Source organism: Dreissena polymorpha, chromosome 1, assembly GCF_020536995.1.
Source record: "Dreissena polymorpha isolate Duluth1 chromosome 1, UMN_Dpol_1.0, whole genome shotgun sequence".
Taxonomy (NCBI): Eukaryota; Metazoa; Mollusca; class Bivalvia; order Myida; family Dreissenidae; genus Dreissena; species Dreissena polymorpha.
This window is the reverse complement of record NC_068355.1, coordinates 44339802-44411890: the sequence shown is the minus strand read 5'-3', so window position 1 is coordinate 44411890 and position 72089 is coordinate 44339802. Positions and strand designations below refer to the sequence as shown.

Genomic DNA, 72089 nt, shown 5'->3' with positions numbered 1-72089 from the left:
AAATGTCTACATCAAAACAAAAAGTTAAGATAGAACACAAATAAAATAATTTAATTCTACTGGGGCTCGAACCTTGGACCTCTCACATGTGAAGCGAGCATGTAACCACTACACTACGGAACCGCTTGAAAAATCACCTTCTAACTAAGATATTAAAAGGTGAATGTAGTGTAACAGTTATCAATAAAGCAATAAACCGTGTTATCGCTGTCGTCTTGTAAAATTGAAGAAAATACGCGTTAACCAAAACTCAAACAGCAAAAGTCTGCGCTATTGTTAGAAAAACCACAAAATAAATATATTTTGTTATGTTTTGTTTTTATACAAAACCAGAAAGTTTCACCGGTTCGCGTATTTGCCTAGTCCCTGTGATCTTTAATTATTGCCCAATCCCTGTGATCAGTTATTAAATTGAAAGAATTAGCTTTGCATTATTGGCAATAAATATTGTAGTGAATGTAATAGGCACAAATGCAGTACTTATTTACACTAATTTACACAAAAAATCACCACTATGCAAGATATTCTTAAAACAAAAATATATACATTGATCCGTCAAATAACTTCTCCTCCCATAAGCGAAAAAAAAAACGTATAACATACTAGTTGCCGCACTTCAGTGCGACGCCAATATTTATACTATATGGAATATATATTCAGAAGTTTGAATACAACAATAATCTTAGAATGAACAGTGTTTTTTTTTAATCATTGCAGTTTAATCTTGTATCTTGTATAATATTTATTTTGACAAATTTAATAATTCTTATTCTGTCTGTCATGTGAAAATGGCCCTTGAGAGAATTTTGTGACCTATCCCCACACAAGTTATGTGACTCAGGGCCTGGGATGGAACCCGTGACATTAGAATGTACTTTCTCACATGACAGCACACATCACGGAAACTGCCTTTTTAAATTTCTGTCCATGGAAGGTAATCAGGTTGGGAGTACTAACCGAGGAATTATCCGTTATTTCCTTCCCGCGACTTAAAATTAGTGAGAGGAAGGCTCAAAACAATCAAGACTAAGTCTGAAGAAACAGGAACCGGGGCTTAATGAGGAAATTGATTTGTCAGCATTGGTTGACAAAGCTTCAGCATTTTGAAATGGCTATCATAGTAATTTGTCTCGGATGTACCTATGCAGATTCTTGGCTTTTAAATTGCCTCAACTTGCATGATAAATTCATACAAAAAGAGTAACTTTTATCATTCACATTATTGCATTTGATTTAGATACCATAAAGAACTATGTAACTATACAGGGAGACAGATTCTTGTGTCAATATTATTTGTTTTGTATTTATTGTTTCTTGTGCCAGCACATTACTCATTGAAGTCACTTAATGCCAAAGTCCTAATTGGCAAATACGGTATTCCTTCACATTTCATGTGGGCCAATATCTTTGTTGCTGTGTTTTCCATTATTTTTTACAGTTTAAATGAGTTAAAGTGGGACTTATTGAAGTTATTGTTAATACACGTTCTAACAATCATAGTCCAAATATTCCTCATTTTAAAGATGATGAAATGACATCTCCAACCTTCTTTACTTTTCTTTCTCGGGATGGGGATTACATTTTGATTCATTGCATCCTTATTGTATAGTATTTATCATTTATATTGCATTTTTACTGCATTTATAGTGCATTTATATTGCATTTGTACTGCATTAATATTGCATTTATATTGCATTTGTACTGCATTTATATTGCATTTATATGGCATTTAAATTGCATTTATATTGCTTAACAAAGCAAATTGCAGAGTTTCATTCAGTTTTACTGATACCCTTGTTTGTGACTTTTGCCAGAAACATTATCTAATCATTTTGTTTATCCTAAGAAATTGGTGCCTGACTGAATATACACTGTGTGGGTAAATATATTTGATGGGTAATGGATGGTGACCATATTTGTAAAGCTATGCATGTAGACATTTATTTTCTGTCGGCTATCAACATTAATATTTATCACCATATTGGGTGTGGGATAATCTTAACAATAAAATCAGAGAATTAGTTTTTGTATTATTTTTGCATAGAAATGACATAATACATTCATGGATTTAAGAAAAGATGGGTTTTCTTTTTCAGGTAGAAAGTATTAATTTCAGGGAAAGGTTCCAAGTGTGCTAGCAAGGATTGTGCCCCTTTAAATTGAGGACATCTAGTTATTATGCCCCCCTTCGAAGAAGAGGGGGTATATTGTTTTGCACATGTCGGTCGGTCCGTCCGTCTGTCGGTCAGTCGGTCCATCCACCAGATGGTTTCCGGATGATAACTCAAGAACGCTTATGCCTAGGATTATGAAACTTCATAGGTACATTGATCATGACTGGCAGATGACCCCTATTGATTTTCAGGTCACTAGGTCAAAGGTCAAGGTCACAGTGACTCGAAATAGTAAAATGGTTTCCGGATGATAACTCAAGAATGCTTACGCCTAGGATCATGAAACTTCATAGGTACATTGATCATGACTGGCAGATGACCCTTATTTATTTTCAGGTCACTAGGTCAAAGGTCAAGGTCACAGTGACTCAAAACAGTTAAATGGTTTCCTGATGATAACTCAAGAATAATTAGGCCTAAGATCATGAAACTTCATAGGTTCATTGATCATGACTGGCAGATGACCCCTATTGATTTTCAGGTCACTAGGTCAAAGGTCAAGGTCACTGTGACAAAAAACGTATTCACACAATAACTGCCACTACAACTGACAGCCCATATGGGGGGGCATGCAATTTTTACAAACAGCCCTTGTTTGATTATTTATTTGGTAGTGAAATATTGTTTGATAAATTCAAGAAATGCAGCATTTTTGCTCATGTATCATCAATAATGTTTATTTTATTTTACCTCAAAAGAAATTACTCTCATAATGATTAATGACTTGGCATTGAATATTGTGATGTGACACAATGGCAAAACTGTCTGATCAATCTAGTGAATGACTTGGGGCTTTTCGGCTCTCTTGTTTCAATGCAGGCAACTTCTTTCAAGACACCATCATCTTGAACTATGTAAAGCTTTAAGTTTTTATAGCTTTAAGTCACCACACTTAATAGCAATCTGGAACTGACTTTCACATAGTTAGCATAATGTGTATGTGTGTGGGAGCATAAGATGATTTGCCGTTTTTGTGACAAATGCAATTTGATATTGGCTCTTGCAGATTGGCAGCTAGTAATTTTCAGACGAGTTCTGAGCTTCATTATTGTCTGCAATCCAGAATTACTGACCACAGACTTTTCTTGTGTTTCGTGGTCATGTAAAGAGAGAGGACTTTGTGTTTTCAGTTCTTTTGAGCTCATGATGAGCTATTATTATGGGTAGCTTTTCTATATCTATTGTCATCTGTTGTCAGTTGTAGGTGTTCAACTATTTGCTGCAAACAACATCTCCTCTTAAAGGGGCCGACTCTTTAAGATTTCACGTTTTGGTAAATTGACAAAATAAAAAAAAGTTGTTTCAGATTCGCAAATTTTCATTTTAGTTATGATATTATTTAGGAAATAGTAATACTGACCATTTACCATGCTCTTAAATATCTATTATATGCATCTTTTGATGATTTGAAAACCTGAAAATTATCAAGCGTCGTGCAACGCAAAACGATTGAATAATTTGGAAAGTTCTGTTGTTGTCATTTTATTTTGGGAAACTACGAGGATTGCTTATATAGGTAAAAAATACATCCGCTCTAAGCATGAGCATGGATGGTCGAGTGGTCTAGGTGGGAGACTTTACTCCAGGACTCCAGGGGTCAGTGGTTCGAGCCCTGTTGAGGGTTACTTTTGATCCTTTTTTTAAATTGTATTCTTCTTTTTTTTTACTGGAGATTTTTAGTTCAAATGTTTAAATTTATCAATATAAAGCATTTAATGACAAGCTTCAATACATGCCAAAATCTGTTTGATGGCCTCTTTAAATCACTCAGTGGATTTTCACAAATATTTACCCTTGGGTGACCATATTTCAAAGCTGTTCAAATTCTCCAAAGATTGTTAAAAAACATACCATTACAACTTTCATATATTCGATTATGTATTATTATATTTGAAAATTTGATATCTGTTACCTGATAATGGTGTCTGAAGTTTGTCCAAACTCAAATACAGGCCAATACAACAGAGCAAGCTTTATGAATTTGGTCGTTGTTTAGTTTCAGTAATTGCTCATGTTAAAGATGTGCTTGAAAGATGTTTTTGGCATCCTGTTGAACTATTCAAATGCTTTTGCTTGAAACAAATAAAGCCTACACAATGCAGCAATATATTAAATGGAAGAATTATGCAATCTGATTAGTCCCAAGGATTGAGTGGGAACCCCGGCGAAATGTTGTTCATGATTTCACGAACACTTCAAGCCAATCAAGAACTGTTCATGAATGGTTCTGAAAAAGTTCCTGAGCTTGGTTCATGAACTTTTGGACATGAACTGTTCTTAAGACATGTTCATGAACTGTTTATGAATTATTGTTGAACATTTCAAAGTTCATGAACAGTTCTTCATCTAACCATAAATACTTAGTGATGAACATTTCATGCACAAGTATTTCTAATGACTTTTCTGAGACAGACTTTAAGGATCCATCATGAATAATTCATGAATTACTTTGTGCTAGATGTTTCATACATATTTTTGAAAGTAATATTGAAATGTCTAGCATACAAATCTTGTAGATTTGTGAAACCTGTGAAGTTAGTATGAATATGCATAGTACTTTCACCACTGTAAGTTAGAGTTCTTGACCTGTTCTAGAGAATTTTAAGAACATTTGTACAAGAACTGTTCAAGAACTGCCTTCAGGAACACTTCAATAACTTTTTAAGGACCTTTTCTGTTCTTGAATTATTCTTAAACTATTCTTGAACACTTTAAGAACTTTTTTGAACAACATGTTTCCTTCTGATGTTCTTAAACAGGTCTACACAATGTTTTTGAACGTATGATGGACTTTTTAAGAATCCAATATGTTCTTAAAAGGATCTGTCATTGTTCTTGGAAGACTTAAAAGACAAGTTTAAGAGCGTTTTAAGGACATCTTATTTCAAGAACAGTTTAAGATGATATCAAGAACTCAATGTAAATTGCATTGCTGTTTTTACAAAGAAATTATATTGTGTGCACAGGAAGTTGAAACGGAAGGCACATGGTTTATGTTATATTTGAAAATGTAAGTCTTTAATAAATTACCGGCTGAACTGATCAGCCATTGGTTCCATTTCAAGTTCTTTGGCACTGTAAGTGTAACCATTTCAGGGAAACCATTGATTAGTAAATGATTCTTGAACTGAAAATGAGACTATTCATAATCTTTTCAATACATGAATTATTCATGAACATATAGTGCAAAGTTGTATTATGAAATTTAAAGAGTATTATCAAACCACTTGTATCTCAGTTATTAGTGTTATATTTAAATTATTGTTATATGTTGCTATCAATATGTTAAGTGCTAATACAAGACTTGTTTCTTCTTACCCTGACCTGTTTGTTGAGCTTTAGTAACACTTATGATAACCTTTGCATAAATTGACAAATTCTTGTTCATGAATAGTTCATGAACACTTCATGCCACCTCAGTTCATGAACTCTTGAAGAACTATGGTTCATGAACTACTCACTTACAGTTCGTGAACAGAAAATGAGCCATTGAAAAATAGAAGGAAAATTTTCATGAACTGTTCGTGAACAGCAAAACCCTGAAGAATTTTTCAAGAATTGTGTTGTTCATGAACTGTTCAAGAACACTTCATGCCATTGATGTTCATGAATAGTTCATGAACATTTCATGCCATAATGGTTCAAGAATAGTTCATGAACACTTCATGCCACACGGGTTCAAGAATAGTTCATGAACACTTCATGCCATAAGGGTTCAAGAATAGTTCATGAACACTTCATGCCATTAGGTTTCAAGAATATTTCATGAACACTTCATGCCATTAGTGTTCATGAACAGTTCATGAACTAAAATTTCAAGAACTTTTCACAGACGTGGCTCATTTTCTGTTCACGAACTATTCGTGAACAGTTCATGAACTCAGTTCACGAACAGTTCATGAACTGTTCACGAATTATTCGTGAACTGCAGAACAACATTTCGCAGGGGCAGGAATTACCGAACAAGAAATAATTGTTGCTAGGATACCAGCTGGCTCCCTGATTTTTAAATGTTCAAATACAATCTCCTATATGAAAAGAAGACCGCTGCACTTCGTACCAGACATATAATTGGTTTAACTGAAATTTATTTCGAACACTGATATTATCAAGCCTGTAGTTTTCAGTCACTGTATCTCATAAAATGCAAATTGAAATTTGTATTTTGTCTATGGAAACCTTTGATTGAGAAATCAGATAAATAAACTGTTTTTGCCAGTATGGTTGCTTATTAGTGTCACTGGTGGTCTGGGATCTTACGGTTTTAATGATGCTCTTTATTTTGTCCAAGACTACTTTAACATGTAAAAGCTTTTGTTGTTTGTACAGCACAGTCTGCTTTGATATTGGTCAGTGTTTGCTCTTAGGTTTGGTTAATTTTTGTATGTCCAATTAGCTTGTTAGCTTTTTGAGCCGCTTCTTCTCAGAACGTTTTATTATAACTCAATAATCAAAATACAATTTAGGATTAAAAAAATAGTTTTATTTAAAAAAGCCAGATGTGATATGCATTCAAAGATTTTGAATACACTTTTTTTCACATTTATCATGATAATTTATTTGAAAATGGCAAATGAACACATTTTTAAGTACTGTCCAATTGGAGAACACGGGTCAGTCAAGGGAAATGGTCATAGTGACCGTATTCGACAGGTGACCATTGTTCTCAGTGTCCACATTTTATATTGTTTGTCAGTTGGTAGAATTGCTAGGTTGTTACCCTATCCAGTTGTTTACACCCAGTGTAATGTAAAAAAAGCCTTCTGCAAATAAATTAGTATAACATAAAATTATTTCTAGCAAAAAATACAAATTAATATCTTATACATTGATTTAAATGCATACCTATTATTAAACTTATGAGTTTATCAACGATAATATTTGTTTTTACTCATGCATCTTGTTTATTCAGTAAATCTGACAGTCAAGTGATATTACGTTCATTGAAAGATATTTTTTAATTACGTACATCACATGTCATTTACATCATGTTGAAAATGCATTATTAAGCAATAGTACAGCATAGCAGCATTGTTCTTTTTCAAAGAAACAAATACTTGAAGCTTTTAGAATTTAAAATGGCATTTTATAGAACAGAACAGAAAGTTTATTTGTATAACTTGAACAAGTTTAGTTCCTTGTTATAAATACAAAACTGACAATGTTTAAGCAAGAAGCACGTGCGTAGCAATGCTAAAGTGACAAAAATATTATATAAAATGTGTTAAATAACAGATGTTGTAAATGACAAAATGTCCACTAGTCTTGTAAAAATGCAGGAACACCCCCAGGAAACCCGATACCTTGTGATCAGCGTAATACCAATCGAGCAGCTTTGTGAATTGTAGCGTGAATTACCATAGGGTAAGTTAATTGGAAAAATTAAAAAATTTCAAAGTCCAATTTCAAACAACTGTGAATTAATATTGATTACAAAGGTATTGGCCCACATGACATTTTTTTTCCAATTTACTTACCCTGTGTAAGTTCACGCTAAAATTCACAAAGCTGTTCAATTGGTATTACGCTGATCACAAGGTATTGGGTTTACTGGGGTGTTTGTGAAAAAAAAGTTGCAATGCAATGTCTGTTTTGCCAAAATATACAACCACTGATGCTTTTTGTCACCTCATTGTAACAATACTTGCTAGCTAAGTGTTGTTGTTGCCACCTTGAGGCACAGTCTCACTATGATGCCGGTGGAGCCCCCGTGCATGATCCAGGATGAACCGGGGCTCTAATGGGATGAACCAGGGCTCCACTGGGGATGACCAGGATGAACAGTGGACAACTGGGGCTCCACCGAGAAGGTATTAAAATGTTTAACACCTCCGGGATGAAATGGGAAGGACCGGCAACGACCGGCATGGCACCGGGAACAACCAGAATGGCACTTGGAACAACCGGGACAGCACCGTAGCTCCACCGGGGCCCATACAGACCCCGGCAGAGCTATGGTAATGCCCCGATGGAGCCATTGGTGCCCCGGTGGAGCCAAGGTGAATGCAGGAAGGATAGCTACAGTACATCAGTAAACCGGCGCTCTGCTGGGACGCCACCAGTATTCACCAGGGCTACGCCTGGGCATTACCGGGGACGACTGGGGTCTGCCAGGTCTGATGCCGGTGAAGCCCGGGTGAGTGCCGGTGGAGTTACAGTATACGGGACGCTTCCTGCTTTCACCGGGGCTCCACCTGGGCATTACCGGCGACGACCGTGGCTCTGTCGGGGCTTCGTTGGGATAAACGGTAGCTAGTCGGGGGTTGACCGGGACTCTGCCAGGTTGTTGACCGGCTTCAACTGGGCCAGTGTCAGGAAATAGTGTGACTGCGTTAAAAAATTTCCATGTATCATCCAGGTTTTCGCCGGTCGACCGGTGTTAGCAAACCTGGTTAGACCGAGGCTCTACCGGCAATAGTGAGACTTGGGCTTTATCAGCAGCAAAGATCTATTGATTTTGTCATGCACTCTTACTATGGCATTATGACTGGGCAGCCAATTGATACTGATATACATTGTTATTGTTACATGCACATGTTTCATCAGAAATTAATTCGTCGATAGCTTGTTATAATTTATTTGGACATTTTCCAATAAACTATCCTCATGCCATCATAATACATACAAATGAAAATGTAGTGAAAATTGAACCAACATTCCACCAACAAGTTAAGGATTTACATACAGCGAACGTGATGCATTGTTTCGTGCGATAGCCACCAGCGCAGGTATACCCCTTGTCAACAACCTTATTTTAGCTCGGCGTTTTCGGAGGAAACCCGAGGTACACTCCAACACCGTTATTTTGAAGTCGTCGGGACCGTTATAAAAACTTCGGATTAACGATAATTCAAAATAAACATTTGACAGAAGACTTCTTTGATTGATTCTTTAAAACTAAAACGTTGTGGAATTTGCATGGTTCGGTTACACGATACTATTAATAATTGTTTTATTTAAAAACGTAAATTAGTCAGATAGCAATAGATTTCTACTTATAACAAACGGAGAAATAAAAAGATTCTTTTTTTATTGTCCTCTAATTACAGAACATATAAAATATAAGAATAGCACAAATTATAAAATTTACACGCTACGAGCATACGACGAAGGTGTAATTATCGGCTTTTGACGGTGCACGCTCAGACGACAAAGGTGTGAAATTACGATCAGTGTTTTGCAGTTTTGACTTCGGATTAAAGATTGATAATTAGGTGCAAATTAAAGTGTTGGGACCGACAGAATTACTTCGAATTAACAATTTCTTCGGTTTAACGAAGTTCGGATTTACAATGAAATTTTACATTAAACAAAGAAGAACCGAAATTGGGACCCAAAAAATACCTCGAAATAATGGTGACTTCGGATTATCGGTGTTCGAAATAACGGTGTTGGAGTGTATTGTCATAGCCAGCTCGTTGTCCGCCGTCCGCGTCATGCTAAAACTCATATGTAGATGCACCTTGATGAGTTCTACATGCCACACCCATTTTGGGGTCACTAGGTCAAAGGTCAAGGTCACTGTGACCTAAAAAAAATTAAAATCTGACAAGCTTTCATTTATTCAAAACTGCACCCAGAGCCGAGCATGGCACCCGTTATGCAGTGCTCTTGTATGGTTTCTCACAATGGGCCACAATCTCATTGTTTAGCCACACAATAGACGCTATGACGTCAGTGGTACAAAACAACAACAAAGCAGTTTTTAATATTTACTTTTTGCACCACCAAACGACTGCCTCGTGACTGCTATACTGAGGTTAAATATGGCTTTGGAAAATCAAATATAGTGGGAGTGGCCGTTGTAGACAGCTGGATGTTATTCTAGGCCTTATATAGAAGGAATTTTGTCGGGGCTGAGTCCAGACTGACCGTTATTGACAGTTGACCGTTGTTCTCAGGTAACCATAAAATCACGTGGGACTGTACATATATGATGGGCAGTAAAACAATTGACCAGTTAACAAATAATCAATCGCTCTGTCCACTTACTATCTTTTGTATACTAGTAACTCTCATTCCATTACTCAACACTCTTTGAAAATTGGACTGTGTGGCAGAAAAAAGGTATCTTATTTATTGATGGATTAGTTTGATTGGCAGCTGGCAAGTGGTCAATTAGAACCTAGTTTTCTTATCCCAAATATGACACTGATGACTTTGAGTCAGTGTGTATGTATGAGTATTGCTTATTTACTATGATGACTTTAAGTCAGTGTGTACATTTGAGTATTGCTTATTTACTCTGATGACTTTGAGTCAGTAGATACGTTTGAGTATTGCTTATTTGCTATGATGACTTTGAGTCAGTGTATACGTTTGAGTATTGCTTATTTACTCTTATGACTTTGAGTCAGTAAATACGTTTGAGTATTGCTTATTTACTATGATGACTTTGAGTCAGTGTGTACGTTTGAGTATTGCTTATTTACTATGAGGACTTTGAGTCAGTGTGTACATTTGAGTATTGCTTATTTACTATGAGGACTTTGAGTCAGTATATACGTTTGAGTATTGCTTATTTACTATGATGACTTTGAGTCAGTGTGTACATTTGAGTATTGCTTATTTACTATGATGACTTTGAGTCAGTGTGTACGTTTGAGTATTGCTTATTTACTATGATGACTTTAAGTCAGTGTGTACATTTGAGTATTGCTTATTTACTCTGATTACTTTGAGTCAGTATATACGTTTGAGTTTTGCTTATTTACTATGATGACTTTGAGTCAGTGTGTACATTTGAGTTTTGCTTATTTACTATGATGACTTTGAGTCAGTGTGTACATTTGTGTATTGGTTATTTACTAGAAAAAACTACTAATTTTGTCATCACTTCATCACTTTATGTTACTCAGAAACCTGGAAGATTAATATTTATTTCAGGCAAAGTCTTTATAAAATAAATGTGTTTTGTAAAAATTTTATTATTGCAATGTCTTTTTGCATTTGATTTGTGTACTTTTACAATTTCAATTGTTACATAACATGAGTCTATTATGCAAACAACGTTCTCTAGAATAGTTCTTTAGAAACATTAATTAGTACATCTTTCTGAAATGACACATCTCTGTTTGATTGCTGGTGACATTTATTAGCATGTAATATCAGGGTCTAGTAATGTTGCCTTTAGTGTAGGAATATGAATTTCCTCATGCCAATGTCATTGCCAGGATTGAGAGAGATAAAATTGTATATGATACAAAAATGTTGATCAGATAACACAGTTTTGCCCTTAGCTCTCGTTTTTGTTCCTTAAAGACAATCTTATTAGACTTTTTTGTTCCTTCAAGACAACCTAATTAGACCATCTTCTGCATAGCGTGGAAATATGAAGAACATCTTCATGTAAATTGAATTCATTATGTATTATGACAAATTTTTGTTAAAAAATTCCTTCTCTTTTTTTCTTATTTAATTATATATCTATATAGTATATATCTGACTGGTGTTTCATAACAGAACATTAGAACATTGAATTATTTTGTTGTAACAAATGTAATTCAATAACCATGTATGTCATGACCTGAAATGGTACTTTGGCCTGATTGGTTTCTGACAATCAAGTTCATATGACATTTGAAAATCAACAAACAAGCAGGCAATATATATATAGAATGTCAATCAAATATGATTAAGGGGAAATTTACTCAAGACAACATATTGCTTGTAAGAGGTTTTTCTATTTTTAGACATGATGAAAAATATTCAATTTTAATTTCCGTTTCACTCCTGTCACCCATTTTGATTTGGCAAGAGAATTGTTCATTTAATTGACCACAAATCCAGAGATTTGTTGCCTGTTTTTATAGCTGATATTCAGACATACTATTATAATTTATTATAATTCCCAATGGCCAAAAAATATAACAAATTCTCAAATACATTCTCAAACTTCCCAAGTGATGGTTGACTTTTAGATGTTTGGAAATAAAACTGTTGAGTTTTAAAAAATAGTTTGAAGTTGTTATATCCATTTTAATGATAACTTTATATAAACTATTGTATGTTTTAAGGAAGTCTAATCAGTAATAAATCACAACTCATACATCAAGAAATAACACTTTTTGCCAAATAAAATAAAATTGAAGTTGAAAGTCCTAGGTATCAGTCATATTTCCAAAATGTTGTGGAAAAGCCAGTTAATCAAGCTTGCATGCTATTACTTTTGATCGCTTTCTTTCTGTCACATAGTGCCTAAAATATATAAGTATAGTATAAATAGATATACAAACAGACACCTTATGTTAACCTCAAACTTGACAAGAAGAACGCACTAAGTAATGGCCCATTGCTTGTTTCACTTATTAGTAATGTCTTCGGTAACATGCAGCCCTTTAATTGTTGTATAATCTCGTCTTAATGACAGGTTAATGTCCATATAATAATACGTCCGTTGCATATATCATATTAGGTCGTTACCTTTAGATGCATGTATCTTGTAGTTCGGAATATAATACAGACATTTGGATTCGGTCTTTTCGTAACTAAGAAGTTTTCTCCCATTTGGGTAGGTATCACGAGTATCCCGGGTAAAAAGCGGTCCGTTTAAAATGCATATATGACTCATATCCACGGATATGACCGACAATTGCGGATATGGACGAATATAAGCAATATTGACACTTTTTCTGCAATGTTTATTTCAATGTTTAATGAAAAATACACAATATGTATTAAATATGCAGGTAAAAATATCTTATATTTGATTGTTACTGTATATTATAGTTTATTGGTACGTAAAAATATGCACGTTATTTTATTTATTCAAATGAACACAGGATATCGTAGTGCTACATTTAAATGTTTCAATAATGATTATAACCATTATAGTTGCTCTGTTATTGAAAAGCAATGCATATCCCGGTAAAATTTTAGATTTTTCATTAATATTTCAACAGTTCATATCCAATATCCTGATAAGTTAAAATACGAAGCCTTTATGTTTAAGATTAATATTACAGCTGTTACATTCACTTATAAAACATAATGTTAACGAAAAATCTCAAATTTTAGCGGGACATGCATTGCTTTTCAATAACATGGCAACTATAATGGTTATAATCATTCTTGAAACATTTAAATGTAGCACTACAATATCCTTTGTTCGTTTGAATAAATAAAATGACGTGCATATGTGTACGTACTAATAAACTATAGTATATAGAGGATATGTGTTGGATTCGGTGGATTATCGATTTTAAAGTTTAACTTTTTCTGACAAAAATAAGATAAATAACTCAAATATGTCTTACATTTGGTGGCTGAATTCATAGGAATGGATGAAAATATAAGGGAAACTTATATTTTTATTAACCCTTTGAACATGATGTGGACAATATGGATTATGACTACAAAACATGCTACCTATCTGGTACTTACGAATTGAAATGTAGGGCAGAGGTGACAGTGATATTTTCTGGAAGTGGCTGTCTTAATGTACGCTGCTTTCTTTCATGTTTTGGTACTAGTTTGCGTTGAGGTAAATTTTCAGTAGGAATTTTGTTTCGGTCAACAGAGTTTGGACCGATTCCGTCTCGAAAGTGGTCGGAACAGACGCGAGTATACGCCGTTGGAAACCAATTTTTCCGGCTAATTGCTATCATCCAAGCTTTTCTTGTACACGAGTCTTTAGGCAATTTATGTAATGTTACTTTTTTGAAAATTTACCGATTATACCGCTAAAATTATGGCATTTAACGATGGAACAGTAGTATTTCCCCATTGTTTTCCTTAACACCGGAAGAAGGTATACCTACTCGCACATATGACAACTCTGTCAAGACAGAATTACGAAAATCGGGACACATTGTTTAAGAGTTTCACTAAAGATTTTCGCTGGAATAATGACGTCATTTCGTCAAAAAATGACGTCATTTCACAGTAAAAAGTGAAAATTATCGATAATTTTCACTATTAATTTTTGTTTGAAACGGTTAAATTATCAGTTTTCATTCACTGATATTTCTCAATAAACCACCGAAAAACATAAAATAAAATAGTAACAATCAAATATAAGATATTCTTACCTTGCATAAAATTATTATAGCACTACAAATATAGATCCTTTATTGAATAAACCACATTCGTTGATTTTATCATATTCGCGCGATAGATTTAATTCAGAACTCGCGCGCTGTGGGTTTTTCCGATTTCTGAGCGCGCGTGGGAGGTACAAATATTGTCTTTAATACAGTAATGACCAGTAATGTTGATATCCGATTTTTTTTCCATTCAGTGGTGGATAATAAGTATTTAAACGACAGTAGTGTTTCTTTTAGGAAATTTCAAAATTCAAGTCTTTTGTGGTTATAACTATTACTATTATTATTAATAATTACATAACAAATATAACACTGATATACATGTATGTCAGACGTTTAACACAGAATTAAAGTCTAAATACACCGTTCAGATGTACAGCCGCCTATACAAATGGGTCACGTAGCTATAACATCCTTAAAAGACATAAAAACAGACTTTGTCAGCTGTATGGTAATGAAGGAACATATACAAACGGCTTGACATATGCAATATTTTTTCTGAAAAACATTTTTCATGTTCTTGTTTTTTTCGGCATGCTTTATAGATATAGCAAATAAAAGTAATGTATGCTAAAGCTCGTAAGTATTACAAATGGACTGAGGATAGAAAGATTTTTGTTGTTTGGTACTTGTCTGTATGATTTTAAATATATTTGAATAGTATAATATATATACGATGGAGTCAAATTGTCTTGGTAGTTTCGTTGACAAACTTCCATTAAAACTGTATTCCCAGGCCTTCGCACAGTATATGCAATGACATAGTTACGTGACCGAAGCTGTTTACATGTACATGCAGCATTATATCGTGTTACATAGTATTCTTACAAATTAAACACGATTGAGATTAGTTCATCTAAAGAAAAAAAATTAATCATGGTATTTTTATCAACTATAACAAACGTTTGAGCAGAAAAAGTGGTGTTTACTATTTAGCGATAAGAGAAATGATTGATTCGCTCCCTTTTAAAATATGCTAGTCAGCTTTTGTTTGTACCTACCGCGCGTGCTCAAATATCGGAAAAACCCAGACTGGAGAGTTCCGAATAACAACTATTGAAATCATAATTTATTTTCAAATGAAAAATGCCACTTGAAACAGTGACATTTCAGACAATATTTACTGCATTCATAACATTCAGTGTATTTAAATAAATTCAACATTTTGTATTCAAATAAAAATATAACCAGGGAAAAGTAAAATCATTAATTACTTGTGGTCTGGCGATAATCGGCCCAAAAATACTTTACTATTTTCTAAAGCGTAATGTATATCTAAATATTAAAGTTTTTAGACGACATCAAGAATAATAATACATTATGTATAATATATAAACATTATGTCAACTTATACAACAAAACATGTGGTATCGGCGTGGTTATATTGTTTGTGGTGTGTAGCCCTAAACAATCTTCTGGCACTTCGTAATGTTCGCGGATATGAATTAGAGTTGGAAAAATGATAATGTCTATTAAATTGTTATATTTTGGGACAATACTAACATATTTAACACACATTGTGTATTTTTTTATTAAACATTGAAATAAACATTGCAGAAAAAGTGTCGATATTGCCTGTAGTCGTCCATATCCGCACTTTTCGGTCATATCCGCGGATATAAGTCATATACGCATTTTAGACGGACCGCTTTTTACCCGGGATACTCGTGATACCTACCTGAATGGGAGACAACTTCTTAGTTACGAAAATCCCGAATACTGTGTTAGATTTTAATCAACACAAATAGCAATGAAAACCAAATGGAGTTGTGTGTGTACGTTTATTATGCCCCCCTTCGAAGAAGAGGGGGTATATTGTTTTGCACATGTCGGTCGGTCTATCGGTCCGTCCGTCCACCAGATGGTTTCCGGATGATAATTCAAGAACGCTTAGGCCTAGGATCATGAAACTTCATAGGTACATTGATCATGCCTATCAGATGACTCCTATTGATTTTCAGGTCACTAGGTCAAAGGTTAAGGTCACAGTGACTCGAAATAGTAAAATGGTTTCCGGATGATAACTCAAGAATGCTTACGCCTAGGATCATGAAACTTCATAGGTACATTGATCATGACTGGCAGATGACCCCTATTGATTTTCAGGTCACTAGGTTTAAGGTCAAGGTCACAGTGACTCGAAATAGTAAAATGGTTTCCGGATGATAACTCAAGAATGCTTATGCCTAGGATCATGAAACATCATAGGAACATTGATCATGACTGGCAGATGACCCCTATTGATTTTCAGGTCACTAGGTTAAAGGTCAAGGTCACAGTGACTCGAAATAGTAAAATGGTTTCCGGATGATAACTCAAGAATGCTTTGGCCTAGGATCATGAAACTTCATAGGTACATTGATCATGACTGGCATATGACCCCTATTGATTTTCAGGTCACTAGGTCAAAGGTCAAGGTCACAGTGACTTGAAACAGTAAAATGGTTTCCGGATGATAACTCAAGAATGCTTATGCCTAGGATCATGAAACATCATAGGAACATTGATCATGACTGGCAGATGACCCCTATTGATTTTCAGGTCACTAGGTCAAAGGTCAAGGTCACAGTGACTCGAAACAGTAAAATGGTTTAGGGATGATAACTCAAGAATGCTTATGCCTAGGATCATGAATCTTCATAGGTACATAGATCACGACTGGCAGATGACCTCTATTAATTTTCAAGTCACTAGGTCAAAGGTTAAGGTCACATTGACTCGAAACAGTAAAATGGTTTTCGGATGATAACTCAAGAATGCTTACGCCTAGGATCATGAAACTTCATAGGCACATTGATCATGACTGGCAGATGACCCCTATTGATTTTCAGGTCACTAGGTCAAAGGTCAAGGTCACAGTGACTCGAAATAGTAAAATGGTTTACGGATGATAACTCAAGAATAATTAGGCCTAGGATTATGAAACTTCATAGGTACATTGATCATGACTGGCAGATGACCCCTATTGATTTTCAGGTCACAAGGTCAAAGGTTAAGGTCACAGTGACTCGAAACAGTAAAATGGTTTCCAGATGATAACTCAAGAATGCTTACACCTGCCTAGGATCATGAACCTTCATAGGCACATTGATCATGACTGGCAGATGACCCCTATTAATTTTCAGGTCACTATGTCAAAAGGTCAAGGTTACAGCGACAAAAACATATTCACACAATGGCTTCCACTACAACTGACAGCCCATATGGGGGGAATGCATGTTTAACAAACAGCCCTTGTTATGTTTCACTGACTACGTGACATTTCAATAATTTTGTTTACCCTTTCAGTGCGGGAACCGAATTTTGAAGGCCTTTGCAAACAGTTTGGATCCAGATGAGACGCCACAGAATGTGGCGTCTCATCAGGATCCAAACTGTTTGCTATTCTGATAATATTCTTTGAAAAAAATCGAAGAAAATGCTAATTTAAGAAATTCAGCAGACAACAAATTTCCCAGCATTCAAAGGGTTAAACAATTCATACTACCTGCACACACTTTCCAGGATCTTGGCCCTTCAAACCCCTTCTAAGATCCCCTGGAAATTAAATGAAGTTGATTTACATGGTCAAAGATTCACTAATTTTATCTAATAATGTACAAAATGTTATATTAATCTGCATTTATCTTAGATCATGCAAAGGGAATTAGAACTTTAATAGAATAATTTGCATGTAATTTGATTTATGTCCTTAAAGTTAAGCATATAAAAGTATTGCATGTCAGTCTGAAAAGTTAAGAATTTTTTAATTCGATAGTTGTATTTTATGTCATTGCAACGTTAATAGAAACTCTACAATCATCAGTTATTGGTGGACATAAACACGATGCGATTATAATACATATTGCATTAATATAATATTGAGAATTTTAAAGTCTGTTGTTTAAATACTTTCATCCATTTTTCAAATTTAAATCTTGGAAGTTAGCAATTAATATATTATTGTATTAAAAAATAAAAGATTTTATGGATACGAAAACTACTTATGTAATTATATATTGATCTTAAAATAGTGTAAATAACTCAATAGATTAAAATTAGTTGTATGCTCGCTATAAGTAAGTTTTTTTTCTTCTTGTAAACAAATTTGAAAAAGTATTACATTACATATTAAATGCAATCTTCTATATTTTATTACAGTTTTATTTTCTAATCAAAATATTTTCTTCTCTGTGATATTTTGAAGGAACTAGTAATTGTATCTTAGCTAAAATTAGCTATTAAGATGACATGTAAAGTTATTTTTAAAGTTAAAGACTTTGATCATCTTGAAAAATATCTATCTGCCTACATCAAAGAAAAGAACATTTACATATGACTGATGAAACACTATTTAAATGCTTGGGAACGTCACTTTTAGGTTTACGTGGGACATTTTGTCACTAATAAAATCATGATTCCAATCTATAACATCTTTTTTCAAAATCTCTACATAAGTGTTAGAATACCGCTTTCAAACATTTAAAATTGTAAGTCTGACTGTTAACTGTGTTCATTACAGGGATATAACAATTTAAATTCATGCCAAAGGTGTGACAAATTTCTGTGGAGAATAGAATGCTGGTCTTATACAATTTGTCCAGATTGCTTTAAGCAGTTTATATATCATAGATAATATTTTTAGCATATTTACCTGTTGTAGATCGCTGCTATTTCAAAATGATAATTTAATGGCAAAGAAACGCCTAAAATTATCTCACCGATGCTACATTTAAAATGTTGGTCATAGTTATTTTTTGCAAAAAGAAATCAAAACAGACATTGAGCTAGTGAAATAATTGTATAAGTATGAAATGTATATGATTTCTCAACATATAACTAATAATATCCGAATTAAAAAATTTCCTCATTACATTTCATTTTATCAAAGGGATAAGCATTAGATGGTTTTATAATTATATTTTATTTGAAAATCTGGTTGTTCCATTTAACATTTTACTTTACATTGGTCCCCATGATGCAACAAAGCTTGAGTTCAGATTTTTGCAAAGAAAAATAGCTTCTTTACTCTCTGCAATAAATTTTCCTTTAACTTGTTGGATAAGAAATATTAAATGGGGTCATAAATTTGCACTCAGAACAAGGGCGAAAGTGTTTGCATTTTTTTGTCTGTCTCAATTTAAGTCTTTTGCTTGAAGGGGAGTAATTGTACATGACAATTAATAAAAACAAACAAAAAGACTTGAAGTAAGGGTTTGTGCTCCCCAATTATTGCTATTTACATATGAGCCAATAATGTCCATTGGGGCTGTTGTGGACATCTTTGGCTGATCATAAATGCTTAATACAGAACAATTGCTATCAAATAAACTCTCAATAATGAATATAATTGAACTGGAAATATAATTTTATTTTATGCTTTCCAGTGGTTTATAGAGAAATATCAGTGAATTAAAACTAATAATTTCACTGTTTCAAACAGTAAAAATTATCAGTGAAAATTATCGATAATTTTCACTGTTTATATACTGTGAAATGGCGTTATTGTTTTGACGAAATGATGTCATTATCCCAGCGAATTTTTTAGTTAAACTCTTTAACAATGTTTATAAACGGTGAAAAAAAGCATAAATAAAAAGACAATTTGTTGGATATTGTGGAATATCGATTTTAATTCACTCGTGATCATAGAAAAAATATATTTTTACTCGTGGCGCATTATTTTCTATGATCACTCATGAATTAAAATCGATAATCCACCAAATCCACCAAATATCCTCTATGTTATTCACACATTTTCCAATGTGGTTTGACATAATTAATGTCTGTTTAGATAATTATACAAAAATTGCAAATGCTTTACCTAGCTTCACCTTGTACACCCATTATTCCTGAAATAGGTATCTTAGACACATAAGTAATATTCAAATTGTATCACTTGTGGCCAAGACTGAAATATCTGTCTGATGATGCCAAGAAGCCTCAGATATACCCAAACTACAACAAATTTCACTCATGAAGAAGCATAAGATTTTTTCAAGTTTCTAGGCAAATGACACTATATCTCCGAAAGTGGGATCAGAACCGATTTATTAATATCTGCTATCTAGATTAGGGTCTTCATATTGAATTTCTGGACAAATTATAGGAAATTACTGGCCCATGAATATAATTTGTGGATTTCCCACCATAGTGATCATTGTACATCATAGAATGACCAATCTTGGAACAAGAAATAGATATACGGCGTTGGTTGTGGTCGGTGTTGATGAACCATAAAAAGTTATATCTATGTGATCAAAGATAGCAAATGCCTTTTTTCTGCACACTTCTTTAATAGCTGCTTCACATGCAAATCAATTATGGGGAGTTGCACTAGATTTCGTGACTTATTTCTCTTTATTAAACATTTTTTACCATACAGTATATCTATGTATACAGATTAGAAAACAGAAGAAAAATGAACATAAATAAAAGCAAATAGGTCAGCTGGAAACACACCAATCATCGGTACATATTTGAACAGACCTGTTTTTGCCGTTTTTCAGACATTGTTATTTGATATGAATATTAATAGTATCGTGAAGGTGCTCATGCTTAATAAATTGATCTCTATCATGTGGAATATTTCTAATTAAAATAATCAAAACTGGTACTTAAATATCTGTGATGCAATTGTTGAAAACACATTAAGAATCTATGATCGTCATACCAAAATAACAACGCTGGATATCTTAATTTAATATCTTTCTGATCAAAATAAACTTCAAGTTCACATTGTTCAACACAATAGCTTTTATATAACGATTTCAGTTATTGACCGGGAACTGACCTTGATATCTTCTGGGTTGGAATGCAGTGCATTTAAGTGTGGTAAGGATTCCACTGCTGGAATGATGGCTTGTTTAAAGCTTTATAGATTTACATGTTTAACGGTCGATTTCGAAAGCAAGTTAAATTATTTTCGTCAAAGCGTATATAAGCTAGGTTATTGAACAAGAATACTTACATGATCTAACATACATTTGTTTATATGAATGCATAGAATGCAATATCATAGTAATAACTAAATATGAGAACACAGCCTTTAAGTCGATTGAATAACATTTTAATGTAAAATGTGAAAACTGTTTGTAGATTGCACGTCATCTACTTCAAAAAGTTTCAGGCCACCAGCGGGATATTTATATTCACATTGATTGGTCGCTTAACAAAGGTCATATTAGGTGAAAAGCTGGGTTAAACAGCTACACCGAAAGAACTCAAGTTAGAATAGTCAAACAGATTTTGTTTGAGGTATATATAACCATAAAGTTACAGAATATAGTGTTTAGGTGTTGGAGTAAACATTGAAGCCACCTTTAAATTGCCTATAGATTGTCCAATATTCTTGTCCTGTTTGCATTCAGCAACCATGGCTTCAATCAAAATGCAGAAAATATAATTGCAAAAGAGATGCATTTAACCCTTAAAGCGCTGAAGCTGAATTTTAAAGGCCTTTGCAAACAGTTTGGATCCAGATGAGACGCCACAGAACGTGGCGTCTCATCAGGATCCAAACTGTTTGCTATTCTGAAAGTATTCTTTGAAAAAAATCGAAGAAAATGCTAATTTTAGAAATTCTGCAGACGACATTTTAGCAGACGACAAATTTCCCAGCATGCAAAGGGTTAACGTATCACATTCCTCTTTCTCGATATTTTTTGTTCACTGAAAGACTGACCTTGATTTATACTTCTTTAGTTTACCTCTATTTTGAAGTCTATTTTGAAGTCAGCTAACTTGCAACATAATAATTAGACTTTAATGGGAGCAAAACTACTAAGAATACGATATTTTCTTTCATGCTGTGATGTAGAGCATAGTTACTACAGGTCTGAGCTTTATAAGTATAAGTACTATAAGCTTTATAGTACCTTAAATCAAATTTAGTTCAAACAAATTTGTAAAGAATAAGTTAATGCCAATATCAACACGTTTACTCCTTTTTGTTGCAAAACTAAAATTGCAGAATATACCAAACAAGCAAGCACATAAAGAAATCATGTCCTTTGTTACTCATAGAATCCCAAAAGCTTCTTAAATCTATGTCTTTTGGAAGAAAGTGTTTAAAACATAGTTTTCTCTAATACCCAATTACCTTAAATAGGCTAGCAAAAATTACATAGGATCGTAACTTCGCATTCGACGTGTGTGGAATACAAACACAGAAAGCTGCAATTTACCGATATTTCTCATTTGCAGAGAATTCCCAGACAAAAGCATTATAAAGAAATGTCACAAGGTGAAAGGCAGGCATTGTATCACTCCTCAATTATCCCTTTACCAATTAAAGATGTATTTTGACGCATTTGCAGTCCCATAGAAAGTTCAAATAAAATTAAAGACCTTTATTACTAAATGCAAGTTTTAAAGGCTCATTTCCAACCCATAGATACTGATGAGCAGCAAACAGAATAAAGCCTGAACAGATTGCGAGTTACTGCACAGGCTGTTCTGTTTTTTTGCTGTTTGCACTTAGCCATTTTCACTTTGCTTCTAAGTGAAATAAATATTGCAGTTTCTGCACTTAACTATGAGTTCGCTTCTGCATGATGTGCGTTTTTATGGCTGAATCATGACAATAAAAAGTAACTAAATACATTATCTGTATGCAGGTTGGGTTATAATTGTGAGAAACTGAATCAGCCAGCACATTATAGGAACTTTTATTAAGTTTATGTCTCCATGACATGAAATAAAATTTGATACCACAATACAAACAAATTATTACTGCATTTTACTGTGCTTTGATTAGGGAAAATGGTATTACTTTAAAAAAAAAACCACTCTTGTTTGCTGTTTGTGAACACTTAACACTTCTTTTATTTATAATGCCATAAAAAGCTAAGTTTTAAAGAGGAATTACTTTTAAAGGGACATGTCGAGAATTTTTCATATTTTTGAAGTGTCTTTAAATTTATATACTAATTAAAAAACTATGATATTTAACCTAAATCATAAATATTAGTCCTGGCAATATCAAGAAAAAAAGTTATGTGCTTCATTCTGTAATTTTGTCTGGCCTTTTGGCTTAGACAGATTTATGACATGGTTATACAATGGGTTTGAAAATTGTGTAATATACAGCCATCATTAAATTTATGGTTCCAAAAATACAAAATGCAAGTTACATAAGTACATTAGCAGACCTAAGAATGTTTTTCAATTGTCTATTTTAGCTGTTTACAAATATGATTGTTGTCTTTTTCAGATACCTCAGATAAGCTACGCTTCCACAAGCATTGACCTGAGTGACAAGTCGCGGTTTGAGTACTTCTCTAGAGTGGTTCCCCCTGACTCATTCCAGGCTCGTGCCATGGTGGACGTTGCAGCAAGTTTTGGCTGGAACTACGTCAGCACCCTGGCCGATGATGGAAACTATGGAGAAAGGGGTGTTAGTGCTTTTGAAGAAAATGCCAAGCAGTTTGGTAGGTTGTATATTATTTTACAAAAATCGCTTGAACACGTACTTAAGGTGCCTTGCTTGACATTTTGGGATTTTATCAGAAGCCAGGCATGAATGGACTCTTTGTCCCTTATATTTAGCTCACCTAAACACCAATATTTCAGAGCTGACATTGGCACAGACTAATTCTCCTGCAAAGGTGGTGGTGTATCAACAATTGCCTTTAATTGGGCACACAAATAAAACATCGCCATTAAATATAAATTTACCCTTTATATGATTAGTTTTATAGATGGTTTTATTAGGTCTTCATAAAAATTAAAGGTTCATGTTGTGAAATACTTCCATATTTATCAACCAATTAAGTTGAGCCTTAGATTTGTCAATGTCATCATCATCAAGTGTAAAGTTGCAAGACTTATTTTTCATTGTCAGTAATCCATGAGTTCTTGAGTTATTTGCTCTTTAGTATAGCTGAAAAACTTGTGTGGGACTATTCCCAGCTTATGCATGACCAAAAAATCATGACTGGTATGGATTATGGGCCTTATAGCTTCTCATTATTGCCCTATTCCTATTTCATGTCAAAACAATAACAAAAAGCTATTGCTAAGACTAACATGAAGAAATTTAAGCAATTTGTGAATGACCAAAACTTTGAAAACAAGGCTAAATCTTGTGTTTGTAAGCAAACAATAATCAATTTCTGAGACTTAATTTTTTAGCTCACCTGAGCATAAAGTGCTCAGGGTATTAGCTTTTGAGGTCAGTCTAAGCACAGTCTATGGCATCAATTTTTAGGGCTTTGCACTTGAGAGGAATTCATCCCGTCTTGATGAAACATGGTCAAAATGTTTAACTCGACAATATCTAAGCACAGTTTAAATCTTTATCCAAAAACTGGGTCATTTGGTAAAATCTGAGAAAAACGTTACAACTCTTGTAGCCATATTTATGACCCACCAGTATTTATTAAAGAAATAATGCATGTAATGTTTCATGAGATGATAGAGTGTACAAGGGATCACATTACGGATTGGAAAACAACCTTGAAAACTAGTTTTAATTTCTTACTATTGGGGAAAGCAGAAAGTATTTCAAAATATGGTCTGCTTTCTTTCAATTGAGGATTTTTTGCAAAATAAGAACAAATTTCCATAGGAAACTTTGTATCAAACTTATTTTTGTACAAACATAATCATATTTGTAGTAGTATAGTTATGCAAGTGCATGACCATGTTTTCTTCTATGTTTGGACAGAGCGTCCCAATTGAGATTGTTAAGAAGATTTTGTTTTGCCAGAAATAATACGAGTAGCTTTGTATCGTACTGCTTCAATTTCATCTCTTGTATGCATTTGTGCAGATGTCACAGAACAAACAATAACATACAAGGCTGTAGTTCACTGCAAGAATGACCTGAAAACATCTTGGTGGATTATATAGTATATTCTTCTTTTTCTAGTTGATCACTCCATCATTGGAGACGAAAGCGATTTGCACCTTCATTATGCACACTTTCAGCCAGTGCATCTGTCTTCAGTAGTGGATTTTTTTCAGACTGTTCTTTGTCAAAGGAGTCTTGCAGTTCTCATTCCTCTAAGCCTCAAGGAGAGGCGGCAGATATTCATATCACCTCTGACCTTCAACCACCTTGGGAAGACCCTGTAATGAGTTTTAACTCACACATTTATAGCTCTCCGGGTCATAGAGGCAATCAAACACCATACCATGTTAAGGAATGAGCAGTTTGGTGGGACTGTAGTATTATTATGCCCCTCTTTGAAGAAGAAAGGGTATATTGTTTTGCTGGCCGTCTGTCCGAAGACCAGTTTGTTTCTGATCAATAACTCGTCAACGAATTTACCGATTGGTTTGATACTTCACATGTGCATTGGCCTTGGACAGTAGATGACCCCTATTGAAATTGGGGTCACTAGGTCAAAAGTCAAGGTCACTATCACACTAAGTGTAAAAATAGTTTCCCATAAATAACTCGTCAACGAATTGATCGATTGGCTTGATACTTCACATGTGCATTGGCCTTGGACAGTAAATGACCCTGTTGAAATTGGGGTCACTAGGTTAAAGGTCAAGCTCACTATCACTTTAAGTGTGAAAATCTTTTCTGATCAATAACAAGTCAACAAATTGACCAATTGGATTGATACTTCACATGTGCATTGGCCTTGGACAGTAGATGACCCCTGTTGAAATTGAGGTCACTAGGTCAAAGGTCAAGGTCACTATCACACTAAGTGGTTTCAAATCAATTGCTCGTCAACAAATTGAACAATTGACATGACCCCTTATCAGTGATCGCTCCGCCCACTTAATCACGTGACTCAGCGGGAAGAAAACCTAGACAAGCTAACACCAAAATGGCTTCTTTGCCTATAGACTGCATATAGATTTACGCGATATTCCGGATGATTTTAGGGACTTGTTTAACACCTGATATTACACTTGTAAAGGGGTTGATGCCATTTAGTTATTCTGCAAATGCAAAAAAATATACGATTAAAGAGAACATCAGCTATTTATAACGGGTAAATCGGTACATGAAACACGCTCTCAAACGCTTGCGCGCTTACCGAAATCAAACCTGTTATTAATGGTGGTATTTGCAATAAATTAACACTTCACCGGTATTTACCCGTGTTATTAACAAAATTATTACCGAAACATTCCCCCCTACCCGTGTATTTGACACGAAATAGCGCTTTATAACTGGGAATTCGGTGAAGTTTTACGCGTTTTCTTACGCTGGGTGGGTACCTCAATCCCACATGTTATTGCGTATAAAAGTGATATTAATCATATTAAACATTGCTTATGGGACATTTATCAATCACTATAATTTAAAGCGCAAAAACAACACAGTAAGTGTGGACATTGTCTGATATAAAATTAGCGTTGTACGAAATGGAATACGGTCAGGCTATTATAAATTAATAAGGCTACCAATATCAGACGCTCGCGCAGGTACTGACTTCCCCTAGGTTATCGCATTTATTGGTTAACTAATATCAGTAATAATAACTCTTTTACAATAGCATTTATCGATACGTCTTTATTAAAATAATAACAAAATGGTTTTCACTTGTTTCTGACACACACAGAAACGCGATTTTTAACGGGGATTTCATAAAGTTACACGAATTGGGTACCAAAATTCTCAATTATTTTACATGCACACGTGACATAATAATACTTAATAATGCTTAGTTATTGCTTATATGACATTTCAAGTTTGTGAAATTAATTAATGTTCTATAAAGGGGATCTCGGTAATTCTTGAAGCTTCCACTCGCTCTTGTCAAGACCGCATTGCCGCGTTGGAAATGGTATAAATTTAATTCATCTAACTTATCTTTCTGGATACCAAATGTCAGAGTTGCAATAACCCTTTTTACACCGTTTTTGCCATACTTCATTTCCGTTTTTTAATCCGAACAAAATAAACGAGACTCGTTTAAAAAATAAGATCTAGGCATTCGAGCTCCTAGTATGGATTAAAAGCGTTTAGTGGTGACACCACATGAGTGCAAATGTGTAGATACCGTTAATAACATGTATGAGTGCATTACTATCAGAGTAATAAAACACAGCATGAATTAGGCTTCATGCTGGGTTTTATTTCTCTTTAAGTAATGCAGATGAACCTCGCTTCTGACCTAGTAACTGATAAAACTATTTAAAAAAGTGAAATATTATGTGATAATCAGATCGATAACATAAAATATTTAAATGTGCTTGTATATCCGATAAAAATATATTATAATTGTCTTTGACAGTGTTGACGTTCAGTTGTTCGTGGTGACGACCGCATGTATTTATACATCTCTTACACTTCTCAAGATCTCTTTTCGGCTTTGGAAACGATATAAATTAAATGTCACCAACTAATCTTTCAGGATATCGATTGTCCGAGTTACATAATCCCCATTGACACCGTTTAACCATTTTTAATAGTTTTTTTAAAGAGGGAAACAAAAGAAACTCGTTGGAATAAAAGTGAAACTAAACATGTAGCTTGTCTAGAAAATGGCGGACAGGTCGTTGCTAACGAGTGCGCCCGATTAATCGATCGCTGATTGGTGGATCAATTCTAGTGGGCGGAGCGATCATAGATAAGGTGTCATGTCAATTGGCTTGTTACTTGACATGTGCATTTGCCTTGGACAGTAGATGACCCCTATTGAAATTGGGGTCACTAGGTCAAAGGTCAAGGTCACTATCTCACTAAGTGTGAAAATCGTTTCCAATCAATAACTTATCAACCAATTGCCCAATTGGCTTCATACTTCACATGCATATTGACCTTGGAAGTAGATTACCCCTATTGAAATTGGGGTCACTAGGTCAAAGGTCAAGGTCACTGATTCACATTACGAGTACAATCATTTCAGATCAATAACTCGTCAACTGATACACCGATTGGCTTGATACTTCCCATGTGCATTGGCCTTGAACAGTAGATGACCCCTATTAAAATTGAGGTCACTTGGTCAAAGGTCAAGGTCACTGGTACACACTAAGTGTGAAATTGTTTCCGATCAATAACTTGTCAACTGATTCACCGATTGGCTTGATACTTCACATGTGTATTGGCCTTGGACAGTAGATGATCCCTATTGAAATTGGGGTCACTAGGTCAAAGGTCAAGGTCACTGGTACACACTAAGTGTGAAATTGTTTCCGATCAATAACTCGTCAACTGATTCACCGATTGGCTTGATACTTCTCATACGCATTTGCCTTTGACAGTAGATGACCCCTATTGAAATTGGGGTTACTAGGTCAAAGGCCATGGTCACTGGCACAATAAGTGGGAAAATTGTTTCTGATCAATAACTGGTCAACGAATCGACGGATTTGCTTGATACTTCCCATGTGCATTGGCCTTGGACAGTAGATGACCCCTATCAAAATTGGGGTCACTAGGTCAAAGGTCATGGTTACTGTCACAATAAGTGTGAAAATTGTTTCCGATTAATAACTCGTCAACGCATTGGCCTTGGACAGTAGATGACCCCTATTGAAATTGGGTCACTAGTTCAAAGCCCTGTTTGGAGGGGCATATGTCTCCCACCGCAGAACACTTGTTACATCATAATGACATTTACATGATTAAAATGTGTAATTATGGATAAAGTCACCACCATTTAGTGACCAACACATAGAATGGAAACAAGTAGAGGACTGATGCTGCACTATCCTTAAGATGTGCAAATAAAACAAGTTAGAATACAAAAAAACTGTAAAAATCACAAAAACTTCTGCAGACTGTTTCTGGACTACACATAATTATGTTTGCCTGAGATATAATTGAGCGTTGCTCTGCAAAAATGGGGCTTATTGTATGCCCTTAACCCTTTCAGTGCGGGAACCGAATTTTAAAGGCCTTTGCAAACAGTTTGGATCCAGATGAGACGCCACAGAACGTGGCGTCTCATCAGGATCCAAACTGTTTGCTATTCTGATAGTATTCTTTGAAAAAAATCTAAGAAAATGCTTATTTTAGAAATTCAGCAGACGACATTTTAGCAGATGACATATTTCCCAGCATGCAAAGGGTTAAAATATCGCCTCAGATTAGCCTTTGCAGTCCACACAGGCTAATTAGATATGACACTTTCAGCTTTTATGATATTTTTTTTAAGGAAGTGTATTCTTTGCAAAAAATCCTGTTTAGGCAGCAAGTGTTTTTGATGATAAGCTTGTGCAGAATGCGCAGGCAAATCTGGTACATTTGTTTACGCACATGCATTAAGCCCCATCTTCCCAGAGGATCAATTAGTAAAAACTTGATCTAAACAGAGATGTCTGATATGCCAACAAACACAGGAAGATACATTAAAGGCAACTTCTTGAGTAAATGCCAGCTTAAGTTACTAAACAAAATAAGCTAATAGGAACATATATGTTTGGTCAGATTTGTGAATAAGTGGCGTGATGTAGGATTGTAGGTAATTGTTTCATGCAAATTACATACATAACAGACCCATTTAACGTGTTTTGTAGATTGTTACAATCAATTATATATAAACTCATTATGTAGATGATATTGGAATATATACTACTCAAAATTTGCTAAGGATCACTTTTTATCCCACTTATACAGCCAATTCGGTTGATTAAAGCCCCGTTGATTAAATATCATCTATAATCAACGGCAGGAAATGCATTAATATTTCGACGAAATGACGTCATAAATCCAGCAAAATTATCCAGTTAAACTAATTCTGTTTAAATAAAAAGGTTTACTAAATAAAAAGTGGGATAAATAGAATAATAGATTAGTGTTGATTATAGATCAGGTTCATCATGCTCGGTACGAAAACGAAAAAGCACTCACCAAGGCTCGTGCTTTTTGTTTTCTAAGCCTCGCATGATAAACCTGATCTATAATCAACACTAACCTATTATTCTCTATTTATAGTATGAACGTAATCCAAAATTGAAGATTATGCGAAACAAAATGATGTACAATAATAAGCTGCCTGAGCAGACTGTCAACATAGAGATAAGCCTAATCTTGTCATGTGCCTCAAATGTGTAGGCTTAAAGCAGCTTAGTCAAGCATGGAACATCTACTATGTTCTTGTGCTATATTAGTAATATTTAAGTTACACAGTTAGTAACTGATGGTGTATGGGATATACACCCTCTGTAATTTCATACCATATGAGAGTGAAGCTCAAGTATGTTATGAAAGTACTGAGGGTGTGTATCCCATACACCATCAGTTACTAACTGTGTAACGACTATTTATCACATGCTATACCTTGTTTCCCATGTAATACAACCATTACATATTTTTTTATATTACACATGTGTAATACAACATTGTTAAGTGTTTTCATTGGCTTAGTTTTCGTTTATTGACCAATTGCATTTTGTTATTTTGCTGAAATGACGTTGCAGCGTCAAATGACGTCATGAAATGTAAACAACATTCGGGATTTATCTTTATGTTTGCGTAAATATTTATTTAATTTGCTCATTTAAAAGCATGTGATAAAAAAAATCTGACACTCGTCATATCATACCATATTTTATTAAACTCGTCCAGGAAATTCGTTAGTAAGCTCGCCAAAGGCTCACTTACTAACAAAATTCCTGAACTCGTTTAAAATATGGTATGATATGACAACTCGTGCCAGATCCTATATATCTCAACCGACTACTGGAAAATACATAGGCACGTGATCGCTCTAAGCCAATCGGATTAGGCCATTTTTGTAGGAGATGAGATATCAGGTTGTATTGTATATTTGAGATGTGAAAGTTTGTTTTTAACTTGAATCTTTTGTAATGTGAGCTTCTTTCAATAAGGGTTACACAAAGTTGTAGATATTATGATTATGATCTCAGAGGTCCAGACACCTTTGATTTTCCCAGCTTGAAGAAGATCATTATTTCGAAAGATCAGTTCACCATGTTGTTTTGTGAGCACTACAGGGTTTGGATGTACTCCTGCTTTACCACAGATTTTCAAATTGAGCTGAGTGCAAAGGCGTTATTCTGCAAATGATCAAGCTTGTAAATTGGACAATAATGCCCCTGTGTCAGATGTGAGAGGTCAATTCATCATTGTTGCATGGTTTCCTTACCCTGTGTCAATGCCTTTTAACAGGATTTCTACTCATATGGCTGTTAATCCCTTTAGGGGAATTTCGTCTGTTGATTTAATGTTCCTCTTTTTATGCCAGACAGTGGCAGGCAGTTGTGCCAGCTGTTCTGGGTTTTGTTGTTGGATTCAATAGCATGTAGTTCCTTTTTTGCATCAGCTTTGATATGCGATCTTGAAGAACTTTATTCTCTGTTTTGAGAGAGATAATTTGAGAGATAAGTTCAGTCAACCACTGTTTAATGATGCTTGCCACAATATCTGCCATTCACTAAATCTTGAAGAAACTTGATAAGAATGCTTATCTTGACAATATATATAAGTTTTAAGCATACCTTTTGAAGCATGGAAGGATTTTTAACTTGCAGTAGATTAAACTTGATGGGTCTCAGTGGTGTAGACCCCTAAGTCCAATCTCAAGGTCACAAATAGGTAAAATAAGTTAAAATATAAGAAATAAACAGCTTACACTTATGTTGAAATATAAATCTATCCTGCATGAATGGATTTAAAAATACTTTGTATAAATGACAAGCTTTGTGAAATATCAAGCATATCAGGTCCAAGGTCTTAGATCTAAGTTCATGGTGAAACATGAAATTTTGTTCACTGCATTTATTAATTTGTCAAAAGTGTATTGATTACCAAATAAATTGACAGACTTGACAAAATAAGACATGATACCACCAAATTACATGCAAGAACCTGGTTTGTTGTTTCAAGGTTATGCTCCAAGTCAAAAGAAAAGATAACAAAATCAACCCCAAACCCTTTTTTACTGAAGGTCAATTTGCCAACTAGGGATGGATAATCAAATGACTGATATTGTTTGACACAGCATTGTGTGCAAAACCTATTAGATCAGGATCATAATTCCATGTTAAAGTTCAAAACATGCGTTGTGAGCATGATTCGGAGTAAAAAAAACTTCACATATATTACAGGAGTACTGAAAATCACTTGCTAAGAACCAGGTTCCTAGGTAAAAAGTCAGGGTCAAATTTATTATTTAATGCTGAAATTAAAGATATCAATTATGACTTTTTCAATTTCTACCTAAAAAAACATATAAATCATCAGTGTATAATCTTTGCAACAATTTTTTTTTGGTTCAAGGTGGGTAATCACATATTATGAGGTTTCTTCTTCAATCCAATGCTGGTCTTGTGGGTAGCTTACTTGAGATGTGCAGAAGTGTTTTTAATATATGGTTCTTTTTAAAAAGGATATAGATGCCATTGATATGATGTAAAATTTACAGAGCATACTATGAAACTCCAGAAAGTCTATCAGGAGAAAAATTACTCAATATTATTTTTATTTTAATAAAATAGCACCAATTCTAAGCATACAATTATTATGCCCCCCTTCAAAGAAGAGGGGGTATATTGCTTTGCTCATGTCGGTCTGTCGGTCGGTCTGTCCGTCCACCAGGTGGTTGTCAGACGATAACTCAAGAACGCTTGTGCCTAGGATCATGAAACTTCATAGGTACATTGATCATGACTAGCAGATGACCCTTATTGATTTTGAGGTCACTAGGTCAAAGGTCAAGGTCACAGTGACTGGAAATAGTAAAATGGTTTTTTGAATGATAATTTTAGAATGCATACACGGCCAACAGGGCACACTCTGAACAATATTACTGAAGCAACTGGTCTGTAATCCTAAATCTATAATTATCAGTCCAATGAAACATCATCCTTTTAGTAAAATACAGTGGATCAGTAAAAATATTAACAGAATATGAGATTTTTTGTATATTTTGTATATTAAATATTGTGTTAATGTTTAATTTTGTTGATAAATATAAATATAAGCAGGACAGGGGAGGTAATACACTACAGGGGAAACAAATGCAATAAGTTTAAATTTATTGTTACAGATTTGCCTCCCTTGTAATATATTTAAATTTTACCAAATGTAAGGCTAACTGCATTTTTGTAATGCATACTACTACTACTACTACTACTACTACTACAATTTCTACTACTACTACTACTACTGCTACTACTGCTGCTGCTGCTGCTGCTGCTGCTACTACTACTACTACTACTACTTCTACTACTACTACTACTACTACTACTACTACTACTACTACTACTACTACTACTACTACTACTACTACTACTACTACTACTACTACTTCTACTACTGCTCTACTACTACTACTATTCTTTTGCTAACACCACCACCACCTACGACTACTATTACTCTATTACTACTACTACGTCTACGACTACTACTACGACTACTACTACTACTACTACTACTACTACTACTACTACTACTACTTCGACTACTGCTCTACTACTACTACTATTTCTTTTGCTAACACCACCACCACCTACTACTACTATTACTCTATTACTACTACTACTTCTACTACTACTACTACTACTACTACTACTACTACTACTACTACTACTACTACTACTACTACTACTACTACAACTACTACTACTATTTCTTCCACCACCCACCACACCACCACCACCACCACCACCACCACCACCACCACCACCACCACCACCACCACCACCACCACCATTCACAGTGACAAAAAACGTATTCAGTGACAAAAAACGTATTCACACAATGGCTGCTACTACAACTTATAGCCCATATAGGGGGGCATGCATGTTTTACAAACAGCCCTTGTTAAAATTTGGATCAACGCCTTGAAACGGTCAATTACAAGAATGGTTTTAACAAGTTTGAGAGCTATTAAAACCACATTTTGTACCCCAAAATTAATCACAAACCAAACTTATTACTAACTACAATATAAATGGAATCTCTGCCTTTGAATTATCCTGCCAACTAAACGTGATTACTTAAAAAACGAATACAACAAAACTTTAATGTTATTACATATGGCTTTGTGAGCATGTACCAGTACTTGGAACAAAAATGATGACTTTTGTATAATATGAGGTTATATTTAATATTTATATTGAAAGTAAAGAAGACTTTGGGTCTTAAAGGCTACATTTGTTACCTTTTATGTATATATATAGCTTCTGTTTGAATTAAACAATAAAATGTGTTCAACAGCTTCATCGGAACGGTCTTAGAAATAGAATGAAGGTCAAACTAAAGGTAATAATGTACTGTGGAGGACAGTAATCCAGTATCTAAGTTTGTAAATAACTGTTCTGTTTTAAATGTCTTAACAAATTTCGATATTCTAGGTTTACTAGAGGCGTGGGGAGATATTAGCGGACAGTTTAATGATTTATTAGAAGGATATTGTTGCTTTGATAATGTCAGAGTTAGGCAAAATAATGCTTTACGTAATAGTGGAGGTATTTCAGTTTTTGTAAAAAGTCACTTAACAAAAGATGGCTTAGTTACACGAATTTGTTCGGATTTTATTGATTGTGTTGTACTTTATTTGAAAGTGAGCTGTTTCAATTGTCCATCTGATATTATTTTGTACATTGCATATGTCTCGCCAGAAGGGTCACCGATATACGAACACAGAGATGATACAAACGGAATTACTTATATCGACGAAAAGCTCTTATTGTTAAAAAATATATATCCCGATTGTATGTTATATCTTGCAGGTGATCTAAATGCTAGGACTAAAACTATGCTGGACTACATTCCTGCAGATAACATTGACTTTATTTTTAATTCAGAGGTAGACGTAACACTACAGATGATTTTGAGATGCCGAGAAATAATAAGGATAATATTTATAATTCATTCGGGCATACTTTATTAGAACTCTGCTGTGCTCATGGAATTCATATACTCAATGGGCGTGTTACTGGTGACCCTGATGGTGAGTTTACATGCATTACACAAAATGGAGCTAGTTTAGTTGATTATCACATTATTTCAACTGATTTATTTCAATTTGTTACGAAGTTTAATATTTTATCCTTTGATGAATCTGACCATTTCCCTATATGCGCTACTATGATTTTTCATAGAAAAAATAGCAACAGGAATGTTGATTTACCTTCTTCCCGTAGCATTCAAAGTAACATCACTGATGATAATATTAAACTTGATAAATTTAAATGGAATGATACGCTTAGGGATAGATTTATTGAGACTTTTGTTAATATGTATAACTTATGCAAAGACAACATTTTTCATCAAATTACTGTAGATATGAACCAGGCTCTTCAAACAATAGTATCACTTTATAAAACTGCTGCAGAAAACATGAAAGTCCATAATAGAACCAAACAACGTAACGTTTATGAACGGCAAGATACACCATGGTGGGATAATGAATGTGATAATTTGAAATATTGTAAATATAAAGCTTTGAGAAAATTCCGGGTCACAAGCTCAAGGGGGGATTTGCAAATTTACATAAACGAAAAAAGAAATTTTAAAGAAATGTGTAAAAACAAGAAGGATATTTTCCAACACAATATGAGAAATAGGCTATGCCAAGCACGTAGTAATCCAAATTTATTTTGGCAAACAATTGAAAGTGCAAATTATAAAAAAAGCTTCACATTGTAGTTATCAGCAACAAATCAAACAAAGTGATTGGTTAAATTATTTTAATCACTTATTATATCGAGAAAATATGCTCATGATTGCAACTTCTGAAGAAGCTGCATTACCTGAATATGATTTAGTTCTAAATAGTCCTATCACACAAGAAGAAATAATGAGAAGTATTAATAAATTAAAAATGGGAAGGGCGCAGGGGTTTGATGGTATAGGGGCAGAGTTTTATAAAAACACGGCTAATGTTATATGTCCAGTATTTTGCTCTCTTTTTAATCATATTCTTAATACAGGTGTTTTTCCTGACATGTGGAGCGAAAGCATTATTGTTCCCTTACACAAATACGGTTCTAAACTGGAACCGACAAATTATAGAGGTATTTCTTGAATAAATGTAATGTATAAAATATTTGGAAATATTGTTAATTCACGATTGTGTACTTGGGCCGAAGAATTTGGCAAACTAGATGAGTCGCAATCAGGTTTTCGGAAAGGTTATTATACAATTGATAACATATTCGTATTACAAAGCATGGTACAAAAATATATAACTAAGCCAGGAGGAAGGTTTTATGTATTATACGTTGATTTTCAAAGGGCTTATGATGGTATATTGCACCATAAACTATTTGACATAATGCAGAAAATAGGTTTAAAAGGAAAACTTTATAATGTCCTTGTCTCTATGTACTCTAATTTACGGAGTCGCGTGCGAGTAATAAATAACAATGTTACCACTGATTTTAGGTGTAACATTGGCACAAGACAAGGGGACGTAACTAGCACGATCATTTTTATTTATTCATAAATGAGTAATCCCTTTACCTGCGTGACCAGGGTCATCAAGGAATTTTTATTACGGATGACATACCAAATATACAATGTATATTATTTGCCGATGATGTTGCGAGTTGCTCTGAAACGGCTATTGAACTACAGCGTCAATTAAATAGTATTTCTGATTTTTGTCGAATGAGTGGCATGACTGTTAATGAAAAGAAAACCGAAATAATTGTATTTAGAAATGGTGGCCCATTGCGGTCATATGAAAATTGGTTCTATAATGGAAAGCATGTAAATGTCACGTCAGTGTACAAGTACATGGGTCTACTGTTTACTCCTAAATTAAGTTGGTCCAAGGCTAAAGCTAAGTTGGCAATGCAAGCAAAAAAATCTATTAATGCCATAAAAAGTTACCAAGGCTATTTTGGAAAATTTGACATTCAAGAGTATTTTAAACTTTTTGATTCAATGGTTAAGCCGATCCTTTTATACGGGGCTGAAATTTGGGGTCATACCCTTTCTGAAAATATAGAACAAGTCCAGGCTCAATTTTGCAAAGATTTTATTGGTTTGAATAGGTCAACAAACAATTGCATGGCCCTAGGGGAGGTTGGTAGATTAGAATTATGTGTAGAATATCATTTCAAGTGTGTTAAATACTGGTGTAAACTTATTCATATGCCATTGCATAGATATCCAAAAAATTGTTATAATATGTTAAAACGCCAGGATGAAATCGGAAGGACAAATTGGGCTACTTCTGTAAAAAATCTGTTATTTAATTATGGATTTGGTTATGTCTGGGTGTATCAAGATGTTGGCAATGTTGATGTATTTTTACAACTGTTTAAAGATCGCCTTATTTGTTGTAACACGCAAAAATGGTCAGGGAGTTTATTCGACTCGTCTAGATGTGAAACATATAGAATGTATAAATCATTGCTTGAACCAGAAAAATATCTTTCGCTTAAAATACCATTCTTTTATAGAAAAGCATTTGCAAAGTTCAGATGTTCCAACCACAAGTTTCTTATTGAAACTGGACGACATCTTGGTATAGAGCATGGTCTTCGATATTGTATACATTGTCTAAATGTAGAAAACACACGTGTCATTGAAAACGAATTTCATGTATTTTTTTATTGTTCTAAATTTCACGAAGAACGTAACATTCACCTTTTTTCTTGGTATACAGGAAACAGAGAAGAAATAGATTTTATTAATCTGATGAAAACAAAAAATGATCTGACATTGAAGAAAATTGTATTATTTATATATATGTTAATGCGAAAAGTTTAAACATAAAACTATTCACAACTCATGCATGTTAAATATGACATGTCTGTGTATTGTATTTTGGGCCGGTGGCCTTTATTTACAAAATAAATTGTCTTGTCTTGTCTTGTCTTGTCTATCTTGGGAAAGAGATCACAGATTAATCTACCCAGGATTTTTTTTCAGCATGCCTTAGATGGTAGAAATGATTGGCATGGAAAACCATAATATCTGATCCCTAATCAATTAGATTTATTTATATCTCATTTCTTGGCAAATGTGGGGAAACTTGCCGGCAAGTAATGAAGCGTCTGACAACCAAGAGTCGCCATATCCACTTTGTTTATTTTACACTTTGTTAGCAACAAACACCAAATATTGATGTGGCTACGGTTACAGCGTCTGGCTAATTGAATGCCTTTATTTAATGAAGTTCTTTCAATTAAGGCAATGCTCAAGAAGGCATTCAGCTGCAATTAAGCTTGGTTATTATTACTGCAGAGATATAATTAACGGGAAGCAAACTGTGAAACATAGCCTTGATCAGTGATGTTCTGTTTTCTTGTTACAACATCAATAATTATTGTTATCCCATCAAGTCTTCTGGACTTGCCTACCATTAAAGCTTTGCACAAGAACATATGACTGCATGATTTCTTTTCTGGATGGCTAAAGAATTATACCCAGTTCCAGTTTGCCATTGATTGCAACAAATAGTTGCTAGCTTCAATGATTAAGATTTTTTCAACACTATCACTTTGACAAAATCAATTATGCGGTATTATTACTGCATAGATATACTTGTATTATTACTGCATAGATACACTGGTATTACTACTGCATAGATATACGGGATTCAAACTTACAGGTACAGTCCACTCTCGTTATCTCGACATCGGATATCCTCGATATGTCGAAGTAAGCTCAATGTCCCAACTTTTTTTCCTTCTTTATCTATATAAATAAACATCACATATCTCGATTTTCGTTATGTCGAATAATTCGATATCTCGATATAAAATTTTGTCCCGAGTCCCGATTTGACATGTATTTACTGTGGTTTATCTCGAAGTGCGAATAACTGTTCCATTGTCGGCAAAAGGTGCAAAAAAATTTCTTTGATACTTCACCGTCCCGCTTCGCCCGGCTGCTCCCGATACTGTGCGGTAGGAAATTGATCCGTTAATTGCATCAATGTTCATACGTGTGTAATGTCGTTAGCCATTACTGGTAACACCTGAGTCAGGCCTGTCACTTTAACTGTCACATTAACATCAATTAACTGCAATTAATACACAGCCTGCCGAAAGGCCGAAAGATTAATTGTTTTTTACAAACAACATTCCAAAATGAATGGAGTTATATTTTTGCGTATATAAACCGTCGCAAATTCGTGTTGATGAAACGTCAATTGCATCATAACTTTAAATAGCTACATTAACGGATGTTTACTCGGCAGTTTAGAAAAATTATAACCGAATGTGTTCATGCAATTCTGTAATACTTAAAACGTCATTTTAAGCATTTAAATAGCAAAATTAATCGTGCCTCGTAAAAACGCGTATATATCAGTTAAAGATTATTATGCCACACGGTGACGGCTTTAGTAAGACCACTTAGCATGTATAAAGATGTTAAAAACAGGGTCAATTTTCGTCTTATTTTCTCTTTGAATACGCCTAATCGGATATTTCAAACTCTCGTTATCTCGATATTTTTTCTTGTTCCCGCAGACTTCGAGATAACGAGAGTGGACTGTATTGTTTATTATAATATGAAGTTGCTCATATGCAATTTAGTATCCTCATACTTTAGACATTACTAATTTTAAACCCTTTTTTATGCCCCCGGATCGAATGATCGGGGGTTTATTGTTTTTGGCCTGTGTGTCTGTCATTGTATGTGTCTGTCTGTCTGTCATTGTATTTGTCCCAAAACTTTAACCTTGGTCATAACTTTTGCAATATTGATGATGGCAACTTGATATTTGGCATGCACGTGTATCTTGTGGAGCTGCACATTTTGAGTGGTGAAAGGTCAAGGTAAAGATCATCCTTCAAGGTCAAAGATACAAACAAAAATCAAAGCGGCGCATTAAGGGGCATTGTCTTTCTGACAAACACATCTCTTGTTTTAACTTAGACATTCTATTACTGTATGATTTTTACTATAAACTATTAGTAAAATAATTACTCTGAAACAATTATGTTTTAAAATGCTTTATTTGGTATGTGAAATTGTACAGAAGTCTTATACACATTTTGGCATTTTACACATGGTCTCGCCATTGGTGTCACAAGGTTATAAACAATTTAGCAAAATGGATAAATTCTTTTTCTGAAAAAACAAGGCAAGAAATTAAGTAATTAGTTTCAAGCATTGTATTTATGTCCTCAACACAAATTTTCGAATCATACTGAAGGTTAGTTAAAACCTATTTATTTTTGTTCAATTGCATCAAAAGCGTAAGTCTTTTTGAAGTGCTCTCCAGTCTGTTTCCTGGATAGGACAAGAACTTGGGATCTATGGGATAGATCTAAAGATGTTTTCAACTCTGGGGATCTTATCTGTGACCTCCTGGTCTCTGGGGGCCACCATATCCACTACGTCACGGGGTTTCAGAACTGGACACACACCAAGGGTTGCAGCGTTTATATATATTAAAGATTTTTATTGCAAAGTAACTCTATACATATTTTTCTCAGAAACTACCATGGTAAGTCAGTATAGTTGTTCTCAATAAAATTTTGTTTAGACAAGAGATGTGTTCTTCAGAAACACAATGCCCCCTATTGCGCCGCTTTGAAATAAAATTTCTATTTATCATTTGGCAGGTATAGAAATCATCTCCCTTTAAAGATTATTACTTCCGTTGGATTTTGTTTTTTGACCTTTAACATTGAAGGATGACCTTGATCTTTCACCACTCATCTGAGTGTACAGCTTCATGAGATACACATACATGCCAAATATCAAGTTGCTATCTTCAATATTGCAAAAATTATGGCCGATGTTTAAAGTTTTCGGACCGACGACTGACAGACAGAAAGACAGACGGACAGTTCAACTGCTATGTGCCATCCTACCGCGTGGGGGGGGGGGGTCTGTAGACAGTCAAAAATGACCAAGTCATACATCGCTGACTACCAAGGCATGTGGTTTATCAAAGAGATCATAGCCACAGTTCATCATGTATCTATGTATAAGTCCACAGGTAAGTAATGAAACCAACCATTCACAAATTAGTACAGGAAAGAAATGATAGTTATATCATTACAAAAAACTTTAACAAAGCAATCATTTAAGTTATAAATAAACAAAATACAAAATCTGTACAGTAACTGTGAAAAGAACTTAAATTCTTAGTAAGGAAATATATAATCTGAGATTTATAATTATATAAATTACTTCCCTTGAAAAATCTCTAACAAATCTCTATTTTTAGTAGCAAATTATTATAAGACTACCGTGACTGTAGATTCACAGGTAACCTTAAAGTACCTAAGATACTTGTATGCCCAAAATTGTCATTGTGTGCTTAGCTTGACCATAGAATGCATACATGCCAGACATCCCGATCTTGGCGGGACAGTCCTGCTTTTGGGGTGTTTGTCCCGGTGTCCCGATGTGACACAATTTGTCCCGACATTCGTAAGAAACGACTTAGTTCTATAAGGTCACAATAATATTCGCTATTCAAGCTCCGTCTGGCTTAAATTACCATCGCTAATCCCTTTATTGCCCCCAATTAACAAACCATATCTACTTGTCGAGTGATCCAGTGTTGTTCTTGACACCTTATCAGCGATTGATCTGCAAATTATTGATTTTATCGGGCGTTCACACCATTGTGTTTTTATGATAGGGGTCGCTAATTGCTAGCGAGACATGCTTCGTAGTGAATTAAAAGCAGACTTTTTTTGCATTTCATGGCCAAAATTAAGTCCGAAGATACTATTACGCGGTATTCTGTGTATTACACCACCTAAGGCTTAAAAACCTGTCAAAACACCAGTTTTGTATTTCAAACAAATTCAGCGCTAACCGATTCACATTGATGTTTCACATAAATTTACTTTTGTTTTTGACAAATTTTAAGAAAATAATTTGTACATATTGCATCAATCTAAATTTAGAGTTAATTGATGATTGGATGAATAAAAACAGTGCTCGATGCGCGCACATCAGGTAGGACGATTACGCATGCCCTTGTCCCAAATTGAACTAAAATAGAAGCATGTCCCATATTTGACGTTATGGATTCATCCGCATAGTGCACATGTGTGTTTGCTTCCGGAAAATGGAGAAACGTCTGTGTTCATGAATTTCTTAAACACATTTATTTTCACTATTTGTCAGAAATAATGAGGCTTTGTAAGTAATATACTGATTAATGACTGCAGTAAAGGTGGCATGATTGATCGTTTTAGGTGTCCCGCGTCCCAACATTTTTAACGGAATGTCCCGGTGTAACAGGCCATTTTTCCCCCCTGGCCACTTTTTCCCCGGGGAAAAAAGGGACTAGTCCATTTTTCCCCGGGGAAAAAGTGGCCTAGGCCAATTCTTCCCCCCCTAGTCCAATTCTTCCCCCCCTGATTTTTCATTTAATATATCTTTTCGTCTACACCTTTCGTCCAGTTTTTCCCCCCTGGCCAGTTTTTCCCCCCTAACATGTGAAAGTAGTTTTAATATCAGAGTTTGATTGAGAGTTGCTAAAACTGCCTCCACACCCTTATCTTTTATTTTACTTATCTTTTACATTTATATTTCACTTTTCTTCCAGTTGTTCTCCCCTGGCCAGTTTTTCCCCCCTACCATGTACAAGTAGTTTTAACAACAGAATTTGATCGAGAGTTGCTAAAACTGCCTCCACCCCCTTATCTTTTATCTTACTTATCTTTTACATTTATTCTTCACTTTCAGACAGTTTTTCCCCCCATGGCAAGTTTTTCCCCCTTAACATATAAAAGTAGTTTTAACAACAGAATTTGATTGAGAGTTGCTTAAACTGCCTCAACCCCCTTATCTTTTATTTTACTTCTATTTTACATTTTTTCTTCACCTTTCTGCAAATTCCCCCCCCCCCCCCTGACAATTGGTCATCTCAATGAAATCTAGGTTAAGTTAGGGAAAGTGGGTCATGTGTGTTCCAAAACTAGGTCACCAGACCAAATCACAGAAACGGTTAGTTAACACTCCAGAGGTCACTTTTCATACCAATCTTCATGAAAATTGGTCAGAACCTTCATCTCAATGAAATATAGGTTGAGTTTGAATGTAGGTGATAGGTAGTCAAAAACTAGGTCATTAGGTCAAATTATAGAAAACTTTCGTTAACTCTCTAGATGTCATATTTTCTTCCTGATCTTCATAAAAATGGATCACAATGTCCATCTCTATCAAATCATTACCTGAGTTTGGAAGTTGGTCATGTGCAGGCAAAAGCTAGGTTACAACTAAGTCAAATCATACAAAATGTTTGTTTGCAATCTAGAAGGAGTTTCAGGTGAGCGATACAGGACCCTCTTGTTCATTCACTTTTAGGCCATTTTTCCCCCTTGGCCAGTTTTTCACCCCTACCATTTGGTTTCGTTCCAAAGACCACTTTTACACTTAATTTTATCTTTTGACAATTACTTTGGGGGGCGAGGGGGGAATTGGCCGAGGGGAGAAAAATGGCCAAGAGTCATGTTGCTATTAATTCTTTAAGTAGAAGGAGGGGGAAATTGGCGAAGGGAAGAAAAAAAAATTAAGAGTCATGTTGCTATTAATTCTTAGGAAGGGAGGGGGGAAAGATTGGCCGCGGGGCGAAAAAAGTGCCAAGAGTCATGTTGCAATTAATTCTTTAAGTAGGGGGAAAATTTGGCCAAGGGGGGGAAATATTGGCCTGGGCCATTTTTTCCCTGGGGGAAAAAACGGCCTAGGCCAATCTTTCCCCGGGGAAAAAATGGCCTAGGCCAATTTTTCCCCGGGGAAAAACTGGCCGGGGGAAAAAATGGACCGCTACACCTCCGGTTTGGACCTGAAAATTTCTGGCATGTATGATAGAATGTCATGTTGATTATGCTTCAGTTGTATGGTTTCATATTATTATATATACAGTCCAACCCCTCTTAAGCAGCCAGTCAAGAGAAACAGCCAAATTGGCTGCTTAAGCGGGGTGGCCTCTCAAGAGGGGGTTGGGTCATAGGGAGTCTGGAGTTGATGAGTGCATGGCCAACTGTTCAATTTTTTGTATAAACAAAATGGTAAATATGTGTACATGTACTTAACAATGTAAAGACTTAAAATAATTTTATTTCTTCCTTTCTAAAATCAGCTATAAGACAACATTTTCATTCAAAAAATATTCTATTCATCTTTCTAATCATCATCAATATCATCATCATCAGAATCAAGTCAATGAAAAAGAATCATTCTCATGATTCATTGTTTACACAATGCGCGTTGTATGGCCCCAACGCACTTAAGATGGGAACAGTTGTGAATCAGTTATGCATGAAAACTCCCGTGTCACTATAAATCGATAATTTAATCGGTTTATTGCAGTTTTATGGCTTTTAATACCTACCGCACGAATTGGTCCAGACAGTGATCTCCTTCACGATAAAATCGTGGCCAGTTACTTAAGAGACTGATAATAGCAACCGGGTGTAATCCTCCTGGTAATCGTGCTTTTCATGCATAATATTATAAAAACATTTTTTCGCCGCGTAAAGGGTTTTATCAAAATTAATATTGAAATCATTGTAAATATAAAACAAATATAAATGTTTTGTTTTATTCCCAAATGAGAATAATAATTTGTAATCCGAAACACACTACCGATTGTTAAATGTTAACGAGACATTTACAAATTCTAGCATCGTGTATTTTCTTTGTCCCGACAAAAGCGCGCGAAAATTATGCACCAATGTACAATGTCACGCCATACCCATGGTTCGAAAGCATGCGTGTACTGATATGTGTATTGATTTTCGGATAAAAACTCTGAAGCACAGAGAACATGTAGATCAGTTGATTTCGGTTAAAAGTTTTGTTGTTCTTTTTAACTTTTAATTAGCCGATAATTGTCATAAATGTCTGCTTGAAATGGTATGAGCTACAAATAATAAATTATAAATTAAGAATCTCCTTTGTTGGATTAATGTAGCAGGATTAAAGGTCAATGTCACCTCATTCTTTGCTTTCATTTCTTTTTAAAACTGCTTCAGTTTTAAAAGATTGGTCAAGGTATTTTAAATACATGATCAAATGGATCGTTTCACCTTTTTCATTGATGTTCTGCCAATCATCTTGTAAATGTGTCATCTGTTTGATAGACTCAGTGCAGTGATCAATGTCAGTTTGAATAGAAGTCCCCATGGTGACCAATAATGTGTCCAACTCCTTGATAGTATTCTTCTCCAGTTCATCCAAAGAAGCATTTATTGCCTTGCGTAGATTAATGATTTCTTCCAGAATTGTATAAAGCAGTTATCTTCAAGAGACTTCATTTTTTCTTTTAAGTCATTTTTCTTCTGAATCAACTGTTCATGTAATGTGTCAAGATTTGCTGAGATTTGCTTAAACTCATCATTTTTGTGTAGAGTTGTCACTTTATCAGCTAGGACTATTATTAAACACATGGCTGCATTTTCTGCAAGAAAGAATATGCTATAAATGCAGAAGGTGTTTTTAAAAAGAATGGCCTCATATGTGTCCTTTATTTGAAATCTTACCAAACAGAAAATAAAACTGTATAAATTACAGCTGTACTTACTGATGATTGTAGATATGGCACAGATGACACAGCAACTCACTGTGACTCTCACAGAATGCTGCCAGTTCTTTCTTGTGCTCCTGACATTGCTCTAAAACATCCAAAGATGCATGGGAAACAGGCCACTGGCTGATGGTTTCTTTCCCCAAAGTCACATTCTTTTTATAAAATATGTTATGGAATTCCACACATTCACAACAATACAATTTAGAACATTGCTCACAGTAAAATTCAGCCTCCCTGTTTATATCATTTTCCTGACAGGTAAAGCAGGAAAAGTCAAAGAACAAATCTGATCCTCTGTTAATTGAATTCTCAAAATTGGATGCCATTTCTGTCACTTTAAATCTTTTAATATTATAGTTGACTTATTAAACCTATTCTAATTTATGAACTGTAGTCATGTGAAAGATGATCACCAGATTTAGGTGATAGATATATATGGGCACCGATATGACTATCTTATCAACAAGTTACTGAAATTAATAAATGGGCATTACAGGGGCATATGTTGCTATATATGTAAAAATTGAATTATCCATAATTATTGCGGTGGTACAGTTTCAATAAATTAAGGCACACTTATTGCATACAGACAAACTTATTCAAATTTGACTGTCTGTTTTTTCTTTCATTTATCAGTTTGTCAATATGAAGTTAGCCCATAATGTTGCGTTTTGTATAACTGTGATTGAGGTGAAGTAAGAATGAAGGAAAATTGTTGTCAACTTATCAATCTTAATTTCTAAGTGTCTTCCAAAGCTTTTATTTTGTATATGAGACTTTCTCAAATGACATGTTAGCCTCTAAGTGAATTCCACAGACTATATGACCTATAGAAGGCTACATCCATGACATGCTAGCCTCTAAGTGTCTTCCACAGCCTATATGGTCCATAGGAGGCTACACCCATGACATGTTAGCCTCTAAGTGTCTTTCACAGTCTATATGACCTATAGGATGCTACACCCATGACATGTGAGCCTTTAAGTGTCTTCCACAGCCTATATTACCTATTGGAGGCTACACCCATGACATGTTAGCCCCTAAGTGTAATGGATAGCCTATATGGCCTATATGAGTCTACACCCATGACATGTTAGCCTCTATGTGTCTTCCACAGGCTTTATTAAGTATAGGAGGCTACACCCATGACATTTTAGCTACTACGTGTTGTCCACAGGCTATATTATCTATAGTTGGCTACACCCATGACATGTAAGCCTCTAAGTGTCATCCACAGCTTATATTACGTATAGAAGGCTACACCCATGACATGTTAACCTCTAAGTATCTTCCAAAGCCTATATGGTCTATTAAAGGCTACACCCATGATATGTTAGCCTCCTAGTGTCTTCCACAGCCGTTATGGTCTATAGGAGGCTACACCCATGACATGTAGACCTCTTAGTGTCTTCCACAGCCTTTATTAACTGTAGGAGGCTACACTGAAGACATGTTATATATTACATATAGAAGTCTACACTGATAATATGTTAGCCTCTAAAATAAGTGTCTTCCACAGCTTATATTAACTTTAAGAGGCTGCACTGATGACATGTTGGTCTTGAAGTGTCATCCACAGCCTATATTACCTATAGGAGGCTGCACCGATGACATGTTAGCCTCTAAGTATCATCCACAGCCTATATTACCTATAGGAGGCTACACCAATGATATTGATATGTTATTCTCTTAGTGTCATCCACAGCCTATATTACCTATAGGAGGCTACACCGATGACATGTTAGCCTCTAAGTGTCATCCACAGCCTAAATTACCTATAGGAGGTTACACGGATGACATGTTAGCCTCAAAGTGTCATCCACAGCCTATATTACCTATAGGAGGCTACACCGATGATATGTTAGCCTCTAAGTGTCTTCACAGCTTATATTACATATAAGAGGCTGCACCGATGACATGTTAGCCTCTAAGTGTCATCCACAGCCTATATTACCTAGAGGAGACTACACCCATGACATGTTAGCCTCTAAGTGTCATCCACAGCCTATATTACCTAGAGGAGACTACACCCATGACATGTTAGCCTCTAAGTGTCATCCACAGCCTAAATTACCTATAGGAGGTTACACGGATGACATGTTAGCCTCTAAGTGTCATCCACAGCCTATATTACCTATAGGAGACTACACTCATGACATGTTAGCCTCTAAGTGTCATCCACAGCCTATATGGCCTATAGGAGGATACTCCCGTGACATGTTAGCCTCTAACTGTTTTCCACAGCCTATATTAAATATAGGAGGCTACATCCATGGTATGTTAGCCTCTAAGTGTTTCCAAAGGCCATATGGTCCGTCAGAGTCTACACCCAAGACATGTTAGCCTCTATGTGTCTTCCACAGCTTATATTACTTATAGGAGGCTACACCCATGACATGTTAGCCTCTTAGTGTCTTCCACAGCCTATATGGTCTATAGGAGGCTACAACAATGACATATTAGCCTCTAAGCATCTTCCACTGCCTATATTATCTATAGAAGGCTACACCCATAACATGTAAGCCTCTAAGTGTTTCCACGGGCTATATTTCGTATAGAAGGCTATAACCATGACATTTAAGCCTCTGAGTGTCTTTCACAGCTTATATTATCTATAGAAGGCTACACCCATGACATGTAAGCCACTAAGTGTCTTACACAGCCTATATTTCCTCTAGAAGGCTACACCCATGATATGTTAGTCTCTAAGTGTCTTCCACAGCCTATTTTTCCTCTAGAAGGCTACACCCATGACATGTTAGTCTCTAAGTGTCTTCCACAGCCTATATTTTCTATAGAAGGCTACACACATGACATGTAGCCTCTATAATTTTATAAGTGTCTGCCACAGCCTATGTTTCCTATAGAAGGCTGCACCCATGACATGTTAGCCTCTAAGTGTCTTTCAAAGACTATATTTCCTTTAGAAGGCCATTACCATGACATGTTACCATCTAAGTGTCTTTCACAGCTTATATTATCTATAAAAGGCTATACCCATGACATGTTGCCTCTAAGTGTCTGTCACAGCCTATGTTTCCTATAGAAGGCTACACCAATGACATGCTAGCCTCTTAGTTTCTTCCACAGCCTATATTTCCTATAGAAGGCTACACCCATGACATGTAGCCTCTAAGTATCTTCCACAGCCTATATTTCCTATAGAAGACTTCACCCATGACATGTTAGCCTCCAAGTGTCTTCCACAGCCTATATTTCCTTTAGAAGGCTACACCCATGACATGTAGCCTCTAAGTGTCTTCCACAGCCTATATTACCTAAAGGAGGCTGACTGACCTCAAATGTTAGCTTGTGATTGTCTTCCATGGCATATATTACTTGGAAGACTTTATGTAAACACCCTTACATGTTAGTGAAAATGTATTTTCATGTTTTCAGGCATATGTGTTGCTCAGTCCTTGAAGATTTCTAGACTTGCAACAGATGCAGAGTTTGACAAGATTGTTAACGATCTTCTTGCCATTAATAAGGTAAGATAACATGTATTTTAGGTTGAAATAACCAAACTACAATATGCTGAAGAAAAAGAAAGAACTAGGATTTTGAAATAACTGTTCTTGTACTATCCCACTTAAATTTTTGTCAAAGCATTTTGATAAAAAATGCGCAAGTCAACACCAAATTTTCTGTCTTGCACAGTTTACACAGAAATCTAATTTTATTTCGTAACTGCATTAGTTTATCTTTTATGTTTTTGCCAGTGTGTAGTTAGCTGACATTTGAAGCTAAAATTTAGCACATCTTCATATTTATTCCAACGCTTACCTAGTGCCGTCTTTATCTCAGGCGCGGGCAGTGATCATGTTCGTAAATGAGGACAACTGCCGCAAGCTTCTCTCAACTCTGCGTCGGATGAACCGTACCTCTGAGCTCACACTACTGGCCAGCGACAGCTGGGGCGCAAAGATCCACCCAGTGTATGGGCAGGAAGTGCTTGCTGAGGGAACAGTCAGTCTGCTTCCTAAACGCAGGGTCATAGAGGGTAGGTTAGAATTTGTTGTGGCATGACACTAATCAATGTTTTTTGCACTCGTGCATGCTGTTTAAAGCAATATATCACCAAGATTAACCACGGTCCCAATTCACCAAAAAATTCTTAAATTCAAGTTTTCAAAAAAAGACTTAAAACTTTAAAACTACTTTTAAGTTATGTCTATCAATTGGCAGTGATTCACAACTAAAATAAAAATATTCTTCATTTAGAACAGTTTGTTAATTACATACGGTACATACCATTTTTTAGCCCATATATGACACCCCGCCAAAGGTGGAGGGATATAGGTTTTGTTTGTTGTCCTTAGTCCTTCTGTCCGTGTGTCTGTGTGTCTGTCTGTCTGTCACAAAAATTCCAGTTTAATATCTCAGAAACGATATAAGGTTTCAACATGAAACTACATAAGTGTATATATATATATATATATATATATATATATATATATATATATATATATTAGGAAAAGTGCAATGCACAAGAACCATAACCCTAAACTTTCTTAAATAAGAGTTATTGTTGTATTTGTATGATGTAACTTGTCAGGGCTGTATCTCCGATAGTATACAAGATCTCAACATGAAACTAATTTGGTATACAGATATAAAAGAGGAGAATTTCACCCATCAATAAAAATAAATGATTTGGTGGGGGTAAATTAAACTAAAGTAGTATAGAAGGCTTCTGAGCTTTGTTTCAAATCTTTATTCTAAGGTCTAAGAATTAGTTGGTAAATATGGGCCTTGATGCTGCTCTCTTAGCATGAACATAATGCAGTGTATTGATGTGTACTATTAGTTACACCGTTAGTAACTGATGGTGTATGGGATAATTTCATCCATATGAGAGCGAAGTTATTAACTGACTGTAACGATTATATCTCAACCGACTACTTGATTACTCGGGGTGTATGGAAATTAGTAGGGGTGTATGGAAAATACACCATGGGCACGTGACCACTCTAAACCAATTTGATTAGGTCATTTTGTAGGAGTTAAGATGTATTTATATACCTTCTGGAATCGAGGGAAATCAGTACAAGAATATCCCAATATCGTATAATTGTTATTTTATCAATTATCTCATGAAAACTGTGCACTCACAAAACTTGAGTACAAATTGAGGACATATTAAGTCAAGAGAGTAATTTAATGATAGCAGAGTTGAGAACCTTCAGGTCAACGTATAGGAGTATCAGTAAGACTTATTTAACCCTTTGCATGCTGGGAAATTTGTCGTCTGCTAAAATGTCGTCTGCAGAATTTCTAAAATTTGCATTTTCTTCTATTTTTTTCAAAGAATATTATCAGAATAGCAAACAGTTTGGATCCTGATGAGACGCCACGTTCTGTGGCGTCTCATCTGGATCCAAACTGTTTGCAAAGGCCTTTAAAATTCGGTTCCCGCACTGAAAGGGTTAAAGGGGACGGTTGCTATTTAAAAGTGTGAATGGGTTACCGGTATACCTGAGGATCTTTCTTACCCAGCAAGAGTTATGTTTCTAATTTTGGTCCAATTCAGTCTTATAGGGTAGCTTGGAATATTTCTAATAGTAAATTCACGTGTTGTTTTTTGAGGATGGATTTACAAAGGGAATTAATGGGTTTTTTTTGCATTCATTTTTTGTCAAACTATGAAATTGAAGATCTCTTTATCAATCCTTTTTGATGTGTATCTCTTACAGTATCATTTTCATAGAAGTTCATTGGTGTAAAATGTACATTTATATGTTGAGACATGAAATAATTGAAATAATTGATAAATTGAATTTTTTTAATGTCATAGATTTACATTTGTGTTCGGTTTTGTTTGACCTAAGTAATGCATATGAAAAATAAAACATTTCATTAGAAATCTGACTTCATAACCTAGAAGAATTACTTGAGAATTGTGTTTTTCCCTGATTTTTTTCTTGCATCATTTGACAGCATGGTTGGTTAAGAACTTTGGCGGATTAAATGAAGATTGAAGGGAATCCAGCTTGCATAATGAGAGTCTATGGCAGAAGTACATTCTGATTTATTGGTTCTGAATGTTTGATATACTTGTTGCTAAAATGGGAAATACAGACACATTTTGCTCAGAAATGGTATACTTTTGGACGTTCTGATATGAATATGCTGTAAACAAGACTCTTAATTACAAACTAAATGAATTTTAATATTCAAACAACACATGTCGAAAAAAGATAAAGTCTTTAACTATATATAAACCAGTGGTTATTGAAAGTGTGTTATGAAAAGCATAGCACCAATTTGAAGGTTACATTTAACAGTGTGAATATTTATATAAAAACACACTCAGTTAAATACAGATAAAAGATATGCAAATAAAAAAACTCAAATTATATGTGTATTTATACTTACAAACGTGTATGCACATGACATAAAGAATACTTCAAGATAGGTTTTTGATTGCTACACAAGCCTGTCACTGCATGATATTCCAGAACCGTTCAAGGTTTTTATGCTCCCCCAAAAACATAAAATTTTAATTTTGGGGGGAGCATATAGTCGCCGCTTCGTCTGTCCATCCGTGTGTCCGTCCGTGTGTCCGTGAGTCCATGTGTCCGTCTGTGCATAAATTATCAGCGGGTTCTGGTCGGATGATTTTTCACAGAGTTATGGCCTTTTGAAATTTTCCATTAACTGTACAAATAGTGCATTTCTTGTCCGGGCTATTTCTCAGCCACTAATGACCGGAATTCAATGAAACTTTATGGGAAGCTTCACTACCAAGAGGAGATGTGCATATTATCAGCGGATTCTGGTCGGATGATTTTTCACAGAGTTATGGCCCTTTGAAATTTTCCATTAACTGTACATATAGTGCAATTTGTCCGGGCTATTTCTCAGCAACTAATGACTGGAATTCAATGAAACTTTATGGGAAGCTTCACTACCAAGAGAAGATGTGTATATTATTAGCGGGTTCTGGTCAGATGATTTTGTCACAGAGTTATGACCCTTGGAAATTTTATATAAAAAATTATTGTCCCCCCAACTATTGTGCCCTCAAGATGTTTCCTTTTATCTGAATATATAGTGCAATATTGTGACCAAAAAAAACTTTGGGGAGCATCACCCGTCTCCGATGGTTTCTTGTTAATTATCAGTTGGCTTTGTCCATAGTTTCTGGTGATAATTACTAACAACATTATTCAAGTATTGGATTTCTGATGCATTCCCAGTTATTACGTTGTTGTTTTTCTTGCATGCACTAAAGCATATGCAGGTTTCATGTGTGTTTTGATGTGTTTTATGTCCCCCACCACTACAGTAGGGGACATATTGTTTTTGCCCTGCCTAATGGTTGGTTGGTTTGTTTGTGCAAACTTTAACATTTGCCAAAACTTTTGCAATATTGAAGATAGCAACTTAATATTTGGCATGCATGTGTATCTCATGGAGCTGCACACTTTGATTGGTGAAAAGTCAAGGTCATCCATTAAGGTCAAAAGTCAAATATAAAAGTCAAATTCGCTCATTTAATGTACACTTTTGCAATATTGAAGATAGCAACTTGATATTTGGCATGCATGTGTATCTCATGGAGCTGCACATTTTGAGTGGTGAAAGGTCAAGGCCGAGGTCATCCTTCAAGGATAAAGGTCAAATATATGGGGACATAGTGTTTCACAAACACATCGCTTGTTTTACAAGTGCTGCTAGATCTCGCTTTGTTTTAAAAAAAAGTTGTTAGCTCACTCATATGTGTTCCTGAAGTGCCTATGGTGAGCTTTTGCAGTAAGTAGCCCTAAATAGGTGTCCAGCATCAACCGTCTTGTGTGCTAAAATGGTGAAAACAACTGCCAGATTACAATAGTATGTCAATTTAAGAGGGAAGTAAGTATTAATCTCTGTTCACATACATGTGCCATTCATATTTTCGTTTCTACTTGTGACAAATGTTTCCTTCATTTTTGTTTAATCAAACAGGAAGGGTCTACATAAATTATAAAAGCAGGTATGACTGACATAATGTGACATAGACCTTAACTCATCGTACTATTACCTTCATAAGTGTATACATGTATATATATGCACAGCGAAACCTCGCTATTAAGACCACCAGAGGGACTCTTTGAAAAGTAGTCTTAATAACTAGGTGGTCTTAATGCCGAGTTTTCATGAATGTTGAAGGAAAGATAATGAAATTGGAAAAAGTCAATCTTTTAATCTTCTTGCATGCAATTTAACAGTAATCTGCTTTATACATTTCCGACTATCAAATGACAGATCGGAGCAAAGCAAATATCATTTTGGAAGAACAGAGATGTTTAAAAATTAAAACACGATGAGCATCTTATCAACGCCGAATAATTTAGCCAACTGCTGTTAAGATTTCCAATAAATTGGATTGATTAAATTAAATATCACTCTTTCTGTTTTCGCCTATCCATTTTGAATACCAATATGGCATACAGGTGGGTGCTTTGTATTTAGTATAAAATGTATGGGTAACTCTTTATAATATAAACAGATAAATACTTTATGTTGTTTAATTTCCTTATTAAGCATGGCAATAATTTATATAATAATCATTCTATTTTTAGAATTTGATGCCTATTTCCTTGACCTTGACCTTTCCCATGACCAGAGGGACCCATGGTTTAGTGAATATTGGGAGTCCATATTTGACTGCAGTCTCAAGGGAAAAACAAACAAAACACAGTGCACAGGTAACTATTGGACTATTAGTTCTCTCTTTAAATTGTTATTTTGGTGCCCAAATAATCCTTTTACGTTCTGTTTACTTATTACCCTTGGTTTGAATATTCAATGACAATGTGGGCATATACAGTTTATTGTGTGTATGTTAATATGGATATAATATGTATGTATGTATTTATGTATGTACATACGTACGCACGCACGCACGCACGGAGGGACGAATGGATGGATGGCTGAACTTTTAAAGAAATGCATGGCATGGTTTTGCTAGTGTGTCACACGCAAAAAACAGTTTCTAGGTGAAGGTGACATATGTAGGCAAAATGTGAAATTCTTGATATTAACAACGGGAAGTTGGGCTTTTGAATGATGTCAATAATTTAAACATAATTTTGACGTCATGGTTGCATGTAAATATTTAAGGAGTTCAGCATTATTCTTTTATGTTTGGAATGAATATCATTAATGTTTTGTTGGTGACTTGTTTTGTTGTTTTTTCATTGTATGAAGGTAAAATGATGAACGGAATATTTGCATGGTTCTGATCAGTTGTATTGCCATCTTGATACGGCTGGATTGTATTCAACAGCTTTGCGGGCTTATGAAATTCAACCTAAAAATATTCATGCAATGTAATGTTCCTTATTTATCTGATCACTATTGAAGAAAAACAACCAAAACAAACAAATATTTAGATATACAAAACGTTGCACATATTTTAAGAACAATGAACAATTTGATGCATTTTTTTTTGTGAGCTAACTAGTATGATCTGTGACATTTTATGTTGTCACATTAATTTTTTTTCCAAAAGTCAAGGTCAATTGACACCTGCATTGTTTTCAAAATACATGTAAACCCTGTATCACCTGACATAATTTTATTCAGGCAAAGAGGACATTCGAACATTTCACAAGGAGCACTATGAGCAAGAAGGCCTAGTTCAGTTCGTCATAGACTCAGTGTATGCCCTAGCCTATGCGATTCACAACCTCCTGCAGGTGGTATGTCCCTCTACGCCACACGAGTGTCTTGAGCGTGGAGTACTCAATGGGGAGGATGTCCTGCACTATATACGCAACGTCTCCTTTACTGGTAAATATCTAGGCATGCCTTGTTATTTGGTAAACATTTAACCAATTATTTTTATTAAGTTGATAATCCAGGTTATAAGACTTGATACATTGGATGGGGAGTGTCAAACATAAGTTTTCTGATAAATGACTTCAGTTTGCATTGGCAAATCTTGATAAAACTTTTGACATAGCAAGCTTGTATGGAGATCTATTTTTGGATTATATTTTGGGCAAGACAGGTCATGGTAAAGGTCACTGTTTCTGAAATGGAAAAACAATTTCCACCTATTACATTTTCCACTTTTACTTGACTTTGAATGGAGATATTGCGTTGAAATTTTGTGGTAAGGTAGCTGACATGGAGACCTGGCTTTGGATTGCACACTTTGTTCCTTCCAGGTCAAGGTCACTTAACTAAAAGTAAAACAATAGTTTCTGCCCAATAACTTGAGTTTGAGTGGAGATATTGTGCTAAAATTGTGTGTATGCAGCGTATATGGATACCTAGCTTTGAATTGTGCCCGATGCCTGCCAGTCGAGTCAAGGTCAAGGTCATTTAAACTAATAAACAGAGTTGTTTTGTTACTCAATTTATTGAGTTATTAATAGGGTATTTTGCTGAAATTATTTGAATTAGTAGCTTAAATTCAAAACTCATAGTAGCTTGGGATATCCTTGGGGCCAGTTGGATCGAGGTAAAGGTGAGTGGAGGTAGCTTACATGCACACCTACCTTGGCATTGTGCAATTTTATTTAAACCAGGTTTCAATGTCTTTAACATTACATTCATGAGTATGTATTTGGGCTAATGTCTCTAACATTGCATTGATGTTTATAATGGATACGTTCTAATGTCTTTATCAATAAATTGATGAGTATGGGTATTCTTTAACATTTCATTAATGGGATCACATTTTCATCAAAGCATCATGAAACTTGATCATAATAGTTGTTCATTTGTTCTAATAATATCTTAGGCAATTCAAACATGCTTCTGATTAAAAAGCAAGGTGAGCAGCCACATTTCTTATACTAACTCACGGTTTAGACCGGTTAGTTGGTTTATGTCAGCCACATTTCTTATACTTACTCACGGTTTAGACTTGTTAGTTGGTTTATGTCAGCCACATTTCTTATACTAACTCACAGTTAATACTGGTTAAACAGTTTAGACTGGTTAGTTGGTTTATGTAAGCCACATTTCTTATACTAACTCACGGTTTAGACTGGTTAGTTGGTTTATGTCAGCCACATTTCTTATACTAACTCACGGTTTAGACTGGTTAGTTGGTTTATGTCTCAGGTGAGTGAACAGGGCCTTTGGAAATCTTGTTTCATTTAAGAAGAATAGTGCTTATAATTATACAAAAGGGTAACTTGTACAGCTGTTACAAACATCAACTTTTTCCTGTAAAAAATATTAATGTTTGTTTTTATTTTGTGAAATTTATTACTTTGTATGATGCAATGATTTTCATAAGCCGGGTTTAATGTCACACATTATCCTTGTTCATCTTGTGAAAAATGGTTTGAAGACATTTAAGGTATCTTGAGACTCAACGTATTAAAGTGCTGGTAATCCTTTTCACTTTTTTTTTAAATTGCACACATTGTACAGATAACTGAAGGAAATGCAAGAAGAATTTCTGTTTCTTTTTAGCTCACCTGAGCGATAGCTCGGGGTGAGCTATTGTGATCACTCAGCGTCCGGCGTCCGGCCGTCCGTCTGTCTGTAAACAATTTGTAAACATCTTCTTCTACTAAACCATTGAGCCAATTTCAACTAAATTTTATGTGGAGCATCCCTAAGTCATGGGACAAAAGAATTGTTAAAAAAAATTTGATCACATAACCAAGATGGCCGCCATGACCATATATGGTAAAAACCTTAAAAAATCTTCTTGTCAGAAACCGCTCATCAGATTTTCAAAAAATTTCACAGGGATGACCTTTGAAGGCTCCCCTGAAAAAGTTGTTCAAAGAAATTTGATTCGTAAAAAAACATGGCCGCAGGAGCTAGTTGAACTTTGCATGTTTATTCGTTTTTGCCTATTTTGTGAAAACTTTCAAAAATCTTCCACATTTTTTGTCCGATCCTTTCCAAATTTGCACAGTGTCTTTATATCAATGAGGACACGAACCCTACAAAAAATGAGCATTATTGGTCCATGAAGTACAGAATTACCTCCCCTTGAATTGAGAAAATGGTAATTATGCAATAAAGTCCAAATTTTTCATCCAATTCTTTCCAAACTTGTTTATATATCAGATTAAAGAGAATAAAATTTTCTTTATTATGGTTTTTCTTTCATGAAAATCCATAAAGGATAAGTGTTATTAATCGTTGCTTAATTAATGAAGAATGCGAATTATCGGTATTGATTTTTTTTCCTGACATGCCGTCCCAGATATTAACCGCTTTCAGCTGTAGACTGTGCATCAATACATCGCCGTGTTATTGACCTGAAAAATTCATATGCAGTCGGCATTAACACCGGTCATCGAGACAAATTACTGATGTGAAAACAAATCGTACATCGTAGAGGATTAAATAAACAATTACATCTGATTAAAGATTAAAGATTGCTGCCGATTTAAATCAATTTGAGTACTTTTTGCGTATATTTGATGCCGAATGGGAAGCTGTGTTTAGACTTAAGTTGAGAAAAATGGCAACGAGATACTTGCCTGTTGGTAGCTAAAGAAACTTCAGCGTACAGTTTATAATGGGTGGCCATTCCCCGCTGTAGTCTACGGGCGGGTAGTGAACTGGTTGAGAAAAGTGGAAGCTTGTGGAAAAGCGGTTTGAGAAGTTTGTAAGAAAACCCTGAATTATCAGTCTTGTGGGAAGAAGGCATTGTGTCTCCACGCAGAGGGCCCTTATCACATAAAGAATATAAGAACCATCAAGACCAACCAGGTAGGGTTTTTATTTTTTTAAACTAACACCCAGAATGTGGTCGTATTTTCTGTTGCTAAAGTTTACTGTTTATGTTGTTTTGCATAAAAAATCGGCAAGATAGATCTAGCAAATTTGCCAATTTTTTTTTATTAATAACGTATGATTCATTGATTGTGAGCTTTTAAAACATTTTGACCTTTAAATAAAGCATAAATCAAGAAAAGAATTTTAACAGTAATTGAAAATACGATCAAATACGCCATTTTTGCTGACTGGGACAGGTCTTTTTTAGTAAAATAAAATGTTTTATTGTCCCCAACATATGAGCCCAGCAGCAAGAAATGTTTTGTTTTTACTTTTTGTAAAACAAATATGGGCAACCTACCGTAATCCAAATTCGCCGACACCTTAATTCGACGATGTTCTATTTTTATCGATTAATGGATGATTATTGTCTTGGAATCATTTCAAAGTAATACAGCCGAGTTTAAAATTATTATTTTGTGCTATTAAACATTCATTATTTCTTAAATTATTTACTAAATATTGCTTCATGTAACCGTTACATCGTCAAATTTGGGTCACACCAGGATACAATTATTTAGCATTCAAACAACGATTGGGATAAAAACTAGGGGAACCCATGCTGAAATTTTCAATTTTAACTGTTTAGCAGAAGCCACCATACCCAATTTTTTTAGGTGTATGTGGAGGCTTCTGGCAGCATGATTCTGTGAATGTAAATGGTGACATTTGATTCTGCATTAATTAAACATGTATTATTGACTTTTTTAAAGTATGTGTGAAAAATATAATTTGTAACCACTGTTACAGGTTTTATCTGGTTCTTCAAAAGCAACACCTGCAGTCGAGTCCATGCCAGACAGAGGGTGCATGTGAATGAATTGCCTTTTGACTAACTTTGTGTTCTTTATCAAATACATGAAGATTTTTAAATATATGTGTATGTTGTTTTTTTAAGAAAATAGAATCACCAGAACAGGTACAGGCACCCTTTAAATGTGTCGAATCCAGGAGCTTCTGGGGGCCTCTGGCCCCCTTGTCCCCTGGACCCACCGAGGGCCCTGCGGCCCCTGGCCCCAGCTTTAAGTTCAGGATTTTCAAAATATCCAACTTTGACCCCTGCAAATGCTTTGCTAAAACTTTGGCTACAGTTTCTAAAATTTGGCTACACAAAATTCCATTTGGCTAAAATGTTGGCCACAGAAATTTTTGGGCAAGAGGAGCCCTGTTTGGATTGTATTTGGGTCATCTGGGGTCAGCAACTAGGCACTAGGTCAAATAATAGAAAAACCTTGTGTAGACTATAGAGGTCACAGTTTTCAGATTTTATTGAAATATAGTCAGAATGTTTGTCTTGTTAAAATCTGGATTGGGATTGACTTTGGGTCATCTAGGGTAAAAAACTAGGTCAGATTAAAAAAACAAACTTTTGTAGACAGTAGAGGTCACAGTTTTCATTAAATCTTTATGAAATTTGGCCAGAATATTAATCTTGATGAAATCTGGGTTGGGATTGTATTAGGGTAATCTGGGGTCAAAAACTAGGTCAAATCATTGAAAAACTTTGTGAAGACAATAGGGGTCATAGTTTTCATATGATCTTAATGAAATATGGTCAGAATATCTTGATAATATCTGATTTTGGATCGTATATGGGTCATCTGGGGTCAAAAATTAGGTCACCGGGCAAATTCTAGTAAAACCTTGTGTAGATGAAAGAGGTCACAGTTTTCATCACGTCTTAATGAAATTTTGTCAGAATGTATTAATTAATGAAATTTGGCTTGGGATTGTATATGGGTCTAATAAAATTTCAGTTCATGAAGCAAGGTTAGTCAGGTGAGCGATTCAGGGCCATCATGGCCCTCTTGTTGTAATATTGTTGTTTGTTTAATTTGACAAATTCCAAGCAAATGGGTACTTTCAATCATGTTACGGTTGACAATTATTTTTTTATAAATACAAGATATTTAATTTTAGTTCTCATTTGAATGATAAAATATGTGTTGAAAAATATGTATATGAAACTATGCTTTTATTTGATAACTTTTGTGTGTGTTTTTATGCCCCCTAAGGAGGGCATATAGTGATCGGTAGAGCTGTAACATTTCGGTTTGATGCATCGAACAACTGGTTTAACGCCGCTGATTCGATTTTGATTCCAATACGGCCAATTTCGATTCGATTCACTGCAATCCTGATTGATCCGCATTTTAAACCTTACTTTCCGAATCCGTCGTCTAAACTTTCTTGTCATTTGTAATACGTCTTGTGATTGTTAGCCAATATATGGCATCCAATGAATGAATGAATGAATAACATGCTGAGCATTACATCAGCCAGTACAATCACAGGAAGCAGTATCATAAATTTGCCCCCTCCCCCGGGAGGTCACGTCCAGTGTTCCACAATCTTTCAGCAATAGGCGTATAGTGCGTTTCATACCTTGTGTATATATAATACCAATACGAGGGTTATTTTTTCAAACTGTCTATTTTTTTCAATATTCATTGTTGAAAAGTTAAACCATACACAATAGGTGTACATTTAACAATCTGGAACCCCTGGGGTAAGTTTGGGAGGGGGGGTTAGGGTCCTTTGGGGGGGGGGGCAAATTTATGATACTGCTGCCTGTGAGTACAATGGCTTCTTCAACCACGCAGAAAGACGCACCGTCAAAATTAAATACAAAAGTACCTGAACATTTCGGGTTTCGCGAAGGTTCTGATGCAAAGGCAACTTCCAAAACACGTTTTGTTGACGTAAGTTACCCACAGACTAATAAGTCAGTTAGTGTGTAGTAAACAACGATGTGATTTGTATCACCTACATTTGGATAACAGAAAGTTACTGTTACTTAATTATACCCATGTGATGTTTTGATTTTCCCCAATACATATAGTTTGTTTACTAAACTGTGTGCATTCTGTTAAAAAGACAACTTGAAGTTGTTTATGTACTCATAAGTTTTTTGTTTGTTTTTGTGTTAAACACATGTGATACATTGTGCAATTTATGTTATTTAAGAATAACTAAACTGGAATTTTTGTTCAATAAATTTGTTTCTTATAAAACAATGTTGCGTTTTTTATTTTTTTTTCAAAAATTAAACACTTTAAATGTACAACATAATAAGTTAATAACCAATAGCAAACATATTAATTCATGCCCTGGACAAACCAAACATGAAATTGTTTACAAAATGAATCGAATGATGAGTGAATCATTACAGCTCTTGTGATCGGATCATCTGTCCGTCCCTCAGTCACACTTTGCGGTTAGGTTTCACGTATAGGTTTCGATAAATGCTCATAACTTCTATGTCCCTTCACATAGCAACTTGATATTTGGCATGCATGTGTATTTCATGGAGCTGCACATTTTGAGTGGTGAAAGGTAAAGGTCATCCTTCAAGGTCAAAGGTAAAAAAAACATGTATCAAAGCGGCACAGTAGGGGGGCATTGTGTTTCTGACAAACTTATCTCTTGTTTCTGTTTTTTTATCTGCCAAAAACAATTACAAAAACTGTGTCGTGCTAAACCTTAACATTTTGTTAAGATTTTGAACATTTGCTCTTAAATCAAATTGCTTCCACCTACAACTTTGAAACTTCATATGAAGATGCACCTTGATGAGTTCTACACGCCACACCCATTTTTGGGTCACTAGATCAAAGGTCAAGGTCACTGTGACCTTTAAAAAAAATTAAAAAATTCTGACAAGCTTTCATTATCCCGCCATAGGAGGAGGGATATTGTTTAAGCGTTGTCCTTCCATCAGTCTGTCCGCCTTTTCGTCCGCTGTGGACTTTTGTGGACTTTTGTGTCCAGAGCCATATCTTGGAAGTGCTTTGGCGGATTTCATTCAAATTTGGTATGAGTATATTTATGGATAAGAGGATGATGCACACTAAATGGCATTGTACACCATCTGTTAATAACAGAGTTATGACCCTTTGTATCTTGAAAAAATGTTTTTTTGTGTCCTGAGCCATATCTTGGAAGTGCTTTGGCGTATTTCATTGAAACTTGGTATGAGTATATATATGGATAAGAGGATGATGCACGCCAAATGGCATTGTACACCATTGGATAATAAGAGAGTTATGGCCCTTTGTGTCTAGAAAAAATGCTTTTTTTGTGTGTCCAATACATATCTTGGAAGTGCTTTGACAGATTTCATTGAAACTTGGTATGAGTATATTTATATGGATAAGAGGATGATGCACGTTGGCGTTGTCCATCAGTCCAGAAAACTTTTGCGTCCAGAAGTAGTGTACTGTATATGGGGGGGGGATATCAATTCAACGAATTTGCTTGTTTATTCAAAACTGCACCAGTAGCCGAGCGTGGCACCCATTATGTGATGCTCTTGTTCTTACAAGTAGCTCAAATGTAATTCCTTTGCAATAGTTGTATTTGGATATGTTATTATTCGAAGTTTTCGCATTGTTAAGGCGCCATTCTCATTAGATCCTAACATTTTAAGTTATTAATCCTGCATAAAGCAAATGTTTTTATGCACTTCTTGGTCCTTAAAATAATTTATTTGTTCGGTGTAGTCCTATAGCTTAATATTTTAACATCAAAAACATCCTACAGCTCATTTTCCAAAAGTATAAAAATCTCTGAACAAATACTTTTAATAATTTCAAAATTAAAGTTTTTTCAGGTTTGTATGCAAGTTATTTGGAGTTATTTAAGAGGTAATTGATATCATATTACATGTAATTCCACTTCCATGATATCATAGATTTGTTTGATGAACACTTGGCAATTTGAGGTGGGTTATGAGCCTCAAATACTTACTGTGGACATTTTAATGTTTATTTAGGCACACTCAACTCATGCCTATCAGAAAATTACATCAAGGTCAAAGTAGGTTGGTTGATGTGGTTGTATTAGGAACAGTCATAAGCAACAACTGTATTAGTTTGTTGCAGCAGTTAGTTTTGGTGTTAGATCGAACAGTAAAATCAATTACACCTTAAATGTACAAAAGGGCAGAAGGATGAAGGACAGACAGAAGGATGAAGGAAAGACTGGAGGATGACACACATGCTTGAAGGACAGACTGAATGTTGAATGACAAGCAGAAGGATGAAGGAGGGGCAGAAAGATAAAGGACAGACATAATGATGAAGGACAGAAATAATGATGAAGGACAAACATAATGATGAAACAAAGTTAAAAGAATGGAGGACAGACAGAAGGATGAAGGACAGACATAATGATGAAGGACAGACATAATGATGCAGGAAAGTCATAAGAATGAAGGACAGACTGAATGGTGAATGACAAGCAGAAGGATGAAGGACAGACAGAAGGATGAAGGACAGACATAATGATGAAGGAAATTCATAATGCTGAAGGACAGACAGAAGGATGAAGGACAGACAGAAGGATGAAGGAAAGTCATAAGAATGAAGGACAGACTGAATAATGAATGACAAGCAGAAGAATAAAGGACAGACATAATGATAAAGGACAGACATAATGGCGAAGGAAAGTCATAAGAATGAAGGACAGACTGAATGGTGAATGACAAGCAGAAGGATGTAGGACAGAAAGAAGGATGTAGGACAGACATAATGATAAACGACAGACATAATGATGAAGGAAAGTCATAAGAATGAAGGACAGACTGAATAGTAAATGACAAGCAGAAGGATGAAGGACAGACAGAAGGATGAAGGACAGACAGAAGGATGTAGGGCAGACAGAAAGATAAAGGACAGACATAATGATGACGGACAGACATAATGATGAAGGACAGACAGAAGGATGAAGGATAGACTGAATGGTGACAGACAGACATAATGATGAAGACAGACAGAAGGATGAAGGACAGACCGAAGGATGAAGGGCATTCGTAAGAATGAAGGACAGACTGAGTGGTGAGGCTCATACAGATGGATGAAGGACAGATGGAAAGATGGAGGACATTCAGAAGGATGAAGGACAGACATAAGGATGAAGAACAAAGTTATTCATCCTGCATCAAAATGCTTGGAAAATATATACAGTGCTATCATACATTTAGCCTGCTCAACAACTCTTAACTAATTATTTCAACTGTTTACGGCAGTTTCTAGTTTCTTGATTGAATCTTTTCGTATTCAGACTATGTTTTCAACAGAGAAAATCGTCACACAAATAAATCAACACAGAATCACATTAGATAGAAGGTTATGAGATTGTATCTCAAAATAAATGTATTTTACTGCTCATTTTTGTCTGTAGTATTACCCTTCTGCTATTTAAGAAAACTGAAGATTGATTGGTGAGTTTGATTGATTTAAGCGAGTTATTGGTCTCCATCACAATTGCTGAAAAAATAACAGCTTTAAATGTGAGTGATTTATTAAAAATGATTAAAAAAATAATTCATCTTGCCTCTTATGCATGTGCTGGTGGGTGAATGTAAAAAATATAACAATACATGCAAATGAGCTTAAATTGCTGAGAATTCCCACCAACATTTTGTACTTTTGCTCATTTGCATGCCTTTTTCCATTATGTGGGAGTTTATTGCTGTGCTCATGTATGAAGGTCAGACCCTTTAGTCGATGGTTTGGAAGTCCGTTGACCATTTCATTCTGCACTTTTTTTACAGAAATAGGATCATACAAATTGGAAATGAAGGTGCCTATTAATTTTAGATCAACAGGTTATGGGTCATGGACATTATTGCTTTTAACTTGATTTTTTTCCACACAGTATCATTAGACCGCTTTCATTTATCATCATGCAAATTAATATGTTGTAATTTGGGAGGTAAGAAGAAGGCCTTTTGATTTTTAGGTCAATAATTCAAAGGTCATTGTCAAAGTGGCTTAACTTTGTTTCAGTGCAATATTTAGAGAATACTGTGATTGGCATGCTGTCCACTTGGGAGAAAAAGAAAATCCTTGATGGTTTTTATGTCATTTAGGTCAACAGACCAAAGATGAAGGCCGCAGGGGCATGCAAAACTTAATAATCTCATTAAAGTAGTTGTACAAATAGTTGGAGAGACAGTTGTGATATTAGTGATAGTAGCAGTTGTAGTGGTAGTAATGTAGGTAGAGCATTTTTAATGGTGGATGTAGTGTTAGTAGCAGTTAATGGAATGCAGTGGTGATGGGAGTAGTAGTTGTAATAACAGTGGTAGAAGCAGTTTGTGGTAGTGGTTGTTGTGGTGGTTGAGTTTTTGCAGTTGTAGTGGTAGTTGCAGTTTTAGTGGTAATGACAGTTTGAATGAAACAGTTATTGTTGTGTTAACAATTGTAGTGGAATTGGTTTAGTTCAGCAAAAGGGTGTGGCAGTTTAAGTAGTAGTAACCCCCCGGGGTTATGGTCATTCTGATACAGCTGTACTTGTTATAAAATGATATTGTATGAATGTTATTGTGTGATAGATGGACACAATGTTAATTAACCTTATTGAACATGGATGTAATAGAATCAACTGTTCTCCCAATTTTTCAAGAATTTCCATATTTCTCAGTCAGCCCTTGATTTTGCCATTAATTTGTATTGCAAATGTTGTTATAGTATACACTGTGGTTCACAGTTGATGAATGTTAAGTCAACTGCATGGTAGACAACTAAACCAAGATTGCAGATAGGCTCATGCTGATATGGGAAGCTGATAGTTTTTATGATATCAATCCCAGACAGTCACAGAGTAAATCAATGAAATTTATATGCATTTGTAGTCACGGGCTGTAATTTATACTATGTCTGTCTTAGTGATAAACTTTGGCGAGCATAAAATGACGTTAATGACGTTATTATTATATGTTATGTTATCGGTATCTATTTCAGACATGTTATGTAAAACAGATTAGAAAACCCTACTGATCTTATTAAACAAGTATTATGATTCCTTTGGGTATATTTCTTGGTGAAATTCCTGATATAAATGTTGACCTTATGATTGTATTTCTGTTGCTGCTGAATGTAGTAGCTCTACATACCTGTCTTGATGGGTGCAATTGTGTATAATAACATACCATCATATGGAAAGTACAGAGCATGTGAAAGACACTTTTTTCTGTCTCTATATCTCTAAGGTTAAGCTTAAACTTAAAGGTGACCTGTAAAAATTAGTTAGAAATAATTTGCCACAAATGTGAAATATTTGGCAAGGGCATGTTCTGTGCAAAGCTTTCACCCCTAGTTCAAAATCAACTGTGCAGTGTTCAGTCAGAACATGTGTCACTGGAGCATCACAGTTTCTGAATCATCTAACATTTTGTGTTAATAACTTAACTGCGGAATCTGATAAACTTAACAATACTTATCTTCATTGACATTTATTTTCAAAATGCATAATGTACAGGTTTTATAAAGTATACAGCAGAGAACTTGCATGCATTAGTTAATAATGTGTTTTTTAATAAGGGCCTCAGGTCTATTTACCCGTTTAATAGTATAAGTTTTGTTCTATGAAAACTTGATGCATGTCTATAAACTGACATCCATATAAACTTGCGAATTCCGCTCAGGATAATCAGGGACGACACTTTCCACTTTATGGCATTTTGGCATTAAAGGAAATCTCTTCTCATTGACAATCCAGTTTCGTTGAAAAGTGTTGTACATTCTGCACAGGCTAATCTGGGACAACACTTACAAACATGCATTTATCCAAGTTTTCTCAAAACAAGGGTTATATAAGTAAATGTTTATAAATGAACTAATCCTGCATTCTTTGTGCAGGTATCAGTGGAGACGAGGTGAAGTTTGATGACAAGGGCGACGGCCTGGGCAAGTACGACATCTTCCAGTACCAGTACGTCAACGAGGGGCGCTTCAACTATGTGCATATTGGAGAGTGGACTGACAGGTGACATAATGGAGCCTCGCTCTGGCAAAATGAGTCATCTCAGATTCGCCTTTGTCCTCTACACAGGCTAATCAGGGACAATGCTTTCTGTCTAAACTGTATTTTTGTCTAGAAGAGGCTTCCTTTAACCCTTTGCATGCTGGGAAATTTGTCGTCTGCTAAAATGTCTTCTGCTGAATTTCTAAAATTAGCATTTTCTTCCATTTTTTTTCAAAGAATACTATCAGAATAGCAAACAGTTTGGATCCAGATGAGACGCCACGTTGTGTGGTGTCTCATCTGGATCCAAACTGTTTGCAAAGGCCTTCAAAATTCCGTTCCCGCAGTGAAAGAGTCAAAAGAAAGTCCGCAATGAAAGAGTTAAAAGACAGTTGCGATAAAAGCGGAAAGTGCTGTGCCACAGGCTTATTACGGACGACACTTTACATACATGCATTGAACCCCATGTTCACAGGGCGATTCTCAAAGTTTTACTACAGAAATATTGGGAGAAGTTCAGAAAGCATGGCTTTACTTCCATTGTGTGGTTTCAGAATTTTTGAATATTTTTTTATTGTTATTCTTCAATGCTTGCTTTGAAAGTCAGACTAACAGAGTCATTTATAAGAGAAGACTTGAAAATTGTTTTTTTATGAGCCATCTTAATTTAAGTTATTTTGTCTCATTTGTTTAGTTAGGAATATTATTTTGTAGAAATATAAATGAGTTGATCACTTTGTGTAGTGTATGATAATAAAATAAATTGTTAAATTGGCGGCCAAGTAGTTCCTGAAATGCATCACTGAAAATATTTGTAAAAAAAAAAGGGTATCAAACAATTTGAAAAGAATCATTACTAGATTGGGTTATCGTAGACAATACAGGGGTAGGGGGTGGGCGTAAGAATGGGTGGCATCAATCAGGTTGTAATTGGTTTGCATTTAACAATCTTAATGAAAATTTCCATATAGCAAGCTTGCAAGGATTGTAATTGGTGTGTGTGGAGTCAAGGACAATAACATTGTTACTTAAAAAACAAAAAACAAAATTGCTTAATAAATTGAGTATTGAATGGAGATAACATTCTGAAAATGTCTTAAAGGGTAGCTTTAATAAAGATCTTGCTCGAGTTTGCTTTTTGGCCTGTGGGGTAAATGTCTCTGTAACAAAAAATAGAAAACCAGCAAACAAGTGTTTTTGTGTGAATTACTGAAGTGTGCATTAACCAAATCTTAATTAAATGCAGGATATTTGGAATCTATTTGGGGCATGTTGGGTTAAAGTCAAGGTCACTGTTTCTAAAATAAAAATGTCTTTTCTCAATAACTTTAGTTAAGAGAGAGGTATTTCACTGAAATTGTGTTGCAGTACTAAGCTCAAAATTCAGCTCTAGGTCAGGATTGCATATTCCGGTCAAGGTCACTGCTTAAAATAGTCAATTGTTCTCTGGTGAATAACTTGAGTTTGGATGGAGGTGTTGCACTGAAACTGTATGTGTATGTTGACTATGCAGACAGTGGTACTTCATTTGGGGCCAGTTTGGTGAAAGTATTTATCACTGTTGGGGATATTGTTCTGAAATTTTCATGTTACTAGTTTACATGCAGAGCTAGCATTTAATTGCCTTTGGGACCAGTAAGTCATAAAGGTCTATTTCACTGTAATAGGTAGTAGGAACACTGTTGCCCGCTGAATAACTTTAGTCTTGGTTGAGGTATTGCTCTTAAATTATCTGCAGATCTATATGTAGGTTAAATTCAGGCCTAGCTTGGATTGCACAATTATTTAAATTAAAAAAAATGTGAAAAACCTGGTTTTATGGTATATCCATCTGTCTTGCTATTGACATGCACAAATTATTTGCTAGACTTTGGGTGCCTTTACATGCTTTTCAATTTTACCTGGTAATACTAATAATAACATTAACAACTGGAGCAAATTATTCTGTGACCAAAGTATTGTATAAGGTTAGATAATATTATTGTTTGTAAATGTTTAAAAAAAGAGTACATTTCTATTCCAGATTGGTAATTTTCAACAACTCACTTAGATTCCGAAACCGCGCCTCTGAGCCACCAAGGTCCGTGTGTAGCGAGGAATGCCCATTCGGTTATGCAAAAAATAACACAGGGGAAAGCGACAGCTGTTGCTGGGTGTGTATCCGTTGCCTAGAGCACCAGAGACTGAAGAATGAATACACCTGCGAGGACTGTCCCAGTGGCTTCCGACCCAGCCAGAACCTCACTCTGTGTATTCCCCTCCCCGTTGTACATCTCAAGTGGGATTCACTGTGGGTGCTGCTTCCTGTTTCCGTGTCAACTCTCGGAATGTTGGCAGCTGCTTATGTAATATACGTGTTTGTCAAGTACAATAATACACCACTTATCATGGCATCCGGGCGAGAACTCTGTTACGTTATGTTGAGCGGAATATTCATGTCCTACGCCACGACTTTCATCCTTCTGGCACGACCATCGATAATCATCTGCACAGTTAAAAGATTTGTTCTAGGAATCTCCTTATGCTTGATATACGCTTCAGTTCTCATAAAGACGAACCGAATATACCGAATATTCAACCGAGGGGTGAAGGCCATGGTGAAGAAGCCAAGCTACACAAGTCCTCGATCGCAGATCTGCATCTGTTTGTGTCTCGTCTCTGTTCAAGTCGTAGGGGGACTGACCTGGATTGGGTTTGAAAAGCCAGAAACAATGTATGTGAAACATTACACAGACTCCTTGGTGCTCACGTGTAAAGCAAGCCAGATTGCTATCCTGCTATCGCTCACATATAACATGCTTCTTGTTATTCTGTGTACTGTGTTTGGATTTAAGACACGGAAGATTCCACAGAATTTCAACGAGGCCAAGTATATAGCGTTCACAATGTATAGTACCTGCATTGTATGGCTAGCATTCATACCAATCTACTTTGGTGCCATTCACGAGTATAAGGTGAGGAGAGAAATTTGAGAGGTTTAAGAGATACATTTGTATTATAGACTTAAAACATTCTATTAAGTTTTAAAAAAAAGCCCCAAATTTTTACCCGAAAATAAGGAATGTAAAGGTTTTTAACTTCAGGTTTGTATTTTCTATCTAAAAAGCTATACATGTATGTTGAAATATTAGTAATGTCTGTTATTGTTATATTGAAAAAACAAAAAAGTTAGCTACACAAGATTTCCTGCAGAATTGCATTCCCTTGTATGTTTGTATACAAGTTTAAAGAAATAAATCTAAATAGTAGATGATATTGAGACCCATCCTTTGTCTGATTACCCGGACGTTAACCTTAAAAATATTTTGTGAAGGATGTTACTCAACAAGCTTGTAAAGGACATTCAATGTCATGCTTAAATAAAAAATAAAAACTTCTGGGATCAAGACTTGTGAACAACTCTTTTTAGCAGCAAAATGTGTTAAAAATTTTTACTTGAAACTTGCAGATTTGCACTACAAATTATCACTCGATTAATGCCCATCCAAGTTCAAGAACGGACTGTATTAAAGGAGCCTTTTCACAGATTTTGGCATGTATTGAAGTTTGACATTAAATGCTTTATATTGATAAATGAAAACATTGGATCTAAAAAGCTCCATTAAAAAAAACAACAATAATAAAAGAAAGAAAAAAGTAACCCTCAACTGGGCTCGAACCACTGACCCCTGGAGAAAAAGTCTAACACTTAGACCACTCTGCCATCTGTGCTCATACAATAAGTAAAGATTTTTTTTACTTTATATAAGCAATCCTCCTAGTATCACAAAATATAACGACTACAACAGAACTCTCCAAATTATTCAATTGTTTCTTGTTGCAATGCTTTATACAATGTAACTTAACTAAGGTTAAAAAACCTTCAAAAGATGAATATAATGGATATTTTAGAGGATGGTAAATGTTCAATATTACTGTTTGCTCACAAATATCATAACTACAACAAAAACGGCCTCTTTAAAGAGTTGGAATAGCGATTAATCAAAATAGCTGAGTTTGCATAAAACATTAAAATTCTAATTAAATTATGAAGGAAAAAAATTTTACCAAATAAATACTTAGAAATAATTAAGAATTATTTTTGTGATGCTCAAAATAATAGTTATCAACTTAAATAGAATCACTGAACTGGTTGAGACTGGTGTTTAGCAATTATAAATCTTTCAAAATTGCATCACAAGTTAAATTTTTGCACATTGTTTAGAAAAATAAGACAGTAACCTGCTTTTTGAGTGCAACTCTTGCAGACTGGATCTATGTTTTCCAGTTGCTAGTTCCTTTCATTTCAGATTGAGGTCACATCACTGTGCATGTGTGTGAGTATCAGCTCTACTGTGGCACTTGTGTGTCTGTTTGGTCCTAAGGTGTACATCGTAATCTTCCAGCCCCACAAGAACATACGTCAGGGCACCATGCCCTCTCTGCAGGCGGCGGGGCGGAGCTTGGCCAAGCCATTTATGCCAACAGCCAATCAAAACAGGTTGTGCAGCACACCTACGTTGTCCTACGAGACAAATAACGGACACTTTCACAGTGTACCGACGACTGTTGACTCGAAACGTACCACACCTACAATCGAGGCTGTGAATGACATGTTTTCAGATAGTCTTGAGGAGGAGGAGGAGGAAGACTTTTGTGAGGATTCCTTTGCTGTGCCAAGGTCTATGGAGGACAAAGCGACATCAACGTCAGAACAATAACATGATTTTGCTTTTTGGTTTCTTTTTTTTGTGCACAAATTCGATTTATACATTAAAAGGATGTCAACCGCAATTGACGAAAAAAGAAAAGTTTAAAAATATGGTGTTTTTTTTACAATTATTAGTTTATTATTGATTAAAATATCACGACTGGTATATTACATTACTTTTTAAAAGTTCATTCTTTCAGTATATTCGGTAATAAAATTTTGCGATGTGAAATTGAAAGTACATCACGAAAATAAATGACATAACAATATACACACAATAAATAACGCAAGTAGATTGATCATTTTATATATAAAATATTTACAATTCACTACACATGCACAATTTGCATTC

General features: G+C 35.1%; 1 protein-coding gene across 1 annotated transcript; it reads left to right on the top strand.

Moving 5' to 3' along the window:
* The first annotated feature begins 23417 nt into the window (after nt 1–23417).
* Nucleotides 23418–71797, top strand: LOC127865086 (metabotropic glutamate receptor 8-like). The gene is made up of 8 exons (XM_052404980.1): nt 23418–23628; nt 48949–49040; nt 49357–49552; nt 54117–54242; nt 55123–55329; nt 66942–67068; nt 69071–70001; nt 71337–71797. The coding sequence occupies exons 1-8, from the start codon at nt 23517–23519 to the stop codon at nt 71745–71747; spliced, it is 2202 nt and encodes a 733-aa protein (XP_052260940.1). The 5' UTR covers nt 23418–23516; the 3' UTR covers nt 71748–71797.
* The last annotated feature ends 292 nt before the right edge of the window (nt 71798–72089 follow it).

Bases quoted from the DNA above. Each gene is read 5' to 3' on its own strand.
- LOC127865086 (XM_052404980.1), top strand. From the start codon at position 23,517: ATGGTGGACGTTGCAGCAAGTTTTGGCTGGAACTACGTCAGCACCCTG. The intron at 23,629-48,948 runs GTAGGTTGTATA...TCATGTTTTCAG, and splicing joins AGAAAATGCCAAGCAGTTTG to GCATATGTGTTGCTCAGTCC. The intron at 49,553-54,116 runs GTAGGTTAGAAT...TTCTATTTTTAG, and splicing joins TAAACGCAGGGTCATAGAGG to AATTTGATGCCTATTTCCTT.